At 32.6% G+C, this 72,089-nt stretch overlaps 1 protein-coding gene across 1 annotated transcript; it reads left to right on the top strand.

The window, feature by feature from the left end:
• The first annotated feature begins 15,886 nt into the window (after positions 1 to 15,886).
• Positions 15,887 to 44,651, top strand: LOC148607248 (LIM/homeobox protein Lhx5-like). The gene is made up of 6 exons (XM_088545798.1): positions 15,887 to 16,394; positions 17,540 to 17,742; positions 26,275 to 26,813; positions 38,017 to 38,191; positions 42,203 to 42,349; positions 43,959 to 44,651. Exons 1-6 carry the CDS (start codon positions 16,183 to 16,185, stop codon positions 44,126 to 44,128), a joined length of 1,446 nt encoding a protein of 481 aa, XP_088401924.1. The 5' UTR covers positions 15,887 to 16,182; the 3' UTR covers positions 44,129 to 44,651.
• The last annotated feature ends 27,438 nt before the right edge of the window (positions 44,652 to 72,089 follow it).

The following is a 72,089-nucleotide window of genomic DNA, read 5'->3' on the forward strand; positions in this document are numbered from 1 at the left end:
AGGTCGAAATGCTGAACCAGGACAAGGGAGACAAATACAACCTTCTTATATTTCCGTTTACTATGTTTTGATATTATCAGATGCACTGTAGCTGAATTACCACTGCGATTAAACAACACAAAGGCGTACCAGTTAATAAAAACAGGTTCCGTACACCACAATGCAACAGGAAATGACATAACATCGCTCGTTCCCTTTAAAGTACATGAAGTAGAAATCGAACATGTTTTAACAGTTGTCCTTCTTGATGGGGCTTAAGTGCTTAATTGACGCCTAAATAAACATATGTTATAAGCATCAGTAGTGCTTCTTTTCACAGCAAATCACATTAATGCTGTTCGAGTTTCTGTAAGTTACATATAACTTTAATTTTAAATAAAAGTACTGAAAGAACGAAATTCTAAACTATGCTAAGAGATGTAATTGATCATCATTACAATAATAAGCCGTTTGCTCTACCTGGCTATCAACAACTGAAGTGCAAAACAACTTGGGACATAAAATATCAGGTTTGTATCATAATATTATAAAAGCCTAATATGTTATTATATTTATAACCTAATAATTTTCTCCCGTACAAATTGAGTAAAGGAGAAAACTATTCTCATCCTATGGTTCAGCCATTAAATTAGTATTTTTAAACAGTACCCTACCATCAAAATATCTGAAGAAAAAAATCGAAATCCAGATGCCAAGGGAACCTATATCAAATACTACCTCTAAAATTGTCAACCAACTTATTAGAGAGCATGACATGTGCAAATCAGGAATATCTATAAAAGGCTATTGCTGATAACAGGCTTATCATTGGATGCTCAGTGAAGCATGAGAATTCTTTTTTCTTTGATTGTCTGCACGCAACTTAACGGCAGCTTTGGAGAATGGTTTAAGGAGATAAGGAGACGATACTGTTAAAGAAGGAAAATAAGAGATTATAAAATCTGGATCAAGCTATATTTTATTGTAATTAAAACATTTTTACGTTCATTTACTAGATGAAAAACTGCGACGTTGAAACTCAGTATTTAATTTTAATCAAATGATGATAGCAAACAGCTTTCAGAGATAGTTTTCATTCATCACTAAAACATATTGATAATATTTTACCTTCCATTTTAAGCGTCTTATATCTTATTGGATGATAATGTCGCAGAGCTGACACAAAAAGACGACATCATGAAGAACCCATCGACGAGAAGCGTTTCTTTTTTTTTTTTTTTTTCGCAGGTTCGTTACTGTTTTTGTGTTAATGTATTCTTCAAGTTTATCAATTTTATAAGGCAAATTTCCATTTATGTAATTGCAAAAATGTATGAGTATAGCTACATATAGAGACACAGTGCTGAAATTGAGTATGCTATACCCTCAAGTAAAACACCTGTTTAACTTTTAAATTTTAGAACACATATTTAAAACCGTCTTTTCTTAATACAAGTTGTTGGTCAAATGAGTATGATGTATGAACAGGGAAATCCCGATCTAGAATAAACACATATCCTCAACCTGTGAACATAACATTTGTTATACATGTAGGTCTGGAATGTTAGGGAACTCGGGCAGAAAAACGTTTTTATTTGAAAATTACAGGTTAGCAAATTGAACAATAGGCATTTAAAGCCAATATATAATTATATATGTCCTTAAATTTTCATCGCTGTGGGTCATAACAAAAGGTTGATATGTACTTAGAAAGTCATTTAACACGATAATGTGTGATCATCGAGTCTAAGAGGACCATCTGCTAGGGAAAATACAGGGCGTCAGATTTCGGCCGATCAGCGAAATGGCTAGCACTTAGTTTTCGCTGGCTTTCTCGTCTTTGAAAATACCTTGCATTTTTTGGTTATAATTTTGAACAATAAATGGATAATTGTTATTGAATTCGATACCGTTTTTGTGTGTGACAGAAATAAAACCTACATTTGTTACTTTCGATGCGAAGGTATCATGAAAAGAACAATTTAGAATTTAATGAATTGATATTTTTTGTATAACAGACAGGTCTTGGCTGTGAGGAAAAAAAAGCAAACTGACAAAATAAGAATCTACTGTATATAATATACATGTATATAATATTCCAATTCTTAAAAATAATATCACACCTGTGTAATTGAGACACAGAAAGCATTAGCTGTGCGTTGACCTATGGGTTATTCATCTATTGTGTCGGGGGATCGAGTCAAAAAAATAGTCTCATCATCATTGGAATTTGGAACAAAACACGGGGCACTCAAACACGTCTCCTGAAGTTTAGTTCGATAACAGGCGAGTGCGTGTTTTTTTTATATTTTTTATACTATATGAAATTTTAATTTTCGCATATTTACCTGTAAAAGTTCACATCCATGATCCTTCAATACATAAATGTGGTAAGTTTGTTTTGTGAAATAAGAAATCAAACATATTCTCATATATATATATATATGGTGGACGAAATTAAAAAATAAAGGAAATAAAATAAAAATCTGATTTTGTAGCATTGAAATGGACTGATTGATTGATTGATTGATTGTTGGGGTTTAACATCCGAGCAGCAATATTTCAGCTATATTCAGACGATTGAAATGGAAGCTATAAAAATTAATACATGTAGAAGTGTTTGGGGTTGATACAACTATTTAAAGTGGTTCCAGGCTATTGTTTGCTTTTACAGCCCAAATGTGCGCAAACATTTTCCTCTTTCACTCCTCCCCTCCCAACTTGATCCGCCACTGAGTTTTACCCTCCCCATCCAACTTGATCCGCCACTGCGTGTTACATGGTGCACAAATCAACCCTCATCCGAACACCTTTAAACACGAGTCATTTCCGCGTTCGTAAAATTCGATAATGGTTTTTAAGCACTCAATACAGTAGATGCTATTTTTATGTTGTTTATTTAATGATAAAAGTTTATGTTAATACGCCTCTCACCAGCATGATGGAGGAACGTGTTCCCAATGTCATAACAAATATTAGCAGAGCCATCTACAATGTACTTTTCCGCAACTTAGGCGATGATGGTGCCAATTATACAAAAAAAATATCGATTCACATAATAATTCCTTTTAAAATTCTGACTCACAAATATGAGGGTCATCTCTTCTTGTTTTGACTGGCACCATAGTCTTGGTATTGACGTGTATAAAAGCAATCACGTGGCCCTATTGTTAGGGAAATCTTAATGTCAACAACAACTGCCATATTGCCTGAGGTCTAAGAAAGGGCACACGTGCTTCAATAGAAGAACTGTCGATACCAAGTATCTGACTTCCGCCCTAGAACCTATCTTTGACAACTGCATGTTTAAGAAATAGAGTTAGCAGCTATTTTAGTGTATTGGTTGAAAAGGTTGGAAAACACAGAAATTTATAGGTCTAAGGGTTAAACAGAAGTAGCAGGAACATAAAATGAACAAAACACTGCAGGCATGCAAGTGTCATGAAGGTATTTCTACTGTTAACTGGAAACTTTGTGTGTAGGTTAATACTTAAGAGGCATCAACGTCCTGGTGTCAGCTTCTGTCACTATTTCCTATTAGCAACTATGTTACGTATTTTCTTGAAATACCACATTTTTGAATATGTCTTGTCAAGTCTTAAATTGCAGTTTCATGGCATTAATCTATTAATTCTCACGAATTCAAGGTCTTTAACAAAGGAGAAACACCAAATATATATTTGCGATACATGCACTTTACACTTATAAACAAAAGTTTTAGCCAATTCATTCTTCTTTGCAAAGTATTATTTGAAATTTGTTTGACGAAGTAACTGGAAAAAGATGCCAAGCTGCTAGTTTGGGAGTCTAAAATGCACATGGGTAATTTGGTCTTAATGGTAGATGGGAGAAAGTGCACGAAAAAAGAACGCGGTGGAAAAATAAAACTGTACTAATCCAGACGAAGCCGGGACCATGATTCAGGTGTTGCTAATTATATATAAATATATATTATAAATTTTTACATTCATGATGGTGTCTTAGCATTGAATTTACGTTCAATAAACAAAATATTAAGTACCAAATATTTTTACATGTGATATCAAAAGTCTTGAATTCGAAACGGACAATTTCTTGATATCTTCTATAGCTTCGAGTTTCTTGAACTTCGGTTCATCTCGACAAACGCGAGCTCGGGAAATGGCTCGGTGCCCATCTAAAGATTCGATTTGAATATGTTTCACTCTACCAATACAACAGATTTCTACCCGTTTTTCACGAAAAACTATTCTAACTAACAATGGCTTTAATTCAATGTTCTTGACATGTACCTGTAAATATAATTGACAACTGTATTTAACCATCTTTCAAACAGATTCTAATAAATTTGAGATGTAGGACGAATTGTATGACAAAGCAAATACAGTCTTGAAACTGAGAGTCTAGAATTTCATGTGTGATCAATATCATGGAGCTTCTTATTGACAATTCCTTCGCTAGTCACCGACAAGAGGAAACTCTATATCGGTCTTAATTAAACATAGCACACGGATACTTGACGGAGAGGAGATGGACACGAAACTTCCGACTGATGTATTCAGGGTTTATGTCTGACGATAAATAGACTCCCGTAGTACGTCCAACTCTCCCATACTGTTCTTTCCCCTTTGTCTACAGATGAATAATAAGTGATGGTAAAGTCATGCTGTACCGTATTCTTTAAAAGACAAAGTCTTATCCACCGTCATATTGTGTACTTCGTTTCATGTTTTTACAAAGAAGAAACTCGCCTTCCAATATATTGGTGGACCTCAGTTCAGTGATGTCGTCTTTTCCTGTTCACTTTCTGTTGAATAATAAGGTCTTTACGGTAGTCAAATGGTTGTATCATGGTAAACATTTTTTTTGCATTCTGATTTGGATTGTTTATAGGGCCACGGGAAAAAGGAGTACTTGCGCCACAACTCTTTTGCGCCAGTACTCCTTTTGCGCCAATGCTCCTTTTGCACCAGTTTACTTTTCTATTTTCGTAATTAAATTAATGATCCTTTTGCCCCAGAATACAAGTAAATTTACATTTGTGCTGCAATAGATGCGTGATGTGGTTATTGTATGTTATTCACCATTTTTTTAAAATCTCTTTATAATTGGTTGTTCATCTTATATTTTATGTCAATCTGAGAGACTTCATTACAAAGTTACATCCGTAATTCAGTGAATATGGCCTTCTCTTTTAATCAGCTATGGGACATGTTAGCGACAGACGGACGGACGAGCAATACTTTATCCATTATAAACTACAAGAACTATTAAACACCATCTACATATAAGTTATCCAATTATTTCTCCTTTTTTTGCTAATTTTGAAATTTAATATTGAAAATTAAAAAACATATGATTACAATCAAATCAAAATGAAAATAAAAAATAAATAAATAATTATAATATATAATTTACATTTGGTTTTTATTCTGGATACATTTTAAAATATACATGTATTTTTATGTGTCTTTTCTTTATTTCATTTCTATTTCGTTCTCTTTATTGTATGATCATTTTACTTTAGATTTTTACTTCTTTGATATTTAATTTTCTTATTTTGATTTGGCGTTAAAGATAGTCTTTTTCTGGCCGAAAAGGACCACATGGAAAAATATTTTTTAAAGGTCTGAAAAATTCCCAACGATGTTAGAACTGTCAAATTTAAAATAGAGTCCTCACATTCTGAGACGTTGTATAATATTGATTTGTTGTGACATGCATCATTAATTTGTCCCCTATCTTACATAATAACATCTAAATGAACTGTCCCGTACTACCATACATCGTGTACTAAGTTACAGCCCTAGATTAATCCTACGAGGAGGAATGACCCGGCCAGCGAAAGCTATATTTTCATGTAGCCTAGCTGGCCGAGTGGTCTAGGGCGCTGGACTTTGTGCAGGCGGTGTTGCCATAGATGTCACAGCGGTACGAGTTCGAGTCCCGCGGAGGGAACGACCAAAAATTTGCATCGCAAATTTGACAGTTCTAACATCGTTGGGAATTTTTCAGACCTTTCTATACGTTCGCATATCTTCCCTGTATCAATTTGATCCGATGGAGCAGTGTAGCGATTAGAGTCGGCACATTCTGAGACGTTGTATATATACATTTAAAAAAATGTGTGTATATATATATATATAAAATATACACACATTTTTTTAAATGTATATATATAGGATATACATGTATCTTTTTCGATAACCAATTTCTATATTCGGGCAATACCCAGCCGTGGAAAAATATTTAGGTCTGTATCTGAAGATAAATTGTCGGGTTTTTGACTTTGCCACCATAACATATGTAGCTAAAGACCTTGTCCGAAAAAAAAAAATAAACCATGCACGAGTACTCCTTTAAGAATTGTAACATTGTTAGGCACCGTGTTATTTTCCAAACTGTCTTGTTGTAAATTGAATTCAGAATGACGAGAGCTTCATCATATTTGCATATGAAATTACATTTATATTTTGAATCAGACCTTTTATATACATGTACCTTAAAACTCAGCATAAACATTGTTTATCTTTACCTAAAATAATGTTCAAAGAGTTATCAATCACATTATTTCTCTCATGTTGAGAATGGCTATACTACACAATGTTTTCTGCTTAGAGTTTTTTTTGTATTCTAAATGAGTAGACGCCCAATTACCAACTTGCTTATGAAAAAGAAATGTGACAAACAATAACAAGTCATGATTTTCAATAGATAATTTTATGATAAAGTCCTTCAAAAATTCATTTGTCAAAAACATTAATATTAAGTAAATAAATCAAACGCAGCCTTATCTCTAATAACATGATATGTTCTAGTACAAGCAATTAGTAAGTGTGTGATGTTGTCAGCTCACCGTGTACATCAAGATAAGTCACAACGCTATTACCACAACTAGGTTTATATCTGTAAATTAGTCCAGAATGTATAATGAATGGATAATTAGGTAGCTGTCTTTTTAAGAATCATGCAACATCTGGAAAATATGATACACCCCAAAAAAAGGCTACATATTTTTATTTTTGTAATTAAGTTGTTTTATGGGTGTAAATTATGAAATGTGTATTTATTCATTCCGATCTGACTGTTCATAGAGGATAATCAACATTGAAAATCCAGTAGATTCTATTGTATTTGAGCGTCATTTACAGAGTTATCTCCCTTAATTTTGAAATCTACAGTGCATTCTATGTAATTTTTATCTCCTATGAGCACGGGTTATATGAAAAATCAAATATAAATTTCTGTTTACTGAAGCATTTTGAACAAAATATCAAAATTAAAAATATGTAGGCTTTCCAACCATGTATCACATTTCGCATGATTCTTAGCTGGAGTGCTACTTAGTACGTGGCTTCATGGGAAGAAAATGGCGTACCAAATTGATTGGATCTGCTTGCCAAATACTTAATAAGTTGTTTGTTATGGCAGGTTAGAACAAAACAAAGTCTTTTGGGTATCGATGTATATGGCATATGCCCTCCTGATATTGTATGGTCATTGTTTTATTTTGCAGGAAATGTGTTTTATAGACACTACAACCAAAGTCCCTAAAACAATTATTCTGAAAAGAGAAAAGAAAGCGATTTATTTAACATTTATACATGTTGGTTGCCATATGCGGATCCTAGACGGCTGTCAACTGTTCTGTGGATTGAAATCACCCCTTTCTTGTGGAAAGATTGATCCCCAGTAATAGCCTGGAATCCCCTTTGTTCCAGGCCCCCACCATTTCAAAACGTTTGGATACGCAAATGTATGTTCTATTTATACCACAGTAGAATTTGTATGAACATAACTTGCTTTAAACAGGCATATTCGGAAGTCAGGTCATGGCAACTCATACATGTATGTTAATTAAATATGAAATTACACACATCTAACCTCTTTCATCCGAACGGCGGGAGGATTATCTTAGGAGCTTAGGAGTTTTCTTTTTCTCTCCAATATACATAGAATATAGGTACATGTAACTCATGGAGAATATGGGTACTAGAACTTAAATCAATTTTCTCAAGCCAAAAATTAGATAAGAAAAAATTTTTTCTCCGCGTCAGAGAAAACGTTACCTTGGTTATTCCTATACATTTTGAGTAATCTTAAATAAATGTACATAAAAATAGTTTGGATAGTTTGACCTAAGTCTTCACTTTGATTTCGCTGAAAGTGAGATTTTATTTGACATCCATAAAAAAATAAATGCCTTTTACAGTGGTCACAATTTCTATTATGAATCACACATAATCAAGTTTATTACCTTACACTATTTAAAACCTCACAATCCTTCTGTATCGCATACATTAGCCTCTTCATAGTCAGGATTTGGGAGTTTTTAAAGAGACAATTGTACAACAAAGGATCCCTGAGTTTTATCCGTTTACGAAGTGTTTCTTTCCCTCGTTATCTCGGCTGTAAGCCAATTTAAGTAAGACTTCATCGGATTATGGTCAATATAGTCACAAAGATCTAGAAGTTCAATTGCTGAATGGGGGTCATTACCCGTAACTGCACGTGGCCAATTCCACTCCAGTAAAATGGGCGTGGCTACGAGCTGAATTGTAATTTTAAGTTAGGGCATTGTTGTGCAGGACAAATACGTTGTGGTAGGGAAAACTGTACGTAAATTGAAACTATGTAAAAATATGAAGATTGAATTGGTTTCAAATCCAATAAATACATATTTCATCGATGAAATCACAGATCGCATACTTCTAACTTGTTCAAATAAAAAGGGAACATGACCGCTTTGACAGCGAACAAAAGAGAAAATACTCGTGTCAAAAACAAACATCTAAAATAACAAGTAGGTACAAAGTTGAATTGGCATGTATATTTACTATAAACAGATTATTTTAGCTTTCTTTCAAATTATCAAGAATTTATATAGCTGAATCATTGGGTATAGATACAAGTGTATTAACTAGCAGTCTTTATAAAAAAAATCAGACAGGAGGTGATTCATGCATGTCAAAACCCCACCAACTTTACTTATATTTCCTATTCAGAATCAGATACAGACCACATAATCAGTCTGGGTTTTTCATTTGGGTGTTGCACTTTTGAGATAAAATTTACGTAGATTGTGCATGAAATTAGCACTTTGCAAGAGTTATTGTTCTTTGTTTGGCTGGATTTGGTTGATTTTAGTGGGAGGTTAAAGTGTAGTTTTTTTTCATAAGTACATATCTAAATACAGAGAAGACGATTGTCGTGTGAAAATATAACACATGAAAACCAAAAAAAAAAGCATCGTTTGTTCAGTGGGTTTTTCTACACCATGAATCACCTTACCATAGGCATTGTCTGAATTTTATAAGGACTTGTACTAAAGGAGGTAGACTTAGGGTAAGGGGCATAACTCATGAAATCAGTGATATGTTTGTATCATATTCAATTTCATCAAAGTCTCTCAAACTTATGTTTGAAGCAGAATATAATGAATCCAAGTTACTTAGATGCTTACATAAGATTGATGTACAATGCTGATTTGTAAGAGTTGTGTCCCTTACCTTAGGTCTACCTCCTTAAATGGAAATGGCACTAAAAATTCAAACATACCAATATATTACAAGTTGAACAAAATAGATAAATCCGGTACAAAGAAAAATATATGGAACATTTGGACAATCGGTAGTAAAATGAGAGCTGGCACAAGAGAAAGGATGAATCGAATAGGGGAAATAATTGTAAGTTTTGCAGGGATTCTTAAAACGATAATTAAAAATATGTTTTATTTCATTAATTCATATAAAGATATACATTGTATAAGATATATTCTTAAAAATCATTTTTAGTTCACTTTTTGGAATTGCTTGCCCTTAAACTGTATTTTCATCCAGTAAAAATGAGCATTTTTTTTATGAATTCCTGTAAAATTATTCCATTCTCTTATCAGACATTAAACATCACAAAAAAGGCGATAAACAGACAACAATCTCCTTTAGAAATCACATTGTATTATTTTCCAATCACAACAACATAAATGCTAGAAAGGCGACATTTGGTTACTAGAAACTTCTTCACTTGATTTGATGGAGAAATTAATCCGCATGTGATAAGAGGTCCCTGGGGGACATTGTGTCTTCTAGTATCTTTATCATCGGGATCTAAGGTTCGTAACAACAAACGACAAGTCCCGTTGTAACTAATTACGTTAGGAGAGAAAACACTAACAATTTTGTCATAATAATGTTGTTATGATATTGACAGCAAAAATACTGAAGAAATTAAAGTTATGGAAACAATGAAGAATTTTTCCTACAGATCTGCACATGCCAATCCCTGGCAAAAAAAAATATTAAAAAATTAAAAAAAAAAAAAAACTCGTTGCAAACATGGTAAAGTAAATGAGTTTATATATTACGCAAATACAGCTTTCAGATGCTTCGTTGTAGTATAAACGTTCAGGTTTTTAAATTTTCGTCTGAACAGTTTTTGTTTTGGCATTTCCTCTGGAAAACCTGTGTTTGACGGCTAATTTGCATTTTTCTGCGTACATTGATTGATTGTATTATATATATATACTACATGGGAACATATCATGCATATATGATACTGTTAAAAAATATTACCGTTTGATTCCACATGCCAGCTGAAATAACTATCTAAATATTACACATTCCCCCTTTTCTCTCGATAAAGATACAAACGTGAACACTCTTTGTCCGTTGCGTGCTTCCAATCGACCACTCCAAATTGAAGCTATGCATAATTTTCTCACTCGTCAACTTTAGGGATCAATCTGCCATAATCAGGGCAAGGGACCCCAACTGTGCGGTCACTTCACAGCAGATGGTCAATTGTTATCTTAAATTACAAAAAAAAAATATAATTTAAAAAAAAATTGGTGACAAATTCCCTTTTTCAAATTAAAATTTCAAAACCTAAGGCAATCGCTCATATAGTTGAATTTTTTGTACTCGTGTATCTATCGAACGGAAGTTACGAACAAAACCGAATGGGTGTCATCGTTCAGTTACGTAAGTACTCGTTGACAAGTTGACAACCGACGGAAATCCAATCAAACATTGTATTGAGATCCTGTGATTTGATAGCCATGCATACATAATAGGAAATTAACTAATAGCCAATCAACCAGAAATTGTCTTCTTTCTTTAAATTTTGAAAATATAGAAATCTGGCTCTGAATTAGTTGTTTTTGGTGTTTTGTTACGCACTCTAGGTTACAAACAAAATCAAATATTCTGAATTCTAGCTAAATTTGATAAACCAGGAAGGTCTTGTTAGTAAAATAAGAGAGTCCAACTTGAAAGCTTCTATGTTTGAAAAAAAAGGCTTTTATTTCTATATATATATATATAGAACCTTTAACCAGGGTAAGAAATTCACTGAAAAAAATATCACCAGCCCAGAACTTGAATTTTACATATTTTAACTATAAAACCAGTCAAAATTTGCTAAATTTTAGCCAGCCCTGCCCAGATATTACCAGTCACGGACAAGGAGGGCGAGCTAGTATTTCCAACTCTGCTTTAACAAATTGCTTAATTGAACATTTAATGTGTTGAATCCAGTTCGTTCATAAGAATACATTGATATCTGGTATGTTTAACCACAGGATTTGAAATTTGTCGTAATGTGTAAACAATCATAGACCTTATTCAAAATAAACTGAAAAGATGGGGAACAAACAGAAATTCTACACGTTAAAAAAATAGATAGCAAGAACAAAAAAAAAAAAAAAGAGTCTTAAACCTTGTATGCTGATTAAAAGTGACATTTTTAAATGATCGGAACCTCAGAACTCTCTCGACAAATACCCCCTCTTTCATGTTCGCCTTTTACCATGATAATGTAGGGATCTTATAACGACCGGTCAAGTCTTCATAAATTATAGTTAATATTGATATTTCACAGAATTTGATAGGCTATCCAATTAAAATGAGGAAGTTAAAATTCTAAACTTGCATTGTACAAAGGCGGGTCGGTAATTTACAATCTCTGGTCAGACTTAAGTCAACAACGGACGACGGACGTCACAAGAATTTACTGGAATCTAAACATAATTTGATATCACTGTCACATCGCGTTATAACCGCTGCAGGTCGTAAATTTGCAGGTTGCCATGACGGAATTATTTATATCTTGCATGCATTTTTAAGTAATAGAACTAAGCTATCAGATTAAATTTATTTTAGAAAAGAAAATGTTTTATCATTATTATTTCAAAGTTTGCTTTTAAAGAAATATTGGGAATTTAGCTGATAGAATTCTTTTACATAAAATTTAGAAGTTTATTTAAATATTTGATTCGAAGTACGAAATCTTGACTGAAATTGTCATGATTTTGTAAGTTTATGTTAATATTTAATTACTAGTGAAAAATCATGACTTTAAATGTCATGCTTTTTGCAATGCCATTTATATAAACAGGTAAAGTTTACACTGATTTTTTCAGATAACCGGTATCCTTCTTCTTATGCTGAATGAAGCACCAAAGAACGAATATACAAGACAAATAATATACATGTTGATATAAGTTGCAAGACAAGCTGTTTTAATGTATACCATGTGAAAACATTCATTATTTAGAAATATAATACTTATTTTAATCAAGTGAATCGAATTGCGTTTGGTGATGGGCGGGTTAGATAGCTGAGGATATCTACTGCCAGAGAGATCGATTCGTTCTGCATCTCAGAGAATAATATCGATCTGCATAAATATATTCTTGGTTTATCATACTAGGGATAAAACGACTATTAGGATTGTTGTGTAATTATAAAATTTACGAACTAGCCAGTGTGTGGTCAAAGGGAGTCCTTCAGGTTGAAATCCCTTTTTGTTGGAACAATTTTTTTCATTTCTTTGCAAAATTCAGGCAAAAATTTTCAAATCTGCGAATGGTTGTCTGGGCCACTCCTTCTGTAAATTTCTTCATCGGAACACCCCCCTTTTTTATATAAAATTTCGATAGCCACTGTAACTATTAATTCCCATCTTTCCATCTCCTGAATAAAGAGATATTTGTTGATGTATTATGTCTAGTTTATCACTCCATGTGTCATCGACAAGGCAGGTTATATTATTTGATTTGAATCATTGTAATGGAGAGCCACAGAAATTACAAACATGTATAATGTATACTTTCAAGTAAACCTAAAAAAAAAAGGTTCACCGAAGTATATGTTCACATATTAATTCCAATATCCACTCAACAAAAACGCCTGAAGAAATTTAACAATTTAAATGTGTCCGTTTTCGAGGGTAGACGTATTTCCCTGTTGTATTTGTCTCATTGGCGTTTTCAGATGTTCTGTTTTCATAATTTTAATATATCTTTCTTTGAACAAGAAGAAAAGACAAAACCGCTTGTTTTTAAATTTCTATCTATGAAGAATTGTTTGGTATGTGGTACTTGAAATAAATTCATTTATATTTTTTTAATGTATGGAATTAGGCGCGGATCCAGATAATTCGAAAAGGGTTGTTACAGAAAAGGGTTTCCATGATATCATATTTGCTATTTATTAGACAAAATTCTTCCAGAAAAGAAGGGTTTAGACCCCGGAACATTCCCACTCCCTAATCTACTACAAAATCAACTAGACTCTGATGGAATGTCATACTTACAACCATGTGGGAAAAGGTCGCCCAAAACGGTTTATACATACCTATTCACAAAGCATAGTTAATCCATACGAAATAAAAAAAGATATAGACTTATACATTGAACGCAAATCTCTAGTTATTTGATTATAAAATGATTTACTTCATATTTGAATTAGTAAGCTAAAATTAAAGTCAACATACAAATCGCTTTAATCTTTAACTTTTCCTATTCTTTATATTTCGGTACACCTTCTTAGAATAGAAATTATTTACAATGAATTTCAGACGACAGGATTGCGTCCGACAGTCCGTTTGTTTGTATTGTTTAGCAGATTAGCAGAGTACATCTAAAATACCGCCCGAAATCAAATGTTCCTTCTCAAAACAAATTATGGGATTATGGAGTTATTATTGTGAAATTGAGGGGAATTCTTGTGTAATTAATCCACAATAGGTGATTGTTTAATTCAATTAACAAGTCAATCAAGGCGTGAAGGTGACTGTTATTCTACGGCATATTGGAAAATTTTAGTAACTTGCGTGTGAAAATTACTCCAGGGCATTGGCGAGTATTTTCACACCTAGGCTGCAAAAGCGGAAATGTCTTTTAGATGAAAATAGTAGATTTTGTCAACAATGGAATCTACAAGGCCGTCAATGAGATGAAAATAAATCAGAGGTTTTTAGAACTCTCTGTAAAATTGTTATGTTTTTCTATGAAGTCATTACGGGGCCAAAATGAAATAAAATAAAATGAAAAAAAAACATTTGATAACATTTAAAAAAAAGCTTTATGAAAATATTCAAGAATAAAACTTGTAAATAAAATATGAAATGAAAGAAAAACATTTCAATTGTAAATTTCGGTAAATAAAGTGATCCTTGTTTCATCTTTTCTTTTCTTTTTCTTTCTATTTCAATTTAAAACGTTTAAAATAGTTTTAATTGCTCTTTAAATGCTTTTAAAGAATTTTTAATGTACATTAAGTATCGATTCATAGCAGCATAATTTTATTGAGTGCGAACGTCACAAAATAGTTAATGTTATGATTATGAATATAAATCATGTGTCACTACATCAAATACAAGTTAAAGAAGAAATAAAGAAAACCTATTTTAGGCCGTTTGCCTTATGATTTTTAGTACTGATCAAGAGATGTAAAATATTGTAAACAGCTATTATAAATATAAATGCTTCAATAAATGCTTTATTTCCAATTTTTATTAATATCAAAAAGGACTTGTAACATTTTGAATACATGTTTTTCAGCTGTGTGTGAACTTTTTTTTTATTTTAGATTTATGAAATAGTTTGGCATCCTTTGTGAAAATTGTAGCATTTTTCGTGATATGAGGAATTTTCTGTGATTTATTGGTATGTGAACATTTTTCGTTAGCTTTGTCCTAACTCTTTAGATTTTTTCAATTTAATATTGCTTAGTTTTGTTCTAACCCTCGTCCATTGTAATTTTTTCGATATAAGTTTTCTTTTAATACCTACATGTAACTACAAAATGTACATACTGCTATGCTATTGTACTGTTAAGCCTGTTTTCATAAAACAAATTTAAAAAAAACCCAGAAACTTACATTTTGTAAAAAAAGCAAAAGACCTCGGCCAAAGACATCAATAAACTACTTATAAAATTTAGTAATCGCCTTTTGGTACGTCCTAAAACAGAGTCTACGCAATACACACATCGGACAAGAATTTAGCGGCATGCAATAAAACTATCATGTAACTAAAAAGAAAACAAAGAATGAATTGTAAAACCCTTTTATAGTGTAAGACCACAACAAACTGTCAACCGAAAGTAAATACATATAAAAACCTTAAAGACAAATCCATATTCAGATCTTGACATTTAACACTAAATCAAAGGGAACTTTTAGCAAATATTGAACCTAGTTGAGGATTATACCCTGTCTAGAACCCGTCAATTTATGTACATTTTCCTATCGATATCATTTGAATAAGATTTACAGATTGTCTGATTTTTAAATACATATTTAATTTCTTACAAAAGCAAATATTTCGTAAAGAAAAAAGCTACTCCGTGAATCATCGACTGTTTTTGTATGCGGGTTTGGGAAAAAATAACCACTATTTATATTATACAGTAAATCCTTACACCAGAAAAGGTCACGCTCCTCTCCAGTGTACTGCTACAATTATATTTTAATTCATATTTAATATTTAAATGTAATTCCAATATAACGATAGCTCGCAGCGTAATTCACGCCCTCAGTGCACATCCCATTGATTCTGATAGCAACGAGAGACATGATTGACAGGTAGCTCCTCGATTAGCCACGCCCAGTTACTATTTTTCTGAATAATTGAAGAATAAATGTTACAGATAGGAATAAGAATTGTATGTTTGTATGTTCCCAAATCTAACGGTCCGACGGAAACTTATTCCAAGAACTTGTGGATGGTATTAAACAATGGACAGATAATTCCGAAAAGGGAGATTTATAGGGCAAGTTTCAGAATTCATTCTAGGACGAGGTTATTGGAATAGATACTTTCACCAATTTTAAACTACAGTAGGACATGTTTGAGTAAAATCATTGTACGTTGAATACAGATTTTGAGGATTTTTAATAATTTTTTGGATTTGTAAAGAATAATATTTCAACAAAGAGTATATGCATTCGACTTCAATCGTGGCGGTTGGGAGGAAATCGGCTATGGTGCATTGCGCCGGATGTGAACGGCCGATTTTGGACCGGTTTTTACTCAACGTTTTGGACAGGGCATGGCATGCAAAATGTGTACAATGTTCGGACTGCAAATCTGCATTAACAGATAAATGCTTTTCAAGAGATGGCAAATTATTTTGCCGGAATGATTTCTTTAGGTAAGTTTTGATCAAAGTGCTCTTGTTAAAAAAACACAAATGAAAAATGTGTTTTGTACGTTTTAAAATGACAAATTATTTATAATGCTTATATTTGATTGTGTTCTGTTATGAAATACAATAGTAATTAACAGTAGAAAAGAATGAAGATTTAAGAATTCTTCAGAGGCTGAAAACCGTCGTTGAACATGACATGTAAAGATAACGGAAATTAACAAGGTCAAAGTTTACTTCATATTTTCTTTTCTATATTCAAATAATATCTTTTCATATTTACACGGAAATTCTTAAATGGATATTCGATGCAAATGAGAAGCTCTGCATCAAAGTACTTCAGTTTGTTTTAACTCCGGTAAAATATTAGTGTTGTCATCTTATCTTGAATTAAAGTGTGATTATTAAGATAAGTGCTCGTTAATGGGCACTTCGAACGCAAAGAAATTAGCATTATCAATAGCCAGGCATTAAATAATTAATGAAGAAACTCGTACCCAACAAAACAGTTCGAACCCACCCGCGATATTGATCAATAATGGTGTGCTCCTAACTGCATTTTATTGTTTAAATAGTAAATTATTTATAATATTTCAAGATTTTTTTATACAAGTGTAAACAAACGTTCGTGAGAAATTAACAGTTTTTTAATACCAATGAATAGTCAATATTCTATTTAAATGTAAATATCAAAGAGATGAATTTTATCAGAATTTTTTTTTTAACAAGTAAAACTATTTTGATGATGCTTTATTTCTGTTCGTTCCATTCACACCGTATCATAAATCTTTTATAAATTGTCGAATTAAAAATGCAAAAATTACCCACTATGAAAACTCGACATGCAAGGTAATGAAAATGTTTAAAATTTAGATTCATGTAATATTCAGTATTATTTGACAGGCATGGTCCGTTTCAGTTTATATCAAATGGTCCGTTGAAAGTTTATAAATGTTTATCTGTATATTTCATGACATCGTTGACGCGGAATGTGAAACATATTGATCTCCAGATGCAGAATATGAATATGAAATCGTGTTTTAATTGCCATTAAAAACTTCAAATGCAGCTACGATTGAATTAGAAGTCGATGAATAAAGTATGAAACTTCAAGTAATTTTAAATATATTTTTTTTTCATATATTTTACAGGCGATATGGAACTAAATGCGCTGGATGCTCACAGGGAATTTCTCCAAATGATCTCGTCCGCCGTGCCAGAAACAAAGTTTTCCATCTAAAATGTTTTACATGTATGATTTGTCGGAAGCAGCTTTCAACAGGAGAAGAACTCTATATAATGGACGAAAACCGTTTTATTTGTAAAGATGATTATATAAGCAGCAAGCTCCAAGGTAAAAAATTTACAAATTCTAGTTATTATGAGCCTGCATTATTTGACACGGCTTGAATTAGAGCGACGTATAAATACCCCAAATTTCGAAATAAAAAGAAATCAAACAATTTTAACCTCGACCCAATTTATGTATGATTTCTTTTGAAAAAATATATATATATATATACATAACTGACTTCTAATACACTGTTTGTCTGCACTTTACTGTAAATCGACCCAATTTATATTTGATTTACGTAAAAGCCAAATAAACGTGGGATATCGAATATTAATAATGCATCGAATAATCTAACTGCTAACTGTCAACAGAAGCACATGTCTCTGATATAAATTTCAAAACACATTGAGTCAAACTTGTGTTTTCATATCGCTGAATAATTGTATATTTGAAAAATAGATATAAAACATGTTATGTACATTATCAGGATGGCTTTACAGGGGGTCGAGATGATACGGCGTCAGAATCCGATCGTAGACACGAAACACTTGGTTTTTTGTAAGCTAGAAACACGGACTTTGCGTGAACGATTGAAAGATAGGGATCTTAAATATAATCTTTAAAATATATAATTATTGAAAATGCGCACGTGTTGTGAATCAATAATTTAGAGTGATCGCAATCGGACGAAACAACAAATTTTAATCTTTCCTATTAATGTTTATGGGATATATGCACATTGGTGACAAGCTCCATATATATATTTTTGAAATTTTATTTTCCCAATAATTATAAATTTCTCTTTAAAAACATTTTGTTCATGCTGTTATTCATATAATGCAATATACTAAGTGCCAGTTAAATTATAAACGAATACAACGATAAAGCATGGAATGATAAAAAAATAAAGTTAAAACTGGGAATATCGAACTGTAGCGGAAAAAACGGTCCTGATCTGAATATCGTTTGATGGTTATATGTGTACCTAAATAATGCAGTGCTATTTCATTCGTGGGCGTTTATTTATGTATAAAAAACCGTTCCGTTTTTCTTTATTCTAAAAGCACAAAAACATCAGGAAATTCGCCCTGAGAGATGAATTTTGAAAACAATCGTAGTCTAGGTGCAAGTATATAAATTAAACAAAATGAGTGGCCTTTTCGTGTTTACGATAAACCCAGACTCCATGCGTGATTTTTACTGTGCAGTCTCACTGTGCAAGGCGACACATTAATAAATTTGAACATAATTTTAATTGACAAAAAGGATACATATATAAAACATGGATTTCAACCCAGTCATCAAGTGCAAATTTAATATAATGCGTTAAAAATAGCACACTGGGTCGTATTAGAGAAAAATGAAAAGAAAAAAAGTGTAAATATTAAAAATACGTGATAAAAAGTTTGAGATTTTAATATCCGCGAATAACAAATGTTTTGAGTGCCTAAGTGCGAGACATGAAAGCCGGAGAGAGGTTTTTGTACGACAGTCAAGTTTACTTAGAAATTTAGACCCTGGTTAAGATGTGAGGAGGATGATCTTGAACTGAAAGGTCTTTTCACCAAACCTTGTGTGTTTAAAATATTAGGATTATACTAGGTTCCGAGTTGTTTAAACATTTGTCGAGTTCTTTAGCCTGAAGTGTCAACACTTACGTCTTGTGTACGCAGATTTTTGTCAATAAAATATAAGAGACAATAGAAAATTAAACAAAATTTCTCAAATCCAGTCTTGTTGCGATTTTTATTCTTACGTCCTCGAGTGTAATGTGACATATTGAAAAATAGAACAAATAATATATCTTGCATTGAAAACAATAGTAAGGGTCTACTTGTAAACTTTTCGTCGAGCACCTGGTCGGAAATCTACCGCACCCCTCTTCTATTCTTATTTTAGAAGTTTACTGAACCTTTTTCTGTATGAAAATTTTGTCATGTTTAGAAATTATGTTTCTTGGTAGCATATGGCAAGATTGCCCAAGTCTCATTTTAGGAGTTATCTCTCTTTCCTCTATCTAGTTTTGCTACATGAAATAGGTACTCATAAATATCTAAGTTGTTTTATATAGAAATCGCTTTCTCCAAAAATCTTAATGTACTTATTTATACAAAATGTTGAACCGGATTTTTGTGGGTTTTTTTTATCCGTATTTCATACTCTTTTCGGAACTTTATTAAAGTCATGACATTTTAAGAAAAAAATACAGCAGAAATTGTGAAAAAAATATGCATGTAGAAACCTAAAACTATTAGTTATTACAAATTGTCATAGAACAGATATACAGGAACACTTCTTTTACCATCTTATCACTAGTAAAATAAACAAAACTTGTCGAAACTAGAAAGTTATCTCTAATACACAACATAAAATAAATTCAAAGATAAAAAGTCTACTATTTATTCACATAAGAGCAAGAAAACGATGCTGTAAAATCTAAATAAAAAGTTCAAAATAAAAAACGATACGTGGCCATCATTAATATTTTTAGTAAAAAATGTAGGTATTGATACCAAATGTGTTTTTTTTTCAAGGTGCCACTATTTCGTTTTTTCTTCAATCGCTCTATCGATTCTCCATGGAGGCAATACTCTACGAAGAAAATGGTGTGTGAAAAATATAAATCATGTGAACATTGCGTGCAGTACAAAACTGAAACAAAAGACTTTAACGAATTACCAATCTCCAACTCGTAAACATGAAACGAACGTGTAGAAAATATTCCCTCAGATAGAATTATTTCTATTTCATTTAGTGCAACTTGACAGTTTGCAAAATATGAAAAATTGAGCATTTGTCACCCGGATAGATTTTTTCCGAAATTAGGAAGCTATCGTGCTGCGTGAAAATGCGTGATTACACGAGAAAATTTTTTTTGGCTTCAGAAAAAAAATATTTGCTCTCTCACAATCAATATTAGAAGCTCTCTTCATCGATATCGTCACTTAAATTATCTTGATAAAGTATGAATTGAATATCTTTGTACTTTTTTGGCATTAAGATCAACAATTTAGTACGTCGTCTGCAACGAAATAAGTCTGCCAAGACATGACTATTTTTGTTAATTTCTAAGCTAACATGAACTGAAGATCCATTTTCGCTAACTTTCAAATTTTGAATAATGTTTTTGGATTTCAATTATTTTGTTATTGCAAGAAACAAAACCTTAGGACAATATTTTACTAACAAAATAATTATTATTAAATTATCTTAACAAGAAATGTAACCTTTCTTTTTAATAGTCTAATAATCTGACTTTAAAATGTCCTTAAATCAACACTTTCGATTTTAAACCGTTTGATTAGAATTGGACATATCTCTATTCGCTCTTGATGATAAATTCTGTCCGTCAATTTTGAAGACTGTTTAGCTATTAATTCGCTCTATCATTACACTTCGTTTACAATCATGATTGTATTAAGATAAATACCCACTAGAGCTATTTTAAAAATGTTTTCCTATTCTTGAATCAAAGGCCTTTCTACGGACATTATCACGCACAGTTAATATAGGGGTTAGGAAATCGTCAGTCTGTCATTAATGTAAATTCAATCGTTTTCTTCGAACGCCCGTCTTCGAAGATCTACATAATCTCTTTTCCAGTTGCTGCGAGTCAATTTAACTCAGCACGCGCTTTCATACGACCATTTTCGTGCTCTTTAACGACTTGTAATTGTGAGTTCGATCATTCATTGTTTAAAGACATGGGAAATTCTTAAACAAAATATTTTTATCGATTTATCATGGAATCTGCATAAATACATGTTGAAACGAATTACAAAGAAGGAACTCTATTTGTATAAACGTAGAAAACGAACTTGGGGAAATTGTTCAGTATTTAACACAAATTGGTAGACTTTTTTATCAAGTAACCTAAATGAACAAGCAGTAAAATGAATAAAATTATCAATTTGTAGCATTTTGCATAACCGCATTTCGTCTAATAACCCGCAAAACTATTTTTCATCTGTCTGGGATTTTGATTGGATGATCGAAAGGAACTCGGCGGTTGTCCATTTCACTAAATTACATTACACATGGTGTAAATTACATTATGTTCCACGATCTTGTTATGAACTCTCTGGCCATTTACAGATTTGAGTCTCAGTGCGTGTCGAAGGCTGACCGCGTCAAATTGAAACCGAGTCCCTAGTGAGGCAAACTATTTCACACATTTTCCTGTGAGATTGCCGTGTACAATATAATTGCTTTTGCAAGAAAACTGATCCAGTCAACATATATTACTGTAAATTCCTAAGAAATAATTGGTTTTGTGAAACAAATAATAGATAATAGATATGTAAAATGAATTTTGGCTATCTAAGAGATCTTCATTTGCGCAACATGTGTAGTATGCGATGCAGTGGATACAACCTCTTCTATTTTTTTTTAATGCATTTCTAAATAGAATAAGTTTTCAAAAGTGGTTTTCTGTGAAAAGTATTCAATTCTAAAGATTCCTCATTGTTTCTATCTTCTAAGCTAGTTTCTTTAAAAAAAATCCTTGAGAAAGAGATATTCCGCTTTCTCATCAGACTTTCATTCTGTCGGAAAATATTGAGTAAATGACAAATTTAGGGATACATATCCCTGATTGAGATTTTATCAAAGAATCCTTTCTTTTTGAAGTGGTTGTTTCTTAAAGTTTCAAGTAATACGGTATGGCTCTCCCACCATCGAATGGAGGTTGTACACAATCTTTAAAGCATCGTCACTTTGACATAACTTGTACCAAACATCAGTTTAACACTAAACGCTATAGCTTGTGGCGCCTGCTTATATGTGTACCAGCTGAATAGGATCTTTTCATTTTCAGATTTGAAACATAAACCATTTTCTGCTTTAAAAGACATGTTTAAACGTTTTATTTCAATTAAGACACTCGTTAAATGGTATATGATTCAAGTGTTGGCAGGATATTCTCGTTAGCCGGTCTCGTGTCCTTCGATGGCCCGACAGTGGGAGGTTACTTTCATCTCAAGCTATTAGAAAATATGAAAGCAACATTATAATTTTATTTCAATGTAAAATGATAAGGAAGCCGAAAATACAAATTGTGAACCTTGCAGTAACGTTTTGTAGACTTTATGGCGTGCATTTACACTCGTTTGTAAACAATTGAAAAAGAATTTTTGCTTTCTTTGAATCCAACCCCTTAAACTCTTTGATCATCGCTGCGTTTCACTCAGATGCATTTATGTACTTTTAAATGTAAATTTTCAACAAGTCTGATTTCCATTTATTTGGTCCATTTACAAACGGATATTCGTTAAGTATTGTAAATTCCGGATCAATGACGGTTAGTAACGTCGTTGGCCTGTTTCATGTGTTTTCAATATCCGCGATATGTCCGATTCAGGCTAAATATTAATGACGTGTTTAAGAGAAGTTATTGGATTCAATAGATTCTTCTTTAAATCTCCAACTAATGATTAATTGATATAATTAATCATATCTCTCAATGCCGGGTCCTTATCCGATTCCGCACATCGTTCTGATATCGAACGGTCCCCAGAACGTTTATTTGAACAGGTTTGTTCTTAGAATTGATCAAGAGTAAAAACGATGCTGCTTGTATAAAAAAATACTCCTCGAAATTTGAGTAGAGGTACTTATCAGTTGTAATTCGACTAGAATATTACAAGCAGAAAGGGTCAAGCCTACGGAATCATCGACACAGGATTTAAAAGGATTTGTGGAGCATAGTTTTGTCAATAACAAGAGGCCAAGAAGCATTGCTTTAAGTTGAAAACCACGCTGAGTTGCAAAAATTCTCAAGCTTTGCAGTGAAGGTGTACCATTATTAAAAGCTTTATTTGATAAATGTTTGAAAACCTTTAGTTTATACGATGACATGTATTTTTTAAAAAGAAATGTTCAGAAGTGATTAATCATCTTAGTGATTCAAGAAGGTGGTTCATTTACATATTCATCTATTTAAATAAATTACAACTATCAATATCTTAAACTCCCTTTCCAGTCTAAAGTGTTACACGTAATCGCCCGCCCGGATTCATCCGAATATCAACCATGGCTAATTGTGCAACATTATGACAATTTCATTTCAAATTCAGCACGCAGACGACAAGCAGAAAATGGGGAAAATTAGATTTTCAGGTCGAAATCATTTATTTGGGACTTGTTAAGCTTGCTAACTTATTAGATTAAGCTTCAAGAAGTTGGTTTATTCCAATAGATTAAGCAATACCTCGTGGCTTTACTGAGAGAGACCGTTTTTCTCCGCCGGTGACTTTTCTGTGTATCGAAGCTAAAGCATTTTGACTACATTTATTACTTCATTGACATTAATTTGATGTAAAGCTTTCATTAAGTCCCTGAAGGTCGCGATTAAACTGTTTTGTGGTTTAAGGCATCAAACCATGTTTACAGACTTGAAATTCACAATCTGTTACGTGGAATACTCTAAATATTACCATCCACAGCACATTCAAGGCATTTGGTCAAATTCTAGGGAGAAACAAAATTTTGCATGTGAGATAAACCGGTATAGAAATTGAGGTTAACTGATTCATGAATGCGAATATCTTTAATAATTGTACTGTGGTCAAGAATTCTTTACAACAGTTTCATAACCATTTCTCATTTAGTACTAAATGTGGAAAAAGAACGGAGTAATTGTAATTGATTAAAAATAGTTAATTCGAATGAATTCTGCTTATTTACTTTTACTTCAAATATTGGTATAATTGACATAATTTTGTGATTTTCATTTTTATAGATTTGATATAACTTTTTTATTTCATTTTAATTTTATGATAACGGTACTATGCTTTTCCATATCAAATTGGAATAAAGTGGTTTTAGTGGTCACGAAAAACAAGACTAATCCCCAAAAGCAACAGCAGACATTTATGACAGAAAATAGCCGAACCTCGACCAGAAAAAAACCCCATCGTAGTACCACTTACACATAGTTTATTTTATCTTGTCAGTACAACAGGGCGGAACAATCGAATTAGTGTTATTCGGAAACAAGTAACACTATTATGTAATCGGAACTTCTCTGCCCTGTGTCTTCACTCTCGGTCATTTTCCTCGGGTATCATATATCGCTTTGTCGGAGAATGAAAACAGTATCTTATTTCTATAAAACACTCCTGGGACATAATTCATAAATATGCATAAAACTATTACATAAGAAAAATATCAAATTGAAGGATTTCAGTTAGTTCTTTCAAAATAATTATAGATTTTCGTTAAAACTATTTTTTTCTGATGTTTTAATGTGTATTTTTAGCAAATGAGTTTTTCCTGTTATGTTTAATTCAACGTTTCTTTTACACAATATTTTAAAATACTGCATTTGATATTTCAGAAAACTCTGCTGATTTTGTTAATTTTCATATGAAACTCAATGTCATTTTCCCAATTGAATTGGATTTGATATTTACAATGTACTCTAGATGTGCATGTAACGAACGTTCGAAGTAAATAATTATTGCAGTTGCAAAAAGTGCTTGCAACCCACTAAACACAGAAGAGTTAAAAGTGTCTGTTGCCTTTTTAACATACCCATTCTTGCCTTTAAGCAGCTTTACGACTTAATAACGATTTTTGATCCTCTGGTCCTATTAACCGGGCTACCTACGGCTCCAAATGACCTTATTTCCATTTTTCTGAAGCAAAAAAAGTAATAAGCCTTGTTTGCTTTCTGTACATCATATTTTCTGTTCACCGACGTGTGTCACAAGCTATAGAAACTCAAACTACAAGCGCTTTTGCCGCTCCAAAGAGCACACCACGAGCCTACTACAACGGCATCAAATTTGCTCCTCTGAATATATTATGCCCATATTAGAATTCCATAACATTGCGTATCGTGCTGGGCCCCCTTTTCACCAGCACAAAGAGCGACGGAAAAGACAGATTAGCCATTCAGGAAAAACTTCATTTCAAATTTCTTTTATAAAAAACTTCGAATTTTTTTTAAAGTTTCGTCATAAATTTAATGAATTATGTATTCATATGAGAAATAAGGAGGTTTGTTAATCACCCATAAAGCAAAAATCTCGTACAAAAAAGTCATAGAAATGCTTCATCTATAATTTAAGGTTTCTTCTTTTGAGATGTTAAACATATTTTGAGTTAAAAATATGGACACTTAATTTGTCTAAATTAAAAATGAACTCCGAATTTAGCAACAACTTCAAATCGCTGAAGCCACAACATATTGTATGATTATCGAGTTTTTGAAATAATTGTGCATTTTTGATGTTCTAGGAAAAATGTGTTTAAATTTTGTAATAAATATAAAAGTTAGGGAACACAGTGTAATGTATTAGTGTGAGATTATGAGTATGATTTATTACAGCTTGGCTTGACGACATTTTTTAACATTTTCTTTTTTATCAGATGGTTGTCAAAAATAACATAAGATGGATCTGGGTGGTACAGGCACTTGTATACTTCATAACGAAAACGAAAATTTTCATCCGTAACAAATGAAAACCATCTGTGCAACGCTTCAGTGGCCATAGAAAATTCTGCCCGAACTTGAACAAAATTTTCCAATTACAAATTTTAATTGGTAAGTCGCATATGGTTCATTTTCAATTTTGATTTTTTTCACAGGTTCTTCAGATATAGAGGACGAGGGTGATCTCGATAGTGCTTTAGAACAGCAAACGACGTTATCTGATAAGGACTTTAGTATTGATGGTGATACGCAGGAATTAGACTCTAAAGAAAATATTTTACTCAATAATCATCATAATAATATTACTAATAATAATTTAACAAACAGTAGCCTTGATGACAAAAGTCTTCTGAACTCTCCGCCATCAAGCCCAGAACCTATGAAAGAGGACGAGACATCACTGTTAAAAATATCCTCGGACTCGAACCATAGTACGCAAAGCTGTGATACGAATGGTAACTCGATTCATCCGAATCCGAACGTAACTCCGGATAGTAACCGTTCCGGAGACGAAGCTATGGACGGCACAAACGGAAATTCCAATGCTGGTTCTAAAAGAAGAGGACCGAGAACAACCATCAAGGCAAAACAGTTAGAAACTCTGAAGGCAGCATTTAATGCCACACCCAAGCCCACCCGGCATATACGAGAGCAACTGGCCCAGGAGACCGGCCTCAATATGAGAGTCATACAGGTAGGCTAATTCTCTTAAATTCATTATGAATATGTTTCTAGATGAGGATGGTTTGGAGCAAGAAAAAAAACAAAAACAAAAACAAAAAACAGTTTAACATCACGAAACATGCGCCTGCCTATTTTCAGGATGTGGTTTTGTGGAGTTTGAATTAGATTTGCATCATCAGATGGAACGTTCTTTTGTACAAGTTCACCAAGTGTCTTATTTATCTATCAATAGTTTGCTGGTAATTATGAATCATGGACTGGGCGTCGTACCCAATAGCTATTCCAGTTTCACCCCAGGTTTATTGTTGAAGATATTGTTCTATGCGCACCACCCCTTAATTCGATTTCACTTTCTATCTATAAGACGTTTATCACAGTGCTTCGGTTGTCATGATGTATCCAAAACCCATTGGACATATTTGAAAAATAAGATTATATGCAAATTAAACTTAATTGAAAAGAGTCGTCCTGTTAACTAAGGTCTTGAAGCTTTGGATCCTATATAACTAAGTACATGTATATATGTACAGAGTAAGCCTTAACGCTGTGCCCCTTTTTCTACCACCAAATGCATTCAAGTGTGGTTTGCATAGAAAATCAGACAGTCGGATAGACAACCATTAAACGAAACAATACAATAGTCTCTATATTTGAGATTAAAGTATTATGAAGACATAAAATATTTTGAATTGTCTCCGCCACTTTATATCATTTCTTCACTTCGGATTCATAATTTCAAAATTAATAATTCTGTTTGAATTTTTTTTTTTATCAATATGAAGCAGATATAGATGGGTGGTCTTCTCTTTCTATAGCAGATGACAAGATCTTCTACCACCGGTTTATACGTATCTTCTCCCACTGTGTATGGAGTTTGTATATGCACTCTTAGCGGAGTGATTGATGAGTAACAGACAGCGATCACTCCGCGACACAAAGTAGTCAGTTACACTCTCCAAATGCTTCATTTTGGCAACAAATTGACTCAAGCAGCGTGTTCGAAGGTTATTTTGGCAATGATAGAAATTCTTTGATCTGTTTTAGGTTTATTGTTGTTATTTTTTCGTTCATGGATTTCATCTGTGCTTTCACTTGTCCGATGCAATAAGTTGTGAAAAATAAAAATTTATTTTTGACATTTAATCTTTTTTTTTTGGCAATCCCACTACCACCCCCCCCCCAAATAGCCTATAAATTAATATTTAATAGTTAATTGGGGATTTATGTGTGATGAATTAGTTTAAAAGTGTACGATGGGCTTAACACGTAGGTAGTTTACATGAAAGTCAGTCAGTTTTTTTTATATGGGAGGTGGACGATTGATTGTTCGTTGCAAATATAAGAATATGATGGTTGATATTATAATAGGTTATGCTTGTTGGTTTTTTGTTTAAATCGATATACCAGTAGCTTTGTTGCGGGTTTAAAAAAATGACTTGTTGAGGTAAGCTAAGCTCAAACTTAGAATGATTTTAAAGCTGTTCTTAACTGAATATCAAGTAATATGCAAAGTACAGTAATTAACAGATTTGAAGAATGTAATTAGTTTCTTCCATATATTTGGACATTATATACTTATAGTGTATAGTGTATATGCACGAGTATATTCCAAACTAACCAAACCGCATTACTTATTGGTATATGACCGGGAAACGTTGTGTTAAGATCGGATCGAATTTTAGATATTTGTGATTTAAATAGGAATGGAATTTTATACGATCCACCCCTTATAACGGCGTTATATTTCAAAATTGTTCATTCAAAGTATAGAACAATGGTCCTTGGTTTCTCGCCGGGGCCTGTCTTTGTTCTCATGTTTTGACGCCTTTGGTTATTTTTATTTCATTTGCATGGTGAAGTTTTAAAGGGTACCACGCTGTGTAAAATGACATTTAAAAAGATGTTTATAATTTGAGATGTTTCGTCAAAATCTACTTTTAAAACATTTTTGTTTATAAAAAGACGATTTAAGTCTATTTTCTGAAAGAAAGGCATCTTGATTGATTTTTGGCAACTAAACTTTCAAAAAGTGTCACACAAAATGCCATTCGGAAAACGCTGTACCGTGTTTGTTTTAGAAATTACTATCTTGGCTTCAACCTGCATTTTGTCAGTTTCCTAAAATGAAAATTGTATCACACATGTTATGCTATTAATTAAAAGCTTTCGTTATCGGAACTTGAAATGCAAATTGTCCACAAAAATAGACCTATCCATGAAATATAATTACCTAGGTGGTGATAGGACAGGCAACGAAATTATATGTTTATCAATCAATCTTTTCAATGGGAAACAAAGTAAAGGAACCATTACGTTGCGTTTAACAACTTTAATAACGTAATTAGATGTTCCTTTTTTACAAAAGGAATCGCAGCTCATCTTCAGAACTGACAAGACGGAATATTAGCAAGACCTTTTATTCCCACAGGAAGAGATAAGCCACCATGATATACCCGTATTTCTCATTCAGTGAATGTACACTTTATTTTATTTATCAAATAATCGGGTAAATGAAACGGAACCAAGTGTACAATATTAATGCATATGATATGCTAAGTATATTTAGGTCACATGCCTTTTAGTCTCATTAAATGTAATTTTTTGGCAGGATACTTAAATGACGTGATTTTTTGTTCATTTAAGCCAGTAAATTCTAGACCTGAAAATAATTTATTTAGCACATTATTGTGTCCTTGTCATCATGGGCTCATACATGTTATTTAAAAATTTGCATTTGAAAAGGAATTCTCATAGAAGTACGAAAAATCAGAAACCTGTATCGGAACTGAACCGTATAGATTCCGCGATCTGTCACTTCAGAAGACAACTTGTTTTTAAAACGATGTACTTTTATAAAGTGGTTCTATTTGAATTTTTAGCTAATCAAGGCGAATGCCACCCAGTTGAAGACCTCAACGAAACTGATTTCGTGATAACTTGTTCTCATTCATGTATATCCGGTATTGAAACGAATACAAATCGATCTAAAAGTTCACTGGTAGTTTTTGATTAATGAAGTTATGAATCAAGAATAGATGTTGTTTTTCAACTCAACACTAGAAAAAGAAAATGATGGATGAGGCATATACCACCCCATTAGTTTGGGATGCCTAATGACCGAAGTCATTATCAATATAATATATACAAAATTTTACCACGGCCAATAAAGATATTCAAGAATAAATATGAATATATTATTTCTTTTCCGTGTTAGAAGTTGAAAAAATATAAAACGTACAAATATGATAAATCAATCTCTACATATCAACATGTATCTGAAGATGTTTTTCCGTAAGCCGATTTTATTTGAAAACAAGATTAATATGTCTAAAAACTTCAAAAATATCCTGGCGTCAAATATAACACGGCCCCATTTAGTCAATGAATTAATTCATTCTTTTAAATTCGTTTTTAATTGATTTAAGAATTTTTACGGTGTTAAACATCATATGTCAAGAGTCATTAATTAAAATGCTGTACAAATGTTAAAAACAAATATTCAAACACACCTTTCAAAATTGTGTAAAAGTGCATTAAGCCTTGTTATATGATAAATGTATGTAAGGGCTTTGATACAGGAGGGCTTTAGTATTGTTAAGTGAAAAGTACAAACTGACAGAAAACTCATTTGATGCTATTAAAAATTATGAATTTTTCACAGTTTCGAAGGTTAAAGAAAGTCCTTTGACCTTTCGATATTTCATGGTTAGCTTGAGGGTCATTATGTGAATTGAAAGTTTCTATCAATATTATTCATGCAATGGTGTTGTATAACATTTAAAATAATATAAAATGTTTTTGTAAGATAAAATCAACTATGAAAGATTATCACCAAAATGCTACATTTAGTTTGGCGACCCATATGCATGTACCTTGGCTAGGAGTTCAAATTTATATAAAGAATTGCTGTCAAAGGATGTATTATTGTAAAACTTTTCGTCTCAAAATGCTGGTGATTTTTTGCAAATCACTTTTCTAACCACTTTTACACATATGTAAATTCATGTTCTACGAATAAAAAATGTATAAATGCTAGATAAAAAATATTTATTTCTATATTCATTTGGGGGGATATTACACATGTATAACGAAATTGATCAAAGCCTTAAAGACCCCCACACCCACCCTACCCTATCCTACCCCCCTCCAATGTTCGTCGCACGTTCATATAATTCAAAAATCGTTTTCGTTAGATAGGATAGTATGAATGAAGTCTCTAATTATGTCAATGAAATGTTGAAAAATGACTAATCTATTGTAATGTTTGTGATCAACGTTTGACCTAGTCTCTTAATGGATGAAAACAAGGAAAAACGCCAATTATCCGCCATTAAATAGCAATTTAACTCGCACGGAATTATGGGATTATTGACACAAAAATAACCCGTAAACGACAGAGGACTTCCGCATGGAATAAACGACTACAATTAGCAACACATTATCATTTGGGCGATTATTAATTGTTTGCGAATCATTAAATTCATTTGTCAATAATTAATTGATATTACTTTTTGTAGTATTTATAGGTTTTTACAACACAAACATTATGATCAAATGAAGTTATATTTACATTCGATATCGTACGTTCATCAAGTACTTGGTCCGATTTTTTAACACATTCTCTGGCTGCTATTGTTAATCTTTTGCACTTACGGCCGAAGTGTTGTTCAAAATTTTTAACAAATGTATTTATATCCATTCTTGCTTTTTTAATAATGCAATATTGTTTTTACTTATCACGTACATTTGTACAAACATAATGCAACCCATTCAACGTCTTGTAGTACAATCAAAAGCAGCTGATTTTTTCATCCCAGTAAGAAATACTAATAAAAACACATTTTTTTTTCAAAAAAGTTCTAAAATGTTTGTTTAACTATCGTTGTTTTTTTGTAAAGAGAATAAATGCGTCATAGAAATTAACAATACTTTTATTAATGATACATTAAATTACAGTATACGGGATTGCGATTCTGTGCCTTATTTGCATACTCTAATGTTTTGCATAGATTCTCCAAACGTGCCCTTTTCCATTTAGTTTTAGCAATTCGATACGAATACAGTTAAATACGAAACCGTTATGTAAAACTCCCCGTGGCATGTCAACTAATCGGTGTGCCAACTCTTAAGGCAGTTTTGCATGTATAGTTTTATTTCAGAGCCTGTAAAGGGCAAACCCAATTATCATATAAATTGGAAATTCAGAATAACAGAGCTTTGCCGTGTTTTTCTATTGATCGTCCGTGTATGCATTAGCTATAATGTAACTTTATGAAATTGCGAATAAATGTAACTGTTGATAGGACATGTTAACTAATTTGAAGATGTGTATACTATATTTGGAAGGGTCTTGCACGATATTATACCACGACTTTTTAATTTTTCTTTATCATAAATGTATTAAAATGAATTTTTAACATTTTTACACGTATATCACGCTTTAAACCTAGAATGAAATATTATCACGACTATAGAGAGAATCTTTTTCAACGATATTGAACCGCAGAATCATATAATTTGATGCACTGATGAACCAATGTTTTCCTTTAGTTTCGTTTCTTTATATATTTATAGATGTTTGATAATCTTTACAAAGTCAAAAATGTTATTTTTATTTGTCTTTTTTTTATTTCTTACTTTGCTTCTGAAGAACAAACTGGTTTATTTCTTGCTTTGTTTCTGAAGAACAAACTGGCTTATCTCTTCCTTTGTTTCTAAATAATATACATTATATAAAGTTCGTCACAGAGCACATGTGTAGCTCTCGAGGGATGTGTGTCTGTTCTTTCAACTCAGTTTGAAGTTATAGGCAACTTACAACAGTATACTTATATCACATCATCATGCAACTTGATGTACATGTGCACATGTACAACGTGTGTTTCACTAGTGTAATAAGTTTGAAAATATCAGTCATTTTTTAAATTTCGATTGAAAAATTTCCGTATTGAAAAACAGCATCACATCGATGTATTCCCGAGCGTTTCCTTTTTTTTTTTAAATATTTAAGTTAAAATTCCCATAAATTACACAACCAGCCTACACTATAGTCTAAACGAGGATTAATCATAACAATAGCCGAGTAGGATACCTATACACCAATAAATGGCCTCTTTAGCACACTTAAAACTTGTTTATGTGTATTATTTTCAAATAATTTATAGAATTTAATAGGATAAAATATCCCTCGATAGAATATTAATGTTCCGTTATATGGTGTTATAATATAGCCGGATGACACTACTATGTGCTGTGCTATTTAAGACAGCATGTGCGATCCTCATAGTCGACTTATGTTTTATTTATATGGGTAATTCTATCTCGCAGCTTTAGTCATAAATGTTTGAATAATTTAGTATATATTAAAATTTATAAAGACAACACATGCAGGTAATATTTAACATAAAAACTGTCATGCTGTTATTTGTATAAGTTGTTCCCGAAGTCTTCATTCAGTTATTTTTGTCATATTTCTAATATTGACCCCCCCACCCTCTGATTGTAGTATGCAAAATTTATATTTCGGAAAATAAAATAACGACCTCTCTCTACTCTCAATCGTGACCCAATGTCGTGTTTGAACAGTATTTTTTCAACAGGTGTTTACTACCCTCCCCCAATTTCAAACGGAATTTCAGGTTCTGATAATTAATTAATTAATGTTTTTTTTCTTCAGAAGAAACAAAATTGAAAACATGGAAGAAAATCGTCGTTTTGCTTGAATATTCAATTCAATAATAATTCCATAATATTTTTGAATTAAAATAATGATAAAAGATTTATCGGAATCGTACAAATAATACCATATTCTATTCCGGCTATCTAAGTTTTAATTTAAAATCTAACTTTCTCCATACTTATAATTGTACTGGCTTACTTTAAGTGTTATCTTTTAGCACAGAACCATAGCAAGAAAATATCTTTTCTCTGCCAAGATACCGTTATTCAAATGTATATAAACTGTGCTGTGAGCCGAATTAATATACGAAAACGAAACATGTCCCAAACAATAGAAAAATCGTCGGTTTTCTATAAATCACGATCAGCCATTTTGAACACTTAATTTGCCCAGCATGGTATCAATTAGATTGATTTTGTTTAACTTGAAAACAATGCTTGGTTAACATGGTGTAGAACGATAAACGCAGTCACCTAAAAATGACAGCATTTTGCTCGTTCGAAATGTCTTTATACCGTTTTACGAAACATTAAAGGTAAAAACCCATGCAGCGTTAGGTCTAGCTGTATCTTAGCGCAAACCCATAATATCAATCGTGAAGATGAATTTACGCGTCGGAAGGCTAAAAGGCGTCAATTTTCAACATGACATTTTACTGGAGCTTTCTGCTTCAGTTGTGAAGAACAAATTTAGCTTTATGAAATTTTCCAAATATCATTTGCTGCATTTAAACCCTAGGTGTCTTAAATTCCATCGAGTGAAAATTCTTGTTCCTAAGAGGATTACATTTGGAGATCCCGCAATCGTTTAGAAAAAGTATTGTTGCGTCTCGTACCAGTTACCGTTCCTAAAAACAAAATAATAAAAGCTAAAACACCGCCGTGCAGGTGGCCAAATCCGGTTTACTTCATCCCTGAAATAGACTACTAATGTTTTATCGGGTACATATTGGTGATGATGGGATTTGAACCTAGAAATCGCATTAACAACAATTTGATTTGAATTAACTTAAAATTTACTTAAAATGCGTCATGAGTATTGGAGTTGGCTTGACCGCAATACTTGGTAATATTAAGTTCACCTACTGCGTCATGTAAAAGCATTTCGTTGCTGTAAACAAATTAACAGCGTCTAACCACAATGGTTCTTTTAACGCGCACCTGTCGTAAAGTAATTGTGTCGATGCGAATTGAATACAAGATAAGTAATGTCTTCAGGTGTCGAAAATTTCAGGAAATACGGATCTTTCGTTCCAACTGTGATTTTGTCTTTCATTATAAATACAGAATGGACAGTGTTTACTTTGCCAAATTGTTAGTGAAGAGTGATTTTATGAGAGAAATATGGGGTTGGCGGGGAAAATATAATTCAAGGGTCCATGGATAAGCTTGCATACACTATGAACTTTACCATTTACTAGTTTGACAAATTTAGATACAAATAACGGAAGAATATATATTTGTGTATCATTTTTCGTGATAATTTGCCTTCCAAATTTAGTCAAAATAACTGTAAACTAAACCAGGTGCCCAATGTATTATTTCTTTAATGTCTTCGGGAAGGATAATATTTTGAAAATTTTGGTCGCAATAAGCACCAAATAGTCCTTAAAAGTTTTTATAACCCTGAAGAAGTAGTGTCAACATTTATCTTTGTCAAAGTCGATTAAGAACTTAAATAATATTTGGCGGAAGATTTACCTTTAAAAAGCACGGATTTGTATATAAAAGTTGTATAACGGGAAAGATTTGTGCAAATAACACTACCATATCAATAACGCCATATTGACCAAATAATTGAAAGCTTTTACCAGTGCTGTCTTGGCTATTGTTCCGAACGTTAGCCCTTCGGCGTTTTACGTGACTTTATTTTTAAATGTTTTCTGTGGAATTTCTATTCTTGCCATTCACACCTGCCTGGAAGGAAGTTTTCAATGGTCAATAATAATTATTTTATGTTTTTCTTACCCTCTTAATCTTATTTGATCTTTTCATACTTTACGACAACAAAATCTTTGTTTATTATCTAAATCCAACTAACAATAGATTCCGAAATCTAGACCGGAACGATCATGAAAAGTAAAACGGACGATGTTACTGACAATCGTCATTTATCAAGATGGGCTTGTTACGTTGCCTTTACGGAAGATTTTGCTTCAAGGTATATCAGAAGTAGAAATACTTTTGTTATTCTAACTCGGTGTGGGGTAAAGTTTTGAGTACCTGAACAGAACAAAATGTTAAATGTACGTTTCAAATGTACTATTCATATCTTACCACTCGATACTGCTTTTCAAAACAGAAATGTCAGGACATAACGCGTTTTATTTCAGTTGACAATATAATTACAGGTCTATTTCATACCCTGTCTTCTTTACATATGTAGATTTTTGTTTTTAAACAATAGGTTATCGGTATTCTTAGGTTCTGCATGCTGAGTCAGGTAGAGTTGTAATTGATGAGGTGTTATTTTAACACACCTGGCTATTCTAATTCGGAATTCCTCTAGTGTTTACCTATAAGTCTCACCACAAGAATTACATATGGGCATTTACATGATGGTTTGCACGTGTGTTCTCTGAAAGACAATTGTTATACTGCCCTGGTGACTGACGGGACACGACTGTCTTGTCTATGTTAAGTAACAATCAGAGGCTTATAAAATGATCACAACTGATCACTATTGTACAAACCAAGGGCTAATATTGTACTTAAAAGCTCCTAACTTCTTCTGGTGTTCAGAGCACAACCGATCTAGAAACTGAAGACAGGCCTATTAGACAATGCAAGACTATTGAAAGTAAAAGTGATTGATTTTTTTTCTTGTTCGAAGAGTTCGTACTCTGCTATCTATTTTGGTATGTGTTTGAAGACTTGAAAATACGGTTTCATAATGACACTACTAGGATATGATAACAGCATGTTATTCATGTTACTATTTGTATAAATTTGAGCTAAAGGATTATTCATCGTGTTATGTATCATATTTGGTAATTTTGTACTTAACGGAATGACGTTGTTTCCATTCTTCGATTGCACAAACATGACATCTTGTAACTAGCGCCATCACGTTTCACTTGGATGGTCAAAGCTGAAGTTTCTGTAAGAAATAAATGATTGTGTTTGTAAGTCATATTTTTACTCCATCGATGCTATTCAATAAAAAAAATATACAAAAAATCATGTTCACGGAGAAACGTATGCGTAAAATTTGATCAAACGGTTATGAACGCCACATTTATTAATAACTATAAACTTTCCGTCTATCAGCAGAGATTTCGTTGTATTTCTAGGGATTACAGGTTGAAAGGGCTTTTCGATCCATGATTTTCATGCAAAGAGCATGTTTTTTTTTCTGGTACCCTTAAATAAGAGTATAATTGTAAGAACATTAAGTTGTTACTGGTTCTTGGCTCAACTCTGCTATCTTTCTCTGCATCATGCTTGACTTATATTTTGTTCTATTCTAAATGAGGATACAAGGGGGAGGGCGGTCCCTTTTTCCCCGAAAAAATATTTGATTATACGGAAAACACAGGAAAGCCCTTGATCGCCCATCCATGCCCTCACCACCCTTCCAGAATTTTGGAATCCCTAACTCTAGTTGACACATTTGAAACTAAAAAGTGTAGCTTTTTAGCAAGATATTTGCATTACAGCATCAATAATTCGTGACATTGTGACGGATACTGGACACGCTTAGGCATCAGTCGTTTGGATTCATTGTACGATAAATAAGCATTATTTGCAGGAAAACGACACCCATACAAATGACAACATGCTATCATTGAGTTGCTAGAATTTGATACTATTATATGAATATGATGGTAAAATAAATACTGTTCATAAGTTGAAGGACAGTAAACTTATATAGTGAAGGCTGTGTTGACCGAACTTTTTTTTCGGCCTGAATAAGCTTTACTTAAGGATGTAGACCTACAATGTAGAGTTAGGGACACAAATCTTGCAAATCATTGGAACGTTTGTATTCACCATTTTACATCAGTGTCATGTAAGCATCAAAGTAACTTAGACTGATTTCATTCTGTTACAAAGACAAGCCTGAAAGGCTTTGGTGAAATTGAAAATGATACAAACTGATTTCAAGGGTTATGTCCCTTACCCTAGATCTACCTCATTAAACGTGTCTGCATGCTATTTACATGTTTAGATACGGATGTTGTAGACAGATTTTCTATTTATTCAGGATCATAGGCTTCTGTTTGGACAGACTCCATAACATACTGCTATGAGTTTAAAAAAAACTTCATTTATGTTGGGAATGTCTTGCCTTTTACGTGACTTTATTTTAGTTTATGTGTTTTTTCGGATTTTCTTGATCAAATTAAATGATACTTTTTATTTTTTTTTGGCAGGATGTTCTTATTAACAGTTTTACTATCCAAGTTCTTTTATTTCCATTGAATTTCTAGTTTCTTTATTTTACCAATGTTAAATGTACACTTATTATCTGTTAGTTAGTTTTTATATGGGAGTAAGTTGATGGTATGACACACAATTCTACTTGTTTTCAGGTTTGGTTTCAAAACAGAAGGTCCAAAGAAAGACGAATGAAACAATTAAGTGCTTTGGGGGCTAGACGTCATTTCTTCAGAAACCCTAGGAGGATGAGAGCCTTACGGGCAGGCATGTCTCCCAGTGAACTTGATGAAGAAATGATGGGCGGGCCTGGATTTGGTTACTTCTCAGGTAAATATAATATATAATGTGTGTATGTATGTATGTATGTATGTTATGAACATGTACACATATCTGCCTTATTTCTAAATGCACCGCCATTAGCATAATGTTTTGTATAGAGAGGAAAACTTGCATTATAGATAACATTAATTCTAACGCCTCAGGGGAACTCTCAGAAGAGCCGACTCTAGGACAGTTCTAAAAGTCATAGAACAGTTCTAGAGCCAGCTCTCTGACAGTTCTAGCATACCCGGCTCTTTAGACGAGAACAGTTCACATGGTAGAGCCCGCTCTACTTTTAGAATTGTCAGAAGAGTTGGCTCTAGATCTGTTCTAATTTGGTCATAGAACTGTTCTTCTGACAGTTCCAGGAGAGTTTTTATGAGAGGTTAGAACTGATCTCATTTGTACCTTACAGTGAAACTCAAACCTAGATAATCCGAAAACCTCTTCACACCGTACATTGTTTGAATCTCTACTTCTTTACACCAGACATTGTTTGAATTCCGACCTCTTTACACCAGAGATTATTTTAATTCCTACGTGGCAGTTTAAATCACGTATCTTAAGAACCATTCTGTGTAAGAATCAGGCAAAGAGTAGTACATTATAATTTTCAGTTTGGTCTTTTTTGCCTCAAATATATTCAATACATCCATAAAACAACTGAAAAGCTATTCAAATTTATTCCGAAGCATCTGTGACGTATACATTTTTTTGACTTAACAAACACTTATGGTTATTTCTGGAGGTTATCAGTATAAATACTTGGTTAATGCAATAAAATTTCTTTCTGTGTTTTTTTTTTCATTCATGTGCCACATCTTATACACATTTTGCCTGATTCTTGGAGAAAGAAGTCCTAAAAATGAGTAAACTGAACACCTCTCAAATTCTACTAGTACTAATAAGATCCAACGGAAGGCGTGCGAATTTGTATCGCTGTAATATTGTACTCGTATTTTTTAGGATATTTGAACATATCATATGTTCTTTATCTTGGCAAAACTCGGACTTAATATAGCAAATAGTAACACGCGCCTTCCTGTTCTTACCCATCTCTACCGATAGGGACTACTAGTATATTCTATTTCCCCGGGGTCTCAACCTTGACCTTTTAAAGAGGCAGGTGTTTAGTGGAAATTATAAGGAACAAACGATCTGATATATACTGCTATTTGGAAAAACTTTATTCATGCTGATGTAGGAATTAAAAAAATACCCAAAAAGGAAATGCATTATAATGAAAAAAATATTAAATTGGTCTAGTTCAATTATCAATTTTAAAATTTTCTAATGTCTGAAAGATATGCATCTAGAATCAAAAGTAGGTCAAATTCTTAATTCTTCCGATGCAAAACATATTCTGTGACAAATAGGATCTTATTCTTCAAGTTAAATGATTACATCGCTTAGAGATATTTTAACGATTTTGTATCGGACCCAGAGAGCACAGTTGGTTTGAACTAAGCCTTAGGATTACGAGATTAGGGCATCCATGAATTTTAATGTCAGTTAGAGCGCATCTTAATGACGCTTCAAACTCCCAGGGGATGCTACGATTTCTAAAACGCACAAAAGACATGAAATACGGTAGAAAACTTTGACAGGGCTAAATCTCAAAACAAAACAGAAATATTTCATTCTGAGACCTCGGCGTAGTTTTGTCATGAATCCGAGCTTTTTTAAACTGGAGTATTTGATGCATATGGTATTTTATTGATTTATAAGTCAGGAGTAAATCCTGCTCGGATTTGTCTTATCCATCATCGAGACAGCTGAATAAAAAACAAAACACATACACAAAGAAACCGTTCTGTCCTTTTATTTTGCCGTTTCCCTCTAGATCTGATCTTGGTTACTATCTTGTTACATATTTTAAAATTTTCCATTCCGATTTCACCATAGAAATTATCGCTAACAAAAATAATGGCAAGAATTTCAGAACGGAAATTCAAGAAGTTCTTGTAAGGAAACTTTAAGGAGAGGACGAGAAATTAAGTGTATAGATTATTGTTTTGTTTTTTAAACACGGAGTTTAAAAATGTCGTTAGAGTAATAGAAAGACATTTGATTGAACAAAATATTGAATTATTTATGCTTCCATTGCCAAGTACGGACAGTTAAGCACGGATGCTTGGCGTTTTAATGACTCATGGTTCAATAAGAAGTTGGGAAATTATTAATATTTGATAAAATTTTCCTCTAGACAATTCTTTAAAGACCGTTTTTCTTTGAACAAATTTACTTAGGACACAGCCGTTGAACGGAGTTCTGATTTAACGAGGCGAGTGTGTATTGTGGAATTGTTTTAAGTTTAAAATCTGGTCTTATCTTTTTTGTTATCAATCTCGTCTCATCTGTAAACATATACGAAACAAGATATAAAAAACAAAACAGTACAAGCGACATTGTAGTGAGACAAATGGATAGGTAGTCTCCTTTCAACTCGGCTGTTAATTTTTTTCGATGAATGAATTTTCTGATTATTTTTGTTCTTTTGGTCCATTTACAAACTATTCCTAATGGACTTAGGCAATTGTTCTTATTTTACATGTAATAAACATTAATCTACGCCATCAAAGAAAAACATTTCAGTATTAAAAAGAATATACACGCACTTTGGTTGCAGAGTTCAACACGTTTTTCTTATGAATTTGTATACATTACAATTCCCTATGATTCGTGATTTTAAAAACCTATAGTACAATATCATGAGGTCTTTTTGTCCCAACAAACGCTTGATATAAATCTCGAGTTTTCTGACGCATGTACGATAGATGTGTAAACAACTAAGCGGGGTATTGCATTCCCATGACTATACTTCTAAGATGGAGTACGCTACTTCAACATGACAAAACAGATGAGAAAATTAACCCCCGTGGACGCCAACAACTCAATCGACACAAAACAATACAACAGAGGACATGTCAAGTTTTGTGCGACTTACATTTGTTCAAAAGATTTCCTACGCGGCTCAGTGTAAGATATCAAACAAAATAGTTCGTGATTGATGGTTTGGATCGATCGGTACCGCTGCGTTATGTTTTTGTAGAAACTCACCCTCGTGAGCCACCTGCGGTTAGGAAATATGATATTAAGACATCTAATTCTTCTATCTATTGTAAATTTATCTTTTGTAAAACAACACCTTGACCAGATCGGTTGCGGAATAACTGAAGTCTGTTATCATATTGTGCTACAAGAAAAGAATGTCGATTTTGTATTTTTATCCTTTGCAAAAACATACCGATTCATTATGAGTGTACATACGAGCGACAATGACAAATGAAGTAGTTGTTTTTGTCAAACAGGAAATTGGTTGAAAAGGAACCGAATACAACTCATTAGCGGCTCTCTGTGAAGCATATTTCTTATACACCTGTTCGTTGTCAGTGTAGGGTTTTCCTTGTGTTAGGTTTCTTCTGTGCTTATTAGTTCGAAATGCTATTCTTGTTATGAAATAAGAGTATATACTCACTGTCTGATAAAACGCATTTATTGCTGTATTGGGAAGGAACACCTTAAAGACTGTCTGGCCAGGATATACGTTTGTAACAAACAGTTTATTTCTTCTATTTTTGAACATAAGGGAGCAACCATGATTTTTGAAGGGGGTAGGATCAAATGTTATAACATGGATTTTTTCAGTATAATTCGGAACTGACTTTCTATTTTTTACTCTAGCCTGTTGTTGGTTTACCCAATTGTTCATCCTGGATTTTTTTTAACCAAACATCATCCTCCTGCTTTTTCATTTCCAAAATAATCCTAACCCCACATAAAAATCGAATGCTTGCTTCCTAACATAAATATAAGGTTTTGGTTATTTGAATTAAGTACGTCATATGTAAGTACCCTTGGTTAGCGAAATGCTGTGTAGCAATTCTGAGTGTCTCGATTTGAAAACAAAAACATTCTGTTTTTAGATAAATTCTAACATATTGCTATAAATTACTTTTTGTGTAACATTCTCCTAAGCCTTATTATTTTTAGTCAACGTCATTCTTTTTACTTCAGAAAATGGTCAGGAATATTATCCTGGTTACCAAGGATACAACGACTTTTTTCCTGGACAAGATGGCGGACCAGGAAATATGAACTTTCTTCCACCTTCGTCACAAGGCACACCGCCTCTCAACTTAGACCAACAAATGCATCATTCAGGTAAATATATACTTATTGAAAGATCCTATATATTCATTTTAAAACTAATTCGTAGTTTACACATAGCTTAGACATGGGTGCCTGCATGCATTGTGTGTATTCTATATATAATGACTCTATCCAATGTAGTCTAGATGGCTTCAGCAACTCTATGCCATACATCTCCAGTTCACGTTTTTGCACTATTTGGTATTCTTTAAATTTAAAGTTTAAACCTTTTCACACTGTTGTTTTCTTATTGTTCATTTGTTTTTTTTGTCTTTTGTACAGTGCAATTTTTTTTTTGAATTTCCGTTTTCTTGCAATAGCCATGAGCATTTGACATTTTAAGAATATTCTCTCGTTTATTTTATGTCATTCGTATTTAAGATAGTTATAATTGTTAAACAATAAAAGAGTTACAAATAAAATATAACATTTTTATACCAGAATTTCCAACGGAAGAATAAATTTTTCGATATAATAACAATGAATTTTTTGAATCACAAGAGACTTTGGTTATAAAGCAGCAAGTTTATGATGTGTAATCTCGCGAGAAACTGGCCATTTCTTGGAATAGTCGTGAATTTATTGCTCACAAATGGTCGCCAAAATAACTCATTCATATAAAATGTAATTCTGCATTGCTCAAAAACAGATAAAAAGACATTTTACGACAAGCTCAGATCGATAATGTTATTTTTTTATTGTTCTTGCTACGACGTGCTTGATTGGTTTGAGAAAATGCTTGCTTAATGAGTCGGGGAATATTCTGTTTAGTGATTCAAAAGTTAACTAAAGACCGGACTAGTTTTGTAAAGTGCAGTTAAAGGTGCAAAGAGTACGACTAATGACTGTGATTATGAAAAGTACGAGAAAGCTGTTCCACTTTAAAGATTACTATGAACTTAAAATTGTACCGTTATAAAAGAAAATATTCCGCACCGGTGCTTTACTGTATCTCTCATTTAACCCAGCCCATGATACAACTGTTCTGAAATGTTTTCATCCCTCGCACGTGTATTGTCTATAGTATTAATATCCCTTGAACAAAACGAGTAATAGTATTCTAAACAAGAAAGAATTTTGTGACAGTTGTCAACAACATACCAATCAATCGCTACAAACCGCATAGAACAACGACGGACCGTGAAATCACAGGACAATTCGAGAAATGTGTTTGTAACATACTCTTATTCTTGTGAATCTCAATGGATTGAGGGATGAGATATCGTAACAGCTTGTTATAATTGTGGCAATAATATCAAAATCAATTAATTAGTGTTGCTTAAAGTTAGAAAAATAGAGTGATGAAAACCAAGTTTGGTAACATGTGGACTTTATCTATGTATAAATTTGTTTTAATTGAATTTTCTACAGTACATATTCGCATCTGTTAGTTAATTAATTTATAGTTCCATTAATGAAGGATAATGTGAAATGTATGAATTTATAATTCTTTATCAAGTGTTTTTATTTCCATTCTGTTGCCGTTGAAGAAAACTGCACGTGTGTCATGTGATGTGTATAGTGGCGCTATTGTTTTAACAGTATCGCTTTGTTTACAACTTACTATAAATACTATGGTAGAAAAGTAAAATAAAAAAAATGTTGTTATTTTTTTTTCCAGGTAACCTGGGCCCAGAAAATCATTATTTACCAAGCGATATGGTACCTGCGTCTTCTCCTGAACCCCTGAATCTCCATGGACACGACGGTCATCACTTTCCTGGTGGACCACCGCGGTCTTTTGGTTCTTTGTCTCATCATCCAGAAATGGCGGGAGAAACATGGGGATGACTATAGAGTCACATGACCTAGCCTCCATTCCACTTAGGTTCATGTGCTGATCGGATGGACTAGATCGCCAAGAAATACCTCGGTATTAAAAAAAGACTCGTTGTTATTATTTGTGTAAATGTACCATTAATTTATTGAAAATCATTATTCATTTGCCAATGTAAAGAGTGTTGGAGAAGGTTTTCTTCCAGTTGTGTGTGATGAAAGTTGAAAAGTCCCAATTATGATTTTATTGATATTTTTTGTTTTTGTTTTCACATATTAATTGACTTACACGTGGCATCATGGAGTGTGTGGGTTATTTTTCAATGCGGTGTATGATTTTTAAAAGGGTATTTTTGTTAAAATATTTGGAAATAATTTAGCACAGTAACATGTACATAATTATACATTTTCATATCATGTCCATGTTGTTTCCTAAACGTTGATTGGATGAAATCTGAGTGACCTTGAACGATCTTGTAGTATGTTGTCACGTGTCAATGTCGACTGAAAATCGAAATAAAATTAATATAAGCCTAAATGTTTTAATGCCAATCAACATTCGTGGTTCGTGTTCCCCTGAAAATATTTAATTGGAAACTCTCTTAATTAAAACAGTGTGCAAATATTATAGAAAGGATTGATATTTGTGAAGTTTCACAGGAAACGCAGAACATGTATGAATACATGCAAAATACATGTCAATATTTTGAAAATTGAACTGATTACTGAGATGTTATAGTTGAAAAATGACGAAACGAGGAAAACAGAATAAAGCGACTGAAACATAAGCACCACCCCCACCCCACACCCCCCCCCCAAAAAAAAATGGTGACGACTTTACAGCTAAATGTCCACATATATACACTTCGTCTAGTAAATGTTGTGACAAAAATATTTTTTAATGGTTCACAACAGCCTAGTCCTGGAGGAAAACCCATTAAACTAATATTTCTTCGAGATTTCAATTTATAAGAAAGTATCTGGAGCAATTCCTTACCGTTCATATAAGTGATGCGTGGAAATCATAATCACATCGCTCCTCCCATCAAAGTTTTATGTAAGAAGAGCTCATGTTGTTTAAATTCTAAAAAAATGTGCATGTATGTCTGCTACATACCCACGTGCACCTTTTCTGAGAAAATATGAATTTCATTTTAAGAAAACGAGACACCAAACACACAGCATATAACAAAGCAAAACCATGTAAGCAAAACATGAAATCTACAGGAAATGATACTCTCAAGAGATCTTCACAAGATCTGTACAAACAACAACAACAAACAAAAAGGAAAACGAAAACAACAACAACACCTATCGTAAAACAACAACAACAAAAAATACAAACAAGTATAGGTGGCAATTTAGTGTATGTGTACTTAACTGCTTTTCGCTGCCATCATAAAAAGAAATACAATATATATTATTTGACTAGTTCCTGGATCTAATAATAACGTCAATCTGAGAAGCTTACAATACAGCCATAAATATGTGATGAAGTTGTCCTGGAGACCTCTGCGCGGAAAAGATAAGATTCTATTCAGCATTATAGAAGTAAAACAATGCAATTTAAGCCCTATTTTACGCACCATCGTGCTACATAATTGGTTTTTACATTTTTATTCTACATCGAGTGAAATCCAATTTCTCCCAATTCTTCATGATAATCGGTCGAGCTCTGGATTTCTACGAAGTTGCTGTGATAGGTTATAATTTGTTCTGTTCTTAAGTTTTGTGGGCCGATCAGATTTTCCTTTTAGACTTAGTTACAGTCTGCAATGTAATTCTTCTGTTCTCATTAGAAACATTAATAAATAACACGGGATCCAATATTATCCGTTATCGAGAAAAATATGGTTTTCTCCCCGATATAAATTATCAATAATCTGCCGAAGAAAGTATTTCATTGTCATATTTATGGAAAATTGACAACGAATGATGTTTTGATAAATTCATTACCAGCCATCATCGCTCAAGTAATGATTCGTAATCGGCCGTTTGGGTAAAAGTACTCAAAAATGGTAAAATAGCGTAGTTTTACAGCAGCGAAGCCAAAAATAGTAATTAAAATTGCTTTTTCAATTTATTTTTGGTTAAATTTCATTGTTGATAGTGGCATATGCGATTGCGTAAGAGCGTCCTTCCGTCACTTGAATTTGAGAATTAGTTTCTTTTTTTTAATTGGAATTGCAGAAGAACGATTTGGCCTACACTGCGTTAACAAAATTTTGGAAAGAACAATGACAATTTGTGCTTATTGATAATGGTAAAACAATCCTGCATAATTCAAGAAACTACACACTATACTTGAAACACGCGAGCTAATGCCCTCTATTGATACCCATGCATCTCATCTAAAGAGTTTGGTAAATTATATGAAAAATATGAACCGACCCTTCAAAGAGAGAGCTATGCTCACCCTTCCCCGAAATCAAATCCCATGATATGGTACACCTATTAGTATGTACACTACACAAAGTTTAAATATTATGTTCTGATGAGTAATTGCAGTTGCAAAAAAAAAAAAAAAAAAAAAAAAAAAAACTGACGCGAAACAAACAGTGTACAGGACGACCCGACGGATGGACGAACGAGGATAAAAAGGATCACACCCCCCACCTTTCGGAGCAGGATGTAATAAAAGTTTAATCATTTCTTGTAAAAAATGTGCGCCTGAATATTTCTAAAAAGAAACCGGCAGATGAAACCTGTATCAGAAGTCAGAAACGGGACAGCGTGAAAGGACTTCTGCCTCACACAACTTTTAATTATTCAGGACTATTATTTGTGGTAAAAGTGCAGTTAGGCAACCATATTAAAGGAGAAGGAGAAGGGGCGATAAAGGGTCTTATTGGCCTAAAATTAAACTGAAAATTAAGCATTAAGTGTTGAATGATTTACAATGTAATTGCGAATATGGAGACTTAAATCCATCACAAATTAGAAAACTAATTTCTGATAATTCTTGCATTGGAAGGACAAAAATGGCTTGAAGTTTACAAATATTCAGATATCGTGTCAAATCTTGTACTTTTTTGTCTCTTTCTGGTCATATTTTTGGTAAGGAAACGGTGTCACACCCAACAAAAAACTTCATATTTAGTGAATACATTCATTATAATATCCATTTCATGTTCATCGCCTGAATATAGGTGAAATATTGCTGATCGGGCGTTAAACCCCAACATCAATCAATTAATCATTATTATATAGTTCAACATAGGCGAAGATATGATTATTTCTTGGGAATGGACATAGTTTTCTGGATGTAAAAATGTCCGAAAAAAAAACCCCAAAAAAAACAACAAAATTTACAAATGACGTAAAAATTGTGGCACAATTATGCCGTCATTACAATGCACTAATGCCAAAACTATTATTTTTCCTTATTTTTATATATTTTACTATGCTATGAACAACTTTTACGTTATTGCAACAAAGTTGATATTTTTAGGCAACATTCATAGCTTAATCTCCCTTCACCTTTGACAATTTCCGTAACAATACTATTTTTAAATTTTAAACTTAGTTCTCTTTTAGTGCACCATCTTTGAATTTGAATTTTCTTGCGCTGTTTACACATTGGTTTTCAATGTTTTAGTACTATAGTAATCAATAAACACAACTTTTCATTCATGGGCATGTCGTTTTGTGTGACAGTGCGAAATTTATCGAATTTACATTTCGCCTTAAGTAAACTCATTTCGGATATTTTGGCAGCATCAAACAAAACGCCCGGATTTATTGTTGACTTTCAGTAGAAATGTCATGTATTTTTCATACAAATGTAGTACCAGATCCATCTATAACATACAGAGAAGTTTGTGAATTTTGTGATACTTTTCACGGCAACTTGTGTGTTTCAAAGACTAACCACTGACTTGTGTGCATAAAAAATAAATCATACTAGAGTCAGGCAGCGTGAATAGGGATTGTAATTTTTAGTCTCGTCATGAGACTTATGAATTCACGAGATTGGGTACTTAACTACTATTCAAAAGAATAGAAAGTGGTTTATTTATTAAGAAAATATCAACAACAGTCTGATAAACAAAAAGCTACTATGCGCAAAATAACGCTTAACTATTTCTACGTCTACACTATCAAAAACATCTGATACCACCAAGTGGAGGAATGTTCTGATAACTATGCATCTTGCCTGGAAACGGTAGATGAAATGTAAAACGGTCACTGGTTTTGAATGCTAACAACAATAAAAATTCCGGATAATAAGTAAACCGATAGCGTTGATCATTAAAAGTCCATACTAAATTTTGATAGTTTGTAACACATACCAATCATCTCCACCCTGGCGCGGACAGAGTTCTGTAAAATATAACATGTATTATTTAAACCTGGTGCCAAAGAACTTCATGAGAAAAGAGGCAGTGGTTTAAATAGAGAAAACAAGTATCATTATATCTGCTCTTATTGTCTGTGGAAACGCCTAGTATTAAATCTCATTGTGTAAGTCTCGTGCGGGACGTTATAGGTAAACACACGATATTTACTCGAGAGAAATTGACGAGCAGTCTGCCAACCTAAAATTATATACATTATTGCATATTTTCTCCTTTTTGACGCCACAGTGTGACTAACTGAATAATAAGACCGTCAAAATGAGCATATAAAGACATATTCTCAATTCTTACGCAAATAATGCACAAAATAATGCTGATTTGTCTGGGTGATTTTCTGCATTTTAATTCATGGCGAATTTTAATAAAGTGTTCTCAATAAATACATTTATTTTCCTATTATTGGGGATCAAAGATTTCAGATTTTTTATTTTCAGTGTAAAATTGACATTCACTTTGCAATTGTTAAACAATTCTTTCATAACAGAAAATCACTAACTGAAATGGAGACATCTTCATTACGAATATAAAAAGAATACGTTCAATTCAATTGGCAAAGAAAGCGGTTAAGGAGAAACCATTTTATTTTTAGGGGAGGGTGCACGGATCATATTTGACAAAAGCAGAACAAGATCCGTGGTGAATAAAACAGAATCATTTCTTCATTTGTAAAAGCGTAGACTGGGAAATAAAATGACCAGTCAGTTACTAAAACCAACCCATAACATAAGCACCCATCCCCCTCATGGCTGTTCCCTTACAAATTTTCAGTTTTAAAACGTCGGAAATATACCGACCCCGGGATAAGATATAACACATTTCCATGTGTTGGCTTGTTTTCCAATCCAATGACGGATCGGGGAAGAGGGTTTAGGAGGGGGACTTGCGGGGTTGGGTTCATCCCTTTTTGTTGGAAAAGCATGGTTAATTTCGTGCAAAATTTGGAGAAAAATATCAAATGATAGCCTATAACCCCCTTTGTCTGGAAACCCCCTTTGCCCCTGAAATACATGTATAAGGTGTAAGCAATAAATACAAAAATACCAAAGATATATATTGCAATTTTTGAAACGCTGTACACGTGTTTCAAGAGTAACACTCATCAGACGTATTAGAAACAAATATATATATGTTTGTTGCTTTCTTCTTTTCGTAGTTCTTGTCTTCTTATTTCAGTTTGACTCATTTACTGTTTTCCTGTATATACGTATTTTATGCTGCTTTGGCAGTTTCATAGTATCTCCCATCGTGTTCTGCTGCATCTATTTATTTGTATTGTTCTTCTCGTGTCGAGCTCATGAGGCAATAAATCTCGGAACTGTCAGAAATACCCGTAAATTAATGCTAACATTTGTTACGGGCACTTCAGACATCATGAAAATAAGTAATATGACTGGTATGACACTCCGCAAAGGGAGACAATTATAATCAAATTAGTCACGTGAACACTTATTGTCTCGAACCATTACAATTTACGAAATGGAATGCAATAACAATCATATTGGCTCCATGTAAGTGTTGGATAAGAATGTTTGTTTGCCTTGTATCAAATATTTTAGCGGAATTTTATGGTTAAGGGTGATTATAGGTGTCGTATTTTGTTGTTAAAGCACGTAAAAATATGCACAAAAACATCCATAACCGACATAAAACTTTTTTTGTCATAGTATTTTTGTTTCCTGAATGACAGAAATTTCAGAAAAGCGGTCATAAATTATTTTTCTTGATGTTGTCCTTGTACAAATATATTTGTATACTCGTTCCTGGCAAAAAAGGTGCGCTCGAATGTATGGGATTAATTTTGACAGTCACCTTACAATTCACTTCCTCGACTGCACCGGGTCTCAGCTTATTGCCAATGAAACATTATTCACGTGAAAAGGTAGTAGTATTTATCTTTGAATATTTTACAATAGCAATGTGATACGGATCTGGTCGCGTTACAGGATATGCTTTTCCTTCCGGAGCACTTGATGTCACCCCTGTCTTTTTTGTGGGAGTTCAAAATGCAAGTTTTTGTTTTTTGTCTGATGCCTCGTTATCCTTATCTTTAGTTTCTATATGTGAAATGTATTGTATTTTGTCCTACAGTTTGTATGTATAACGTCGGCAGACATATTAGGCATGATCCACCCTCTGGATATTGTTTATTGCTTCAGAAGGTAGACCTAGACTAAGGGACATAACTCTTAAAATCAGTGATATGTTTGTATCATATTCAATTTCAAGTCTTTCAAGCTTTCATTTGAAACAGAATGAAATCAATCCAAGTTACTTTGATGCTTACACGAAATTGATATAAAATGCTGGGTACAAACATTCCAATGATCTGTAAGAGTTATATCCTTTACCTTAAATCTACCTCCGTAAAGCTACAGATGGCAGTATACGAAACAGTTCATATTTCATCTACAACTTCAAATGTACTTATAAATATTTACTCGAAGTTTTTTTTTTACAATCTATTATTAAAATACAACACTGCATAAAACTTCATATAAACTTAATAAAAAAAACTTCATAAATACAACCTAAGAATAGGAATAAAATTTCATTTGATATGCTGAATCATAGAGAAAATAAATACTTGTGTCAAGTAAATTTTAAAACATCCAGCATAGGAGACATGTTAAATATCCACGAAAATGCAACCAGAACAATAAGAATAGAAGGTATTTTACTTGTCAAAATTTACATCTTTTGTTCAATCTTTTTGTATTTGACATTTCGGAAACGTCGAGTAGCTATTCGTTTATTTACATGTACCTCTTTATTACTGCATTTGATTCAATACCGGAACAATGACCCGTCATTGTTTCCGTGAAATAGGTGTTCATAGTATCAGTTTATGTGTATTTGCATTTCTTCCGTAATTCAAAAAGATATTTACCGAGTAAACTTGTCAGCTATTGAAATAAATTCTTTTTACAATTCTTTTTTACCTAAAGCACATGTTATACCCAAGACAAAATTTACATTAAACAGAAAGGAGAGGTTTAAAAACATAGAGAATTGCTCTTGTGATGTTTATCTTACAGAAAGCATTTGTTGGCGGTATTGTATGCCTGCAATAGAGACTGCTTACTTCTCAACTTGTTTTTGGAGTACCAATGAGTGATGGCCAACTTGACATAATAATAGAACCAACGGATAGTCTTAAGAAGGTGTAGGAGTGGATCGAGAGGGTAGGGGAGGGTGGGGAGGTTAATTCAAGCAGAATTCGAAAAAAATAGAGGGCAAAATTTACCAAAATTGAGACCGATTATTAGAGTTGAAAATCAGTAAGAAAAAAAATACCATTTACGTAAAAAGGAAATTGAGCGCTTTAAAATAGGTTTTCTATAATAGTAATCAAGAGAACCAAGGTTTTAGCGGTAATCAAAAGAATGTAAATCCAGGGACAAAGACCAGACATGGAAAACAGACATACACAACAAAGAACATAAAGTAACTAAAATCATACATACAAAGTAACGAAAGCAAATGAGCAACTAGGACTCCACTAAAAATTGGGAGCATGCACCAGGTGCACCGGTAGGGTAAGCGTCAGTGTGTTGACAATGCAAAACAATATACGTAAAAGGGAAAGGGAATTTAACGCCTTGACTAAATTAGACATACAATTAAAAATAAACAAACTAAGACGAAAATCAGTAACACCAAATTTGATAGAGCAAACGGGAAACAAATAAAAAAAATCAAAGCACAGTCACGATGTGTAGTGGCAAAGAAGTGTCGCAGAAATTCGTCTCTTGATAAAAACAATATATATATATATATATATATATATATATATATATATACAACGTCTCAGAATGTGACGACTCTATTTGCTACACTGCTCCATCGGATCAAATTGATACAGGGAAGATACATAAACGTATAGAAGGGTCTGAAAAATTCCCAACGATGTTATATATATATATCATTATTTGATACAATGTATTAGAGATGAGAAAATCAATTTTCGTTCAATCTACTTTATTCAACCCTCAGCACGCATAAATAAGATTTGTCACTTAGCATTAACTTTTCGTTTATTCTACTAATAGCTGACCACTTTCTACATCCTCCCGAAATTAAAATCATGATGAAATTCTGGTACAGTCGCACCGTACTGATGTACTAATGCATTAATGTTGAGCATTTTCATGTTTAATCATTGCTTGATATTACGCGTTTTTTACACTGGAATTCAATACATGAGAAATATGAGTATATTTTAGATACATTTATAACTCTCACATGGTTTTGTTGTATCGTGTGTATGAGGGAGGAGCTTTACCCACTGTCGAGCCGTTTCAAGGGCCGGGTTTGTGACTAGTTGCGCAAGTGGACAAGTCTAACAATTTTAGTTTTGGTTAAATCCGAAAAGTTGTAAGCCGTTTTCTTTCTTTGCGCCGGTTTTTTTTTTATTTTTATTTTTATTTTTTTTTTGAGCCATAAAAAGGGCTTCGGTCAGCTGATTAACGACTAAAGTTTTATTCCCAAAAACTACACGGTTAAACGATGAGGATGAACAGTGTTATCGCACAAGTTGAACAAATTTAATTTACAATTAAAATCAAAGCCTTTATATCAATACGATACTGTGTAAATACGAAATGTCAGAAAAGCAACGTCAAGAATAAGATTTAGGAGTTGATTCCTTCAACGGTGCATACGTATTAAACATAACATTAACACAAATCTTAATTACCATTTTATAACTAGGAAAGAACAAGATGTTTGAAAAGCACTTGTCTTCTGGCGTCTCACGACCAGACCTCTAACAATTCCCACATGCCGATTCTACAGTAGTTACAAGATCAACATCAAACAAATCGTACAGAGATTTTTGCTACAAATACTTGTTTTCAAACTGAGTTACATGAAGATTACATCAACAAAAAACTTTAAAACTCTAGTATAGCGATGTTTGCTTCGTAGTAGGTCTATATTGCTCTCTATGTTATAGGGAGTATTACGGATAATGGGCGAGATATGCCGTTATGTGAAATGGTATGATAAAATTATGTTGTGTATTGACAGAATGGACACGTGCCATGGATCTAAGCAATCGCAAACTGAAAAAATTATTTAAAACGAAAGAACCCTTAAATAAATTACGTGGACTTGTAAAGTAGTTCATTATGATTTGTTCGGTTAGAAAAGCTATGAATTCAAAATGCGCGGAAAATGTTAGTCTTTGTTACTGGTGTGAATTTCGCGTACCAGTCCACTGAATCCATCCAATACTTTTACACACAAGCGAAACAACGTATGAACTGTTTACTATGATAAGATGTTGTTTCAATGCTCGGATTATGGTGGTAACGGACGCCATCTGATCAAAATGAATGCATTATAATAAATTTATTGGGAACATTAAGAAATCGTTAGATATCGTTACGATGCTGCGATATGGTAAACCTACTTGTCAAACGTGTGCGAATCTTTCTCAATAACTCTATATACCTCTTCTGTGAAGAGTCAGTCTCGGTCAATAAACGCTCGATATTTTACGGAGAATACGGTTTCTTGCTAGGTTCTTTTAGTATTGTAGCTTCAAAATTATGTATACATGTACATGTATGTGTAATACCGTTTGAAAAAAAACAATCACCCGATTTACTAGTATGTTATAGATGATACATTAGCATCTTCTAGAGTTTAACTTGTTTTTTTTTTCAAATACGAGGAATCTGGAACTGAAATCTGAAACCAAATTATATACCCATTATTACTAAAGTACATGTATATATGCACGGCCATGCATCCATCTTTTGGATTTAAAACCACGAACAATATGCCTGTAATTTGACATAAAATTTAGGTACTTTCCAAGTTATCGTGATTTTTTTCAAGCTGGTTCGTGTAATTTAACTAATATAATAATCTAAGAACGATACAATAACCCCCCCTCCCTAAAAAAAAAAAAAAACCCAAAAAACCCCCAAAAAACCAAACAAACAAACAAACAAAAAACAAACAAAACAAACAAATAAAAACAAAACAAAACAAAACAAAACAAACAAAAACCCAAACAAACAAAACAAAAAAAAAAAGACCAAACAAACAAACAAACATCAACAAAACAAAAACACATCCAGAAAAATAAAAACAAACAAACAATAATATCACAGAAAAAAACGTTAGATAAAAAAACATTGATATTTTCTGTATTCACAATTAAAGAAGATTGAAATTTTCTGTATTCACCTCAACTCATTTTCAAAAAAGCAATATAAGCAGCTTTATTGAAACAAAATATTTATCCCACATCTTTAAACTGACTTTTTAGCATTGAATTCTTATGTACAAAAAATGTTATTGAAAATTTGATCATGGTTATCTTCCCTATATTTGTGTGCATAAAAGTCGAAAACTGTAACTGTTACTTAGAATTTTTTACATGCATGGGCTTACTATTGTGCCAAATATCCTTGGATGTAGCTGTAAAGTTTAATGTATACTATCTTGTAAAAAAAAAGCTGACGCAGTAAAATTTTGTTCTTTTAACTTAAATTTAAAAGTTTCTACATTTCGTTCAAGAAAATAACACATGGCATGCATTATTCAAAATTTCAATACAGATTTTTCGAACGCCACTAAGTTAATATTAGTATTTGGCCAATCAGGAAACAGAATTGCGATCTGGTGACTTGCGTTTCCATAGAAGAGCGTGCTTAAGGTCAAAGGGTAAAAAGCGAAACTATACCGTCTGCGTCGCAAAAATGAAGTCAAATTGAAGAGTTAGCGTTCTTAAAGACATTCATGTTTTTAAAGTGGTGAAATGCGACAGATATAATTAAATAGGACAAAAATGTAGGTCAATGGTTATTCTAAATACTATTTTTTAATAATTTTTTTCAAAGAATGAACAGGAAAAACAAGTACGCAATGTGGATACCCGTTAAAATAATTAAAAGGCGCTACACAAGAAAAAATACAGCACAAGTTTCCGAATGTTTTGACAAAAATATTATAAAAAAAAATAGTTGTTATATTGAAACCTAAAAATGTATGTTAAAATCATACTTGTGATAATTTGCGCCGCTATATTTTGTGTATAATCAATAAATTAAAAATTTAAACTTTATCTTATTATCTGAATAAGAATTACCTTGATCTTATGTAAAATAGATTGATTGATTATTGGGGTTTAACGCCCGAGCAGCAATATTTTAGCTATATTCAGGCGATGAACATGAAATAGATGATTAAGTGAACATGCAATGATGATGATGATGAAGTGAAAAAAGAGATGGGACACAAGGATAAAGAGTCGACCAATTTTGATTGCCACTACAAAAAGGTAGGGATGGGTAGTTTCGGGCAATTTAGCCTCCTGTGGCGTAGCAGCAAAGGTTCCTACTCCAATCGACTACCCAACAGGGTTCTTTAACGTGCGTCGAACGTAGCATCTTTCCCAATATGATGCTCCACTATGGTATCCTGTGAGGTTTTCCTTATTATAGCCTGACATCCCAGCATGTAACACGCCAGGGGTACTCCATTCCACCACCTTGGGCACTCAACACAGATGCTTAGAGGGCAGAGCGCCCTAGCCCCCCCTGGCTAGAGTTCTGAGCACTATTTAGTCGCCTTTTACGACAAGCTTAGGGCTGCTGCGGGCCTATTCTTTTGACACCCGGATCCGCAAGGGGCTGTATAAAATAGAAAAAGACAACCCAAGCTGTTACCAAACAAACGAAATTCTATAGAATAACTTATATCATGGTTAAATCAGTTCTGAGTATGTACATGTATTCCAATACATGTATCAGTCATACTTCACTAAACCAGTTGCGGAATCAAATGTTGGTCCGGCCGTGGAAGCCGCACCCCGTTGATAGAAACTATTGGTAATTCTCCAAAAAAAAAATGGACAAAAGTAAGAAATATCCGGGAACCCCTCTTTTCTAGAATCCCTCTAGAACCTCCTTTTCAAATTATCTGCTTCCGCCCTTGCAAACCACATTTTTCAATTCCATGATGTTACTGTGATGTATTATTCCACACCTGCCAGTAAATGAACAATTTAGCTAGATTAAAACATACTAAAATAATAAAAAGAAATTATTTTCTCATAGTTAAAATGATTGCTTATAAATCGTTGGGAAGGAAAATGAACTTGACTATCTAAAATGTTCCCATAAATTCTAAAGTAGGGAAAGTGTCGCCATGCCTTTTATTGTCAGTTTTACACCATAACCATCAAGATTAATAAAATAACAATTTGTAGAAAGTGCTGGCTTAATTGTTTCCTATTTATCTGCCACCCATTTACCACATTTTGTAATTAATTTGTAGGTACTTGCCCTTAAATAATAACCCCGTCTCCTTCCATTTGTTCACAGATGTTTTGTGTGTTCAATAGTTCCAAATTCCTCAGCTGTTTAAACCTTTAGGGATTAACTCTTTCCATAAGATCATTTTTAGAAATAAAAAATAGTCATTAAAAACCAAATATTAGATTTAAAAAAGTAATTATCAAAATAAAATAGTTTCATCGTTTCTCCGTTTGTACCACTTGTGACAGTCTTAAGGTGACAAAACAATCTTATTAACCTTAATCCTGGAATGTCAACTCTTCAGGTTGAAGTCATAAAGTTACAATACCGGAAGAGAGAAAAAGGGGCGGTAACTCTACACCTCTCTTTCAGGTGTTCAATTGTCATTTCATTGTTCCATGATTTTTAGCAGCAAGAAATGAGCTGTAGAGACACTTAGAGATTGTTTGTCTTTCTCCATGTTTGTCTACTCATAATACGTCTCAATTGACTCCAAATAAGCCATGTTGGTGGTACCATGTCATGAGACGATAATATTCCTCGACACAAGAGTAGGTATGTTTGGTTCCACCACTCTGAGCTTGCCAATATTAGAAGAAATGAAATAAAACTGATGGTTTTCAACTCTACTGTTTGCTTTTACATAATTGTTGATATAAACTTGCAGGTCTTTGTTAGTTCTACTCCATTTTAAGCCTAAATAGTCAATTCTGATGGGGACTTTGCTCCTTACAATCGCTTACTGTCGTTTGTTTTGTGTGGAAGTCCATTTTACTTGTGCTTTAGTATCTTTTATGTGACGTCTTGTTTCCCTTATCTGCAGTTTAATTTGAATTTTTTTTTATTCAATTTTTACTTTGATCAAATTTTAAACAAATTACATTGTGGAATATTGTACTATATAATCTCAGTTTGAAACTCGAATCCCACCTCTCTCTATAGAGGGTGATGACCATGACATTGTTTCTGATGTTGCAGAGAATAGAGAAAAAACTAATTAACTAAGTAGGGGTAAACTTACTTTCACTTTTTAACAGCACGTAGATGAAAAAAAAAAACAACAAAACAAAACAAAACAAAACAAAAAACACACTAAAAATGTCACGTTGACCTACAACGTACTGAGAAATCAACCAAAACCGACGCGATATTTTAAACTATTTATCCCACATAAAAAACTAACTAGACATCTACAACGTTGACACTTTAATTATATGATAAAATGTGTAAAACTTCTTCTAAAAAGAAGACAATAATAAATGATAAAAAGAGTACGTCATGCATTCGGATAAAACTTGCTCGTTTCACAAAACACCAAAGGTATTCCGATCTACCTCTTTTGAACTATATTCTTGGTAGAAATGTGAGATGTATGGTCTTGTCGTATGAAACGTTATAATTAGGCTGTATTTTACTTTGAGATAGAGTCGAATGTCATTTCATTGAAATAAAAGGACTTTGTTCTTTACCTTTAAATTCACTAAAACTGTACTGAATAAAAAATATACAAACCTGTTCCTAATTAGATATACAAACTGTTCGCTATTAATATATACAAAAACTCCACATAATTATTATTTTTGTCATTGTATTTAATGATATTTCATGAAATTTATTTTATTTGTGCATTTTCAGACACAAAATTTAAAAAAAAAAACAGAAAAATAATAAAATAACGTCTGACATTTATGACCGGCGTTTCTTGCCAGTTTTCCCATGACCGACACACAATTTTAGCGTGACAGTCCACAGAAGCAACGTTCTTAGTGTCTACTTTCGCGAAAAGTCGAGCCTATTTGACTCATTATGACTCGGTTTTTCTCCTAAATACAGAGTTCAATTTTAAATTTTTAAACCAGATTTTCTTCATTTGTTTACTGGGTTGCTCATTATTTATTATTGAATGTTGCGATGTTTTGCGTTGTAAAACACAGCACTTGTACATTATCGTAGTTGGCTTTCCGGTATTCGAGAAAAAAAAATATTGCTTTACAATGGTTTCAATTGAGTAAAGGAGGTGTTTTGTTTTTTCCTTTTGAATCTTATGAAATCGCAAAGATTAGAACGGGGTTTGGTTGAATGATTTCCACACTTTCAGGAAAATTGGCAACCCCAAACATAAACCATTAAAACGATTGAAGATTTCGTGCCGAGAGTAATTTAAAATATATAAACCATTAATTTCTACATTCACATTCAAACACACAGCTAGCATATCCTCCTACTTGTAACCCTATATTTATAAGACCGATAAAAAAATAACAAAAAACACAAACAAAAATAAAACAAAAACAAAACAACAACAAAAAAAACAAAAAAAACAAAAAAAATCGAAAAAGCTATGACAATCATGTAGTTGGCTGGAAATATTTTGAGCTACAATAAAATGATGATTATATAAAGTATATCGGCAAAATTAGTTAATTTTTAGGACGGTTTTTTAAATGTAGTATTTAATTACTTCCTTTTATCTAAATTATTTACATCAATGTAATTTGAATTTGTAAGCGTAACACATGGTGTGCCCAGTCTGTTAAATTGATAAATGATATAAAATATATCATTAAGGGCAGTTAGGTTATGTGTACTTTTAATGTTGATAAAAAAAAAACAATTATAATTGTCAATGAATTGACTAAGTATTCTATTCTTCTCATACTTGTACTGTGGGAGCAATTGAAGATATGTGTAATTTTCTGTAGCTTGTTTAATTCAAGATTTGACATTGTAACACACACACACACACACACACATATTCTCTCTCTAAGGGCTGACCTCGGGGTGGCTTAAGGCGTTTACCTCCATTTCTGATACAGTTACTCAATTATCATTTTAGGGGTATATATATGCCTATATACCCACTTTCTTAATCAACAAGTAAACCCTTGGGTGCTTATAAAAATTTCATATTTCATATTTGAAAATGATAAAAAGAGTGTCAAACGATAGAGCATACACTTTTAAGCCTGTTGTTCCAAAATCCGCCTTAAGTGTCAAATCTTTCCACAGTAAAAGGAGCTGGTTTGATAATATGTTTATGTTGGCTCTCGCGACACTCGTGTCATAGAAGAAATCACAGCATGAGAAGTTTGTTATAGTAGATTCGTCAGTCGTTTGAGGCCGCATGGTATCCAGATCTTTTAGCTTATTTTACGATACATAATGGATAACGAGTACTAAATTATAATACAATGAATAAGAGCACATACAGTAAAGCCCCATAACTTTCAAAAATAGCGTGTCAAAGTATAGGAGATTTATACTGAGTATATGATTAAACCCTGTTACAAAGAAAAACTGCTTTGGTGGGAAAGAGGACCGAGTTTCGGAAAACTCAGCCTGAACTTTTAAACAAAACGTGATGACATTTAAAACGTGGCGTAAATAGCATGATAATTTTTATTTTAAGTTAGTAGATGATACTTAATCCCTGCAACAAATAAGGACTGCTTAGATGGGAAAGAGGTCTAGGTTTTGAAGAACTCAACCTTAAATTTCAAACATAGCCAGCGTATCAATGCGTGGAGCTTATTTTGAGTAAGTAGAAAATATGTATGATTGTATCAAAATTTAGTATTGATGATACTTGGGAACCAATTACTTTAAAGCTAAACATATACACGAATATTAATCAAATACACCATGCATCAGTTGTAACAATTTTTCACATGATGGCCACACACATCCTTCCTGTAGAGGCTTAATGATGAGGCAAATTGACGCAGCGAAAAATGAAGTACTTCCTTTGAAGTAAGTTTTCGTTGTAGACACTATTTGTACACATAACTAATTGAAAATGTTTGTCAATTGATGCGTTTTAAGCCTTCCTACTGTGTTAGAGTTTATAGAACTGTCTTTGATACTCCTAAGTGTTATTAAACAATAAGTATAGGTTTAATGAGGTAGAACTGTATCAATATTATCGATAAATGATCTTTAGTATTTCAAAGGAATAAGTTTGGTAGATCCACTTCCACGCTGGAGTCGTGAAGGAGGAAAAAGATGTTTCCAATTTTCTAAATTAAAGATGATAATAGACATATTAATTGATTTCATTTTTTGTCAAAAAAGTGTTAACCGTACATCTGAATGATCACAAGAGCAAAAACACCAATAATGCATTTGTAAATTATAACATGTGAACATTCTTAAAATAAATCCATTGCAGCCTCTATTTGACAACTGTCTCAAGGATACACAATTAAGAGTGTTGCTCTGACATTTTAACATTAAATGGGTAACATGCTATTAATTTTCTTTGCTTTCATATTAAAAACTAAAAACCAACACCCCCCGATATAAAAATTCACTAAAGGAGAAATTTTTCGGTATAATAAAAGTTTAACAGCTAACCAATACAATTTGGGAAAGAGAAATACTGGTAATACCGAATAAATGACGAAAAAAAACTTAAATCCGGAAACATTTACAACAGACAGCGCTCCTAAAGCACCCACTGAGTGGCATATATCAAACTGGAATACCAAATCTGCACTAGATTAATAATTTATTATGCATCTTTGCTTAAAGACTATTCGAGTTTCACATTCATTGAATTCTAAGGTCGTCGGCTTTTTGAAAAACCAACCTTAAAATCTTTTAATGTGATTATGTTGTTCAGAACTACGTGCGGATGTTACAAAAAGTATACATGCGTCTAATGAATGTGGGAACTTAAAATTTGTCTAAATGACAGTTCTATATGACAGGCGTGTACAAACAACCTGTACTGACTGCACTTCCATTCCCTTAACAATGCATCGACATACTCTCGTACAAGCTAACTTATCCAATACAAAAGTTGTTTTTTCTTGCACTCTCGGCTGATTGCGGAAGGAAAATAAAGTATTTTGCGGTGGCTCCGACTCAATTAATCCGCCATTACGGTTATTATATACAATGCAGCGATTTAATCAGCGGCTCTGAACCGCGAAAAGGTTGGACTAGATTCTCTTGTTAATGGGCGCAATCCGTGATGTGTATTATAACATGTCAGTGATAATACTTTATAAAGTGTTGAAGTCATACGTTCACGGTAAAGATATTTCAATACTACGGCAAATCGCTTTTAGAATGGGGAGTGACAAGGGGAGGAGGGCTATTGTGCTTTTTGAATAGGTACAGGACCGATCGCATAGTCCAATTGGCATGACATAGTCTATTCATCGCAGCGGGAGCCGTGCCATGGAATAGCTCTGTAAACATTAAATTTGAAAAAGATTGTTTACTCATTTTGAAGCAATGATCTTATTTTTGGTCTATCAATTCTTATCACAATGAATAGCCTACTACCATTTAAAGTTAGTCTTGGTTGAAAAATGAGGGTGTATTGTTGCTTAATTTAGTTCAGGGAGAATTATTAACGACGGGGGTTTATCTGCAGTCCTCTATGGCGTTAATACAAAAATTATGTAAAAAAAGTAATTGGTTTTGAATTGCTACATCGGGAGTTTTTAGTACAGTGAAACCTAGCCCTCAACGCTGAACCCTGAATAAATCGAAAACTAATTTTAACCAATCACCTTATAAAGTCCCTTTAAGTTAAATTGTGTTTTGAACCTTGGAAAGCCAAACAACTCTAAACTGTACAAAGTTCCAAAGGAGATTCAGGTTTAGACTATTTTACTGTTTTTTCAATTCATTCTCCTATCCAACCCTCGCGTTAGTTGTCTTTTTTTTCAGAAGAGAGTGAAGGTATTTTGTGTTTTTCATAATTCGTTGTAGAGTTTTGTTTCTTCAATTCACAATTTGTTGTAGTCAGTCTTATGGCTACTATGAATGCTCAAAAGCACGTGGTTACCCAATGGAATCCACAAAAACAATCAACCAAATCGAATGGTAAAAAAATGAATGAAGAAAACCCCTTTCAATAGGTATCTACCTCAGAACAGATGGATTTCGCAATGATGCATGATTACTGTCATAAATGTTGCTTAGTTCTAACGAAGATATGCACTAGAACATCTTTATGATCACATAAGTTTAATTCGTTTCAAAATTTTAATTACAGAAAAGAAAATGAATTTTACACACTGAAATAAAGTTTGATATTTTACAAGATTGACACCTCTAAAATATGAAGTACCTTTTGGTATAGCAGCACACCTATCTAAATTGGACCCTTTAGGACTGAGTTATTTTTCGACTAAGACAGGTGTTTCGCTTACATAAGTTTAAAACGCATTGAAACTGATATGAAAATACGTAAGAAGTTTTCTGGATTATACAGGTATCTTATTTATCCAGGGTGCGATTTAGAATGGTTTTACTCTGTATTTTATAGGATTAATTGCTAAAAAAATAGCATATTTTTTATCTTGGCAAGTATTTCGTAGGTTCATTTGTTTACAGTAAAACCTGTCTATACCGAACCGCTCTTGGATTTTATATTAAAATAGTTCGGTTTTAAACATCTGTTCGGTAAACCAAGGTTAAAAAGGGGATTTTTAAAAATGTCTGGTTTAGACAGGTTTTCGGATTATGCAAGGTTCGGTTTACACATGTTTCACTGTTAAATAATAGCTATCTTGTACATGTATCATCAGCTCAAACAAGAAGCGATTTGTTTTTGGAGTAAAATTACACATTTATTCGAATTTAATCTCAAACCCGAACACTGGGAAATCTAGCAATCTGTGGAAATCGAAAGAATTTATTCTAAGGATAAAGACTAGATATGGAAACGAGACACACACAACAAAAACATGAAATATATTAAATAACACGTACAAAGATACAAAAGAAAATGAGCAACCAATGTTCATTACAAGCTGGGTGCATGGACCAGGTGCACCGATAGGGCAGTGCATTAGTAGAGGTACAGCACTCGAAAGGTAAAAACTTCCCTTTTATACAATATTATATTCCCCATTGTCCAAATTCATTATATAATCTCCTTTGAGGTTTTCTATCAAATCTTAATTTTATAGAATTCGGTCTAGGTTTCATTAAAAGATTTCCCTCATATCTTTAAGTTTTTTTCCTCCAATATTCGATTTCAATTGATTTCATTGGTTGAAATTTGAACTAAGGTAGGATTTAAGGAAAAGCACAATTTGAGATTCTTTATGAAACCGGGCAATGATTTATATTTTTCAACTGTTGTCTAACAATTTTCAAAGTGAAAACGCAATTCTCTCCATTTCAAATACCCTTATCCCTATTGGTTTCATTAGTTGGAATTTGAGCTTCGTTATGAAAACCGGACACTGTTTTGTCTTTTATCTAATTTAATATATCAATATAATGTAATTTCGCAATTCTCCCCATTTCAAAAACCCATATCCCTACCCCCAATATACCATAGAATGGGAAGTTTACCACATACAAGTGCTGTATAAATGACAAGCTACTTCAATTAAAAGTATTTAGCTTTGTAAGTAGATAATAAGTATGGAGAAATGCCTACAACATTTACAAACACACAAGAAAAGAAGATTGACGGGAAGCTTTTAAAACATGAATGAACATTTGCACACTCTCTTTGATTTAAACAAGATGCACTACTCAACTTCTAAAGATGTTTCATTTTGTTTAAATAATACATTTTTGTGATCCGTATTAAGATACAATAATAAACAGACTATTCTTTTATAAGAATGAAAATGCAATCAAGATGTATTCATTGTATGTAACGAGTTTTTGAATCAACAGTTTAGTTTAGCATTATTTGACTGACGAAGTATTACTGGCGATGTTCAAGAATTTTGTTTGAATAAAAGGTAATACGTTTTTAATATGTGAGAAATCAAAAATACGATTATTAAGAAAACAATGTTACTTAGGAATTTGGGATCTTCTTAAAGATACGTGGTTTTATTTTCAAAATTCCAATATTACATTGTTTAATTTGTGGGCCTTCTTATACAATATAATGTTTGCATTTCTTTCAAAGGGAAACGTATATAGTTTACGTTAATTTAGTATAGAGTTCCAGTGATTTGAGAAATAGTTTACTGGACTTTTTCCTGACATCTGTAGCACTGAGCTTAGGTGACAATCAAAAGTAACCCGTTAAGTAAGTTTAAGCAAATAGCCAATACAGCAAAACCCGTCAAAACCGGACCCTTGTGGAAAATACAATGTAACCTGAACACATAAAATAACCGTTCAAATCCTTCAGTCAAAAAACGTGTTAGTCTCAGACATATCTCTTTGTATTTCATACTGTAAATCTAATCTATAAAGGCAAAAATCGGCGCTATTTTAAATTTCTGTCCACATGGCCTCTTGATACTAAACATTTATATACAGCCATTATGACATGTTCTTCACTTTTAATCTACCCTTTGGTAAACATGTCGAGTTTTTTTTTAGTTTATTGGTATTAAATGTTGTTTGTACGAATTGTTAACGTTGACGTTGATAAAACAGTTACAAGTCTTAAGAAGTTCGAATTCTTCTGTCGTATATGTTGTATATGTCAAAATAAATACAGGAAAAATATGTTATAACAGTGTGCCTGGACATTGTCTCCATTTTTCAAAACTTGATAGTCAATGACTTAATTTTTGAATTTGATTTTTGTTGGAAATTTGTTAATTGATTATGTCGAATCGAGATTTTGTACTTATTAAATATTATTCCTAACTTGAGATGGACATTTATTTCATACTCTACGTTTTTGGTTACGTCCATATGCCAACTGTCTGTACGTCAATTTCAGATGTTATTCAGGTGTTAAAATGCTTTGGTAAAATTATCAGCGCTGGATTAGGGTTCCCTTTTAAATATATTTGGTTTTGAGAACTTCTTATATACATATGCATACCGAAATTTGCAATATTTAGACGATTGGTATTTTTATATTAGTTGGTGCCTTATATATTGTTCCTTACCTTGACTTTCGCGATTTTTCATAATAACATAAAGTCAAGCACACTCTCATTTATGGCTCTTCTAATCTTTTGTTGTAAAAGGTTTGGAGTCAAAACCCTAAGTGACTCTTACCATGCACCTCTAATTACAACAGATAATCATATAGATTTTCCCTATTCTTCAGACAAAATCTATTGTCACCAGACAAAGAGCATATTTAATCAACATCTCATGACAACTTAATACTTTAAGTATATAGAATATTAATTTGTGTAAATAATAATAAAAACATGATAAAAACATGTTGTGATTGCATAACTTCATTTTTTTTCAATTATAATAAACAATAATAGATAATTTCATTAGTAAACAAGCACCTATAACAAGTAATGGTTGATATGATGGCCCTTCAAATGCATTCTGGTATTGTTTTGAGATATTATTGCATTGTTTTAAATTAAATGCGGCGGAATAGAGGGGTGTAATCACTACTTCATAATCCTTTTTATGACTTATGTCTCCGCTACCTATTCACTCATGCTGCGACAATATCACTGTGTATGATATGTTTCTTCGTTCCGATACTTTGGATACTTAAAATTCATTGTGATTTGCAAAAAACATAAATTACGGACTTGTCTTTGGTGCCAAATGGTGTAACTGAACTAAGCAAAGACATTCTTTTTACTAAAAACAATTGTTAGGTAATTTTGTAAACAGTATTCATATTACTTTGAAACATTGTTTCAACTATTTTTTATTTACAAACAACTAGAGACTACAGAAAACACAGAAAGGTAGTGCTACTTCTTGCGACTATCATTGTAAAAGGGCTTTTATTAAGAATTACTTTTATATCTTATATAGGAAACTGTAAAATATAAATTCATGAAAAAAGAGGAACAAAACGTATCCAGGAACATATACAAAATTTATACTCAGGCAAGACTAGAAATAATTGAGATGAAATGCATCTCTGTTGGCCCGCTGTGGTATAAATTCTGAATGTCAACAATACACAATGGTATGCATTTGGATTGTGGAATAGGGATAAGGGTTGCGAATTTCTGTTTGTTATTATCTGAACAATGATTATTTAAAACAAACGTTTTTTTTCTAAATGAGCACCTTTTGTCCAGAAGTAATTGATATTTTAATGTAAAAATGGTAAAATCGGAGAATAAGACAATTACCGGCGGTAAATGGGAAATAGAGCACCACAAGAGATATATATGTAACTATATGACTTAATATTTCGACATAAAGCGTTCGTTTCTGCGAGTTTTTTTTTATTCATATGAACTCTGAATTAATGGACTATGTCCTCAAGTATAGTTGAGGAATTGGAGGCGATATTTCTAAAAACCTCGATTCCCCAACCAAAACGTTATTATTTGTTTGCATTGCTTTATATCGATTGCATGGACAGTTTTCATTATTTTTGTAAAAACAAAATTATCCTATGCATGCCTTCCTTGTAAAAGAAAATTAAAATAACCTGCTACACAGTATACAATATTGTTCAATGTTTTACAGTGGTTCGTTCATTACAATATAATTATCAGTTAATTTTGACGTAGAAGGCGTTATATGATTTATGAACATTTCCAATACATTGTAACGCCTCCAATAATATTTTTTCATCAGCCTATGAAATTATGTAATTATAAGAATGTCAGGTGGAACGCACACATCTTTTATTTTTTGTTAACAAATTTCCATGTTATTTTATGTAATGGAATAATTATTTTGATGTAATCATAAGATAAGATGTAATTTACAATAATTTATATTTTCTATGGAATTTAATATTAACCACCTTTCTGAACTACATTGTATAACTTTTCATTACGTAAATATGATGTCTTTATTATTAGTTCAAGGTCACCAATAAATGTCCAAACACAAAACATTCAATCTTGATGACTATTTGACTCTTCGACATAAATATTAAGTAGCTTTCCATGTAAGAATCGTTCAAAATCTGAAAAATGTGATACACCCCAAAAAAGCCTACATATTTTTATTTTTGTAATTAAGTTGTTTTATGGGTCTATACTATGAAATGTGTAATTATTCATTCAAATCTGCCTGCTCTTAGGAGATAATCAACATTGAAAATCCAGTAGATTCTATTGTATTTGAGCGTCATTTACAGAGTTATCTCCCTTCATTTTGAAATCTACAGTGCATTCTATAGAATTTTTATCTTCTAAGAGCACGGCTTTTATGAAAAACCACATGTTAATTTATGTTTACTACGACATTTAAAACAAAATATCAAAAATAAAAATACATGTATGTAGGCTTTTTATCCATGAATCACATTTTGCATGATCCTTAGCTGGAGTGCTACTTTATTACTAAATGTTCATCTTGAAAACAGTACTAAAAAAGAACAGTATTGTAGTATGAAAAAAAACATTTATTTTGTTTTGCTTCTTATTTTGAACTAGACGTAAATGAACTAATCATGGTATGTATGTATGTATGTATGTTTGTTTGTGTTTGTTCTTGGTTTATAGCAGTAGATTAAATTACAAAAAAAAATGCAAGGCTTAAAGCCCCTGTATCTTTAGAATAATGACCAATGACTTTAGGAACCAACTATTTGATAAATAATTTGGGTTAAAGGGTGACAGAATAATTTGATTCCTTAAAATCACTCTGATTCGAACATAAATAATTGAATCAAAAAAAAATCTTTCAATCCCCCTCCCCTGAATATCAAATGGTCGTCCCCATATCGTGTTTTGATAAAGATAACAAAATTGTATGTTCGTCTTTCATCTATGTGAAAATTTTGAGTCATGCTACTTATGTTATAATTGAAATGTCATAGTTACAATCAACAGGCAGTTTTATTATGCACAAGTTTTGAACATGAATTTACCAATTTAAATGAGAATAATCATTACCATAACTAGTATTCATTTATTAATATGCTATGCTTAGCGTTATGAAAAAAATCACTTAAAAGTCTTAATTAGAAAATGCAGATCATCTATGAGTAACATCAACGCACGCACACGCACGCACGCACACACACACTCACATCTGAAACAAAAGTGAAAAAATAAAAAAATAAAACAAAACAAAAAAACAAAACAAAACAATTACTTTTAGCTTTACGTCAATGAAAGATTTTGCATTCATTTGTTCTGAACATTTTGCTTGCTATTGTCTCTAGTATTTGTATGCATCTTTTATATGTCACATTGTAATAAACCGTTTGAAAGACAAGAAAATTAATAAATAAATGAATTAAAATCATATCAATATTGAAAAGTTCGATATTTTGTACAGTTGTTTCAAGGAGTAACATCATATCAGCAGCATTTGAATGAAAATCTAAATTTAAATATAAATCGTATTCGAAGAAGTACTCAAATCAAAACCAGTTTTTTTTTCTTTCAAAAACGAGTTTTTTTCAGATAACTTTACACTAAACGAGAATGATGGCTCGGTAGTTTATTGTTGTATTATGTTAATACTGTCTCATTCTTCTCATTCTTGTAAATGTATACAGCGCATATTTCTTCAAAATTGTTACCGAAGAAATCGTCTCGCTTGATTTTTATTGAGCAATGTTAGATTCAGTTTCTTTTTTTCGACGCAGTCCGTATAGTTTCGCTTTTTACCCTTTTGACCTTTAAGACGCTCTTCCATGTAAGTTACCTGAAATTCTGTTTCCTGATTGCCCAAATAGTGGCAACTTAGTGGCATTCAAAAATACTGTATCGGAAATTGAAACTGTGTGCCATATGTTATTTCCTGAATGAAATGTAGAAAATTATACGTAAAAAAGAACAAATTTTACTGCGTTGGCTATCTTTTTTTTTTTAAAGATAATACTTGTTTATTTTGTGTATTAATTGATAGTGAATAGGATCAGAAGAAGAGAGAGAATCCACTTCATACTTAGTCCTGAAGTTGAAATAGTTCGATATTATTTCCGGTCAGAAATCTTTGTAGTGTAAAAAATAATTGCCTATTAAAGACTTGTTTTCATGTCCAGAAATTGGCATGTTTTGCCTCTATCCTCCGGGTAGAACTTTTATAGCATAAGCTAAATTTTCTTGATTTCATCATTCCACGAGATGTAAACGAACGCTAAAAACGAGATTGGATAATGCTTATCATCTCGATCAATTAAACGAGATCTCGTTATCATAATTAGAATTAGAAAATGGACGTTTAAGCTATTGAATGGTAATCAAACTTTGGTCTTTCATAGGTTTCCATCGATCGGCACTCGGTTGAATTTTTGTATTGAAACAGGAGTGTCGCATGTCAAACAATGGTTATTTTTTGTAATCATTGCTATTTCAGACGTTTAAAAAACAAAAGTGAATTCCTATGAATAAATAAAGAGCTAAAATGCGTCTGTTGTCGTGTGTTAGTCCGATTGTCATATCTTATTAAAACAGCAATAGTGTTTCATGTGGGCTTTTAATGAAGAAAGATAACACTCTTAATACATAAGGTCAGTTCATATTTGTGATCTCAATAAGGATTAATGTAGCATGAAGACAAAAGTATCATTGTATGGAAACTATTTACAACTGACAGTCATAATATTTCATTAAGTTTTTGTTTTCAATAGTTAATTAAAATGATTAAGATTTTTTATTTAAACTTTGTTTATACTTAGTGCTTTAGGATACTGAATTATATATATTTTTAAAGATAAAATGATTGGTTAAATTATATGGTTTTATGATATGACCTTTACGCACCAATTTGACCTTTAAACAATTATAGTACCAGTCCTAATAAGCATCAAACAGGGGGTGATGCGTTCATGTAAAGAAAAGAAAATCACTTATATTTTAAATTTGGGAATAGTTACAGGCCACATAACCAGTCTAATAGTTTTATTTGAGACAAAGCTTATTCTGACTGTATAAGACTTTAATCTTCATTTGTCATTCAAATATATATATAGATATATATCAAGAGATCAGAACAATTTACTTCTACAATATTGGTGAACATATTACATTGCGTCATGCAAAGACCTGTAGTATAGGCTTTAATATATACAAATAATGTTGTTTGGTATCGATTGCAATAATCATTATATTTTCATTTTATCTTATAAAGAATAGAGGTTCTGTAAGAAACCGTGTAAATGTACAGAACAGTATGTACATACCAAATTTGACATAAAAGTCTACCCTAACTAAAGATGCAAGTATATAAGTCATCTGTATGAAACATCGAATATTTGAATAATATTTAACCAGAACTGTGAGTTCTAAGTTTCCTGTGAACTAATATTCGCTAGTTTTTTTTTTACCATGACAATTGAAACCCGTGAATATATTTACTTGAGAGAATTCGTAAACATAAATTAGCAACCGCAAAAATTAATACGTTTACAGTTTATCATGTTCTAGTGTCGCTATGGCAACGGAAGATTCTCAAAATCACAAAACTTTGTTGTTTTGTTTTTCCTTTTTTGGAATACATAAAATTGACTTGGAAACATACTAAAAATTAAAGAACGATGTACTTTTGTTAAACTGCTGAATTTAAATATCCTAGTATTGTCATTTTTAAAAGTCTGGCCTTGTCTTACATCTAAACATTCGTGTTTCGAATTATTTTTAAGTGGGAATATGTTCTTTTAGGAAATAACGTTTTGCAGGTATAAGCTGCAGTCTGCCCAAAGGTGTGAGGGTTTCCTCGTCGTTCATTTAAGACTGATAGGCGGCCTTGGGCTGTCATTTTTATCCCAGTGGGGTTGTTGTCTCTTTGGCACATAAACGATACATATTCTCGTTATATATTTTTTTCCATTTCATGTGTCATAATTGTTATAAAGTATATCCATAATCGCATTTTTGATCAGGTCATCGAACACCGGAAGCGACAAAAATAAAGTTATCTTTTCTCCAGACCAGAAACATTAATAGCTTGTGCCACTTAATGTACAGAGGTCACAGAATTAAGGGTATTTCTGTTAAATTACACCTGAAAGTTCTTGTATATGATTGTGTGTGTTTCAATTATAAAATCGGTTGCATTACTATTTGTAGCACTAGTATCTAAATTTCATTATTTAATCATGACATTGCTATTTATCCTGATTATTTAAACATAATGAAATTAGTCGAGAGGCTATTCAGATACAAAGTTGATATATGGAATGCTATCAAAAGGGAGACTCCCGAATGACGGAAGGGGGTTATAGAGCATTTAGTTGTTTTGCGAGTCAGATTATTTTTTTACCCATTAACATATAAAAGAATATATCATAGAGACAACAATCCTACCTTGATGTAATTCAGGGGCAAGGACCAGACATGGAAAACAGACATACACACAAAGAACATAAAGAAAAAATTCCAGTACATTGTTACCTATAGAAAAGAAAGAGAAAAAATCCCCAACTTACGAATATATTGTTTCGTTGTTATGGGAGCCAGAATTACTATCCCCTGTTTCTGTGTGTTCCTTATAGGTATCAACACCTCTTTGGTCCTAACTAAATCAATCATCATAAGAAAGGTACCCTAATTT

The sequence above is a fragment of the Perna viridis genome, chromosome 9 (genome assembly GCF_037379345.1).
Source record: "Perna viridis isolate PV_CMFRI_1.1 ecotype Kerala chromosome 9, ASM3737934v1, whole genome shotgun sequence".
NCBI lineage: Eukaryota > Metazoa > Mollusca > Bivalvia > Mytilida > Mytilidae > Perna > Perna viridis.

Excerpts from the sequence above, each read along its gene's own strand:
- LOC148607248 (XM_088545798.1), top strand. The coding sequence starts at position 16,183 with ATGCATTCGACTTCAATCGTGGCGGTTGGGAGGAAATCGGCTATGGTG. Across the intron at positions 16,395-17,539 it reads TGCCGGAATGATTTCTTTAG|GCGATATGGAACTAAATGCG; the intron begins GTAAGTTTTGAT and ends TATATTTTACAG. Across the intron at positions 38,192-42,202 it reads TGGATTTGGTTACTTCTCAG|AAAATGGTCAGGAATATTAT; the intron begins GTAAATATAATA and ends TTTTTACTTCAG.